The 72,089-nt window shown below is 37.5% G+C and overlaps 1 protein-coding gene across 3 annotated transcripts; it reads right to left on the bottom strand.

Annotated features, from left to right (window-relative positions):
- Positions 1 to 18,532: 18,532 nt before the first annotated feature.
- Positions 18,533 to 70,396, bottom strand: CUL4B (cullin 4B). Of its 3 annotated transcripts, none has more exons than XM_073228142.1 (21): positions 70,247 to 70,396; positions 68,990 to 69,520; positions 66,792 to 66,907; positions 58,376 to 58,478; positions 57,808 to 57,878; positions 56,091 to 56,164; positions 55,148 to 55,310; positions 54,910 to 54,999; positions 54,527 to 54,609; positions 53,815 to 53,882; positions 52,438 to 52,556; positions 51,655 to 51,847; positions 39,330 to 39,434; positions 38,721 to 38,831; positions 38,185 to 38,276; positions 36,982 to 37,089; positions 36,057 to 36,170; positions 35,227 to 35,332; positions 33,952 to 34,124; positions 22,652 to 22,804; positions 18,533 to 20,758 (listed from the first exon to the last, which is right to left on the bottom strand). In XM_073228142.1, exons 1-21 carry the CDS (start codon positions 70,272 to 70,274, stop codon positions 20,663 to 20,665), a joined length of 2,697 nt encoding a protein of 898 aa, XP_073084243.1. In that variant the 5' UTR covers positions 70,275 to 70,396; the 3' UTR covers positions 18,533 to 20,662. The 3 variants fall into 3 exon arrangements, with proteins under 3 accessions (XP_073084243.1, XP_073084244.1, XP_073084245.1); XM_073228143.1 differs by having other exon boundaries at positions 38,191 to 38,276; XM_073228144.1 differs by lacking the exon at positions 70,247 to 70,396 and having other exon boundaries at positions 68,990 to 69,969.
- Between the last annotated feature and the right edge of the window lie 1,693 nt (positions 70,397 to 72,089).

Below are 72,089 nucleotides of genomic sequence, written 5' to 3'. Positions count from 1 at the left end.
CCTCAGGTTTGAGGATTGTCATGATTTTATTGCTGTTGCTATTGTATGTTATTAGCCTGGTTACAATGTTCCAGTTTTCTCACCCTGGGGGCTATTGCAGAAGATGGGGAACGAGTAGATTGTAAGGGAGATGTCTGGAGGGGTGGGCTGAGGGTAAAGTTGTAACCTTTCCGAAATCTCTTGCCTGGCTTTAGTGCATCTCCATATCAATAGGTGTTTCCAAGGGCTGGAGAGTAGTCTATCTCCCTACCAATAGGTAATTACATGGGCAAGAGAGGGGTTATCTGGACCAGAGAGGTTGGGTGGAGCACTCTCTTCTGCAGCTGGGTGGAGACATGTGGAGAGCAGAAGTGGACAACTGCTTGTAAGAAATAAACAGTTTTCTCCCACTTGATTTCTCCCTTTGACTGATTTTGGTTTCAAACACATTTTTGCCCCAGGATTCTCACCCCAGAGTTACAACTCTGAATGAGAAAGAATTATAGAGCAGGTTGGATGAGTGTAGTTAAGGAAGGAATTCATTAAAGTTAGAGTAGCAGCAAATGGCAGCTGCTTTGCAGGCAGCATAGAGCAGGGAAGAACACAGGGAGGAAAGGGAAGCTCATTGAATTCCTGCTCAGCTTAGGGTAGATCTCTTGCCAACTCCTGAAGACAGGGTCACCTAGTGTCCAAGGTCTGCTTGAATTTGCATGGTATGAGAAGTAATTCTCTACCACCCCAGGATTTGGGTGAGCCACGGAGCACTGGATGGAGTGAGATTATGTTCTGAGAACTTTCCAAAGGCAAGGGAAGGAGATTTTCAGGCAAGATACTAAAGAGCATGATTGTACCACTGCAGTCCCATCCAGGTCACCCAGCCGACAGGAACTTGCAAGCCCAAATCAGAGAAATCAGTAGCCCTTCCCCTCCTTGTCTAAAGTAGGTCAGAGGGAGTGAAGACTTGTGCTTAAGTCTAGAAAATAGAATGAAATAGCAAAGTAACAAAGATGCTTACACTGGAAGAGAGCAGAGACAAAACACAATAAGTTGAGCAGTGAGAAGTCTTTATTAAAAGCAAAAAATACACACTTGAAGAAAGGGAAGTGCAGGCAACTTCAGAGAGGATGTGCACTTAAGGGCTTAGGATTCTGTCACTTAATGCTTTGAAGAATGGGTCAAAGGGTGGAGGAGAGGGTGTGTGCAGTCTTGACATGTGGCCTCATAATATCTCTCTCTGGTGAAAGACATGTCACTATCCATAGTTAGTCCTCTAGATAATTTTGTAAGGTAACACAAGGAATTTATTGATCCTGGTCTTCTCAAAAACAGTGATTTCCCTCAAGCACTGTTAACATATCAGTTAGGACTACTTGCCTTACCTTAAGACTGGTTGTTGGCTAATCACCATAAAATATGTCAGGAATCATACCTCTCAACTCCATAAATGGAATCTTAGCCTTAACATGGAGTCCCTCCTGTTCTTACTATTCTGTTTATATCTCAGCATTTTTCATCATAGGTAGGAAAAGTTAATCATGGTATTTGTCCCATGTCCCTGCCCTACCTCACTATCATTAGCAGACCTTGTTTTTACCTAGCAAAGGGACCCAATGATCAGGAAAATACACCAAATTAAATTTTGGCATAGACCAGCATTTTCAAGAATGTTCTCCTTAGAATATTGGCACTGCAAGATGCTCTGCCAGCAAAAGGTTCTGCAGTCAACTTGTTAGGTAGAGAGATAGAAATGAGCAGCTGGGGAAGGGGAAGATAAAGTTCAAAGAAAAACTGCCCAAACTGCCCAGGTAGGGCTCCCACATGAGGAAAAAAAAGGCTTTGCAGGGAGGTAATTTCTTGGCCTATCAGGACCAGGCCAAACTGGTCCTACCTGATCCCAACGTGGGCACAATCAAACAAAACAAAGAACTGCCCAAAACACACCTCATCATAGGAAAGGACATGCACACTGAGAGGGAGGGTTATACAGGTGGACCCATCAGTCAAATGACCCCACCTTGTCAATCAAAGAGGTGCATCCTAGTCAGAATGCAATATGTAGGCCTCCCACCTAAAAGATTGATGCCTTTGTCTACCTTGAGTGTGGCCCAGTTCTCCCTTGCAGTTTATTCAAATAGAACTTTCCCTCTGTTCACCATGTGTCTCTGCCTTTCAATTCTTTGTTGTGGCGGAGAGAAGGACTGAGAACAAACTCAACCAGTAACAAACTGATATGGGGAAGCTCTAGGCATGTCTTGCAAATTCTTAATACTGTATTAGTACTGCAAAATCTCTAAGTCCCAAGAAATACTTTTATTTAGCCTTCATTTTCCAAATTTATTTGATAATGAAGCCTCTCCTCTCTCATTTGTATGTGATGCCTCAAAATTAATGTTCTACAAAACATTTCATGAAACATGGATCCAGTCTAATTTTTCATTTTAAAAATGGGAGGCCTAACTGGGAGGACTTTCCCAAGACCACACAGTAATCGTGGATACATAGGCCTTGATTCCAAGTCTCCAAATCCTGGTGCCTTTTCTTCCAGGAGTTGCTTTGTATGTAATAATCTTTGTGCACAGATATGTTAATGTGTACAGGATATTAATTAGTAGTTGTGTGATACCATTGAAAGTTCATGGACAAGGACATTTCATAATAGCCAGAGGTTTTGTATTATGAAACCTACAGCTTTAAGAGCCTCCACACTCTCTGGAATTGAGGGTTTCTGCTCATGCTCACAGACAGTAGACAGGGACCTTAGACCACAGTTACGGGACATTGTCTTGAACTGACACAAGATGAATGCCAGAGGTCGCCCTTTCCTAAGGCTTTTTCAAGAATGTTTTAGTATATCAGTTGGGATTCAGTGAGCAGGATGGCACAGGAGCAACACGTTTCAAGGCTGGGGAACTGAAAAGACACTTGTCACTGTGGAGGCACAATAATGTTTAAGGCATTAAAGCCAGGCGACCTAGAAAAGGAGTCTAAATAGCACTATATCAATATATAAAATTTCTGTTTCATAATCAAAACTAAGATAAAAAATATGTGAAAAAACTGTGTTTATATATGTGTGTGTATGCATATACATATATCCTATACAATTCTATGAGACCATCACATCTTCAACAGCCAAAATATGTTAAGTTCATATTAGAGGAAATAATATAGAAATAATTGCTGACATTTCCTGAGCACATGCTATGCATTAGATATCTTACATGCACTGTCTCATTAACACTAAAACAAGCCTATGACGTAGGTATTAGTACTGTCCTCACTTACATATGAGGAAACTGAGGCTTCTAATATTGTCCAGGTTAACACTGTTAATTAGAAGAGAGCTGAGACTCCAAGTGTCTCTCTCCAGAGCACCCAACTATTCTTCACTCCCTACCCATGGCTTATAAGGCCCATTGTGCCCTGCTCCCACCTACCTCTCCAGTCATCCTCATCACAATTTGCATTAAGTAGGACTGAAGTGCTCTCTGTTCTCTGAACAGGCTATGCCCCCTGCATGGAAGCCTCTTCCCTCCATCTTCACCTGACTCAGTCCTACGTGTCCTTCTCGCCTCAGCTTAGACATCACTTCCTCCAGAAGTCTTCTCTGCTTTGCAAGGCTGGATTAGGTGACCTTCCTCTGTGTGTTTATAGCTCCCCATCATTTCACCATACTGCATGGCAATTGCCCATTTCCTGATCTGAGCCCTCTGCTAGCCTGAGAATTTGGGGAGAGCAGGGACTAGGTTTGCCTTGCTCCCCACTGCATTCCCAGCTCCTGCCACATTCCTGGTATAGAGTAAGTTCCCTATATCCACAAAACCTCCTCTACTTGAGACATTTCTTAGAGCCACAAAGCCATATGGAGTGCAAATGTTATCAACTCTGTCTGTCATCAGCAGATGGCCATTGACTGTCATTTTGGTTTCTGGCATTGGTGTTCACCAGGCACGCTTGCTGTGATTCTGCTTAGGTTTCAGCAGTTTAATGAACATTATTAACATACATCTGATATATACAAAAGCAGTGAGAGTGTTGAAAGCTCCAGTAAGCTGTGACATAGGGTTACAAGAGAAATGAAATTAGAATAAATATGAAAGTTATTGTTGGTGTTGCACGTAGTTGAAGAGTAGCAAACCTTCTGATGGGCAAACCCTAGATCAAGCAGTATGTGAAGAAAGCTGTGCCTAAGAAGCCCCTCCCCCTCAAAAAATCAAGAACCATGTATTTTGACTGAGGAAATGAGTATCCTAGGCTGATTCCTAGAACATTTTATTTTGAGAGGAGGGTTTGTGGAGCTAGAGGTCTTGGCTTGTATTGCAGAAGTCTTTTTTCAATCTTTTTATGACATCCTTCTATCCTCAGCTTCTCTGAAAACAATTATTGTGAAATCTTGTGTTTAAAGATGCTATACCAAAAAGCCAGGATAGTCAATTGTCATGAAAAAGGGCCATATTCTTTTTTTTTAAAAGCAGTAAATTCTTCCCATTGTGTGTCCTCTTGCTCCATTTATATAGGATTTTACAAAACATTATCTAGATTTTGTATTACCACTTCTCAATTGTCTATTAGAAGTCAGATACTGATGAACATTATCTCCTTTAATCCTTACAATGCTCCTGTGAAACTGCTATTATTGTCCTATTCTACAGATTAGAAGACCAGGGGTCTAAGTAGTTAAGTAACTTCCCCAAAGTTACACAACTGTGAAGTGTTTATACTGGAATTAGAAGCATAATTTTGTTGGATCCAACATTCTCTTTACACTACCCTGGCCTGCCTCCCCTGTTATCTAATTTCATCCTCACAACAACTGTGAATGAAAACAGTGAAGCCCAGAAATGCTCAAGGTCTTACTAGTAGGTAGTGGTAGAGACAGAAGTAAACTCCAATCTCCTGTCTCTAAATCCAGTGCTCTTTCCAGGTCACCATACCTTTACTTCTTCATTGACTGGTTAAAGGCTAATGGTTGGAGCCTTTACAGGGCTGGACTTTTCTTTACGTCTGGGGAGAAGTGAGAGAGGGGCTGCTGTTGTGGGATGAGGAAGAGAAGCAACAGCAGTGGCCCTGGCCTTTGGATTTCATCCCCCAGCTACTAGGCACTTCCCACTGCCCCGGCCTTTTGGTGGCATTCCTAATCTGTTCAGTGGAAATTGCCCATTGCTGACTTTTACTCTTCAAATGCAATTCTGGCTGGACTATGTGGGACATCATAGGCTTCGTGTGTCCTCTCAAAACATTATGTTCTGGATAAGGAGGCCTTTGGACAAATTGGTTTGGTGACAGATTGGTCTTGTATGATTGCCAGCTTGAATAGAGTGACCCATTTGAGGATTAACTCTTCATATGCTGTCCTGGAACCCAGGGAGCTAGAGGCACATATGAAAGCCTGAGGAGATATTCCGGTCAAATTTCCTGAAATGATTTCCCAAAGAGTTATGTTTTGGATTTTAATAAGATTGGACTCTCCTTCTGATGTGGGTGCCTATCCCTATAAATTCCAAATATTACTATTGAGTTTACCTTGCTCTCAATCTGATATAGAAGTTTCTTTTTTTTATGCAGTTGCATGATAATCACGCCAAGTAAACAAAGACAGATGTCTGAAAATTAGAAGACTTCTGCCTCCAGTCAAGATGGAGTAAGAAAGATTAGATTTACCCTTTCCTGAACAATCCCCCCCCAAAAAAACCACCCACATTCATGAAACCATGGTTTTCAAGAGACATCAGGCAATGAAGGCAAAATGATCCCTGCAAGATGGTTAGAAGGCTGGCTTCATAAGCTGTGGGGCCCAGTACAAACTGAAAATGTAGGGGCCCTCATTCATAAGGCAGGAAAAAAGGTTTTCCTTTCTTCCACAGACTTTCTCTCCACCTGTCACGGTGATCTGTATGTGCTATTTAATGCTGCACCCTTAGGCATGGGATACTTGCAGGGCAAGTGCAGACACTCAGAGGTGCCTAGCGGCAGTGCCTTCTGACCAGGCATGCACACTGATGCTTGCCGAATGCTGGCTGCTGGCTTCTCCCTCATGCCAACTGCTTCATCAATGTCGCCAGAAAGAACAAGTCAGGAATCTCCACTTCCGTTAAGTCTAATGCCCCAAACCACTGGGATGGATGTCACCATTCCCTGCCTTCATATGCCCCAGGGACATGTGTGTGACTCTGACTGTCCCTGGGCCCATGTCCAAACCCCCAATGGAGAAAAACGACCTTCACCTGCTGGGCAGGGAAAGAGAGAGGGAGGCTGAGGTGCCACAGGGCAGGGGAGTGGTCAGCAAGAACCTATCTTGGAGAGGTAGCGAGATAGAAGGAGATGGGGCCACGAGTGAACCCAGGTTCCCAGTCCTCAGTGCATGATCTGTTTTCACATGGAACTTCACTTACAAAACACAAATTCAAAGATAAAATTATTAGGAATTTAAAGGTGGTAACCAGAGAGCATTCGATTCAAACATGGGCCTCTTTGAGCTGGGGGCCCTGTGCTATTGCTCCTGATCCATGCAGCCAGTCCTGTTTATGAAGGAGGGGGAACCCAGGCAGCCTGGCAGAGTTCTCAAATTGAGGAGACACAGTTGATCATCTGGAGACACCAAGTCAGCTAGAGCACATAAGAAAGAATAGCAGAGAGGAGAGAACTGAGCAGAGGGAGAACTCCAAAAATATGTAGATGGTGCCCCTCAAGTAGTTGACAAGAGTATTAGGCAGTGCATCCATATGAGGAAACTACCTGGACCAGGGAAAGAAGCATCTGAAAGAATTGGAGGATACAGTGTCCAATGCACACAGAAGGCTGGCAAACACATGAATCGAACTTGTAGAGATAAGAATCGCATTGTCTAATATGAAAAATAGATTGGATGGGATTAACAGCAAATTAAGACATTGCAGAGGAAAGTATTAGTGACCTTGAAGGCAAAGTGATAGAAACTACCCCCAAAAAAAAGAATGAAACTGGACCCTATTTTACACCATACCCAAAACTCAACTCAAAATGGATTAGAGATTAAGCATAAGGACTGAAACCAGAAAATTCCTAGAAGAAAACATAGAGGGTAAGCTCTTTGACATTGGTCTTAGTGATGATTTTTTTTTGGTTTGACACCAAAAGCAAAGGCAACAAAAGGAAAAATAAATAAGTGGAACTACATCAAACTAAAAAGCTTCTGCACAGCCAAGAAAAACCATCAACAAAATGAAAATGCAACCTACAGAATGGAAGAAAATATTTGCAAATCATATATCTAATAAGGTGTGAATATCCAAAATATATAAAAATGCATACAACTCAATAGCAAAAAACCAAAACTAAACAACCTGATTTAAAAGTGGACAAAGGAACTGAATGTTTTTCCAAAAAAGATATACAAATGGCTAACAGGTACATGAAAAGGTGCACAACATCACTAATCATTAGGGAAATGCAAATCAAAACTATGAGATATCACCTCACACCAGTTAGAATAGCTGTCATCAAAAAGACAAGTTAACAAGCATTGGTGAGGATGTGGAGAAAAGGGAACCCTCATACACTCTTGGTAGGTATGTACATTGGTGCAGCCACTATGGAAAACAGTATGGAGGTTCCTCAAAAAATTAAAAATAGAACTACTTATTGGTTCTGCTGGCTTGCCTGGTGATGTCAGGAGTACTCCACTTGACAAATGAGCTTGTCTTGGCTACCTTCTGTTGCCAGACTGATGGTCTGGAAAGGTCAGGCCTGGATCACCACCACCTGTTGGAGGGGGCTTCATAAGATACTCTGCTGACATGTGTTCTTCCAGTCTTGGGGTCCCAAACCAGTTCACTTTCTTACTGGCTTCAAGATTTCTCCTTTGGTAGTCTCTTGTGTTATTTTCAGGGTTTAATATTTTATTTAGTAGGAAGGAGTAGGAAGAGTTTAATCTATGCTCTCTTGTCTGGACTGAAGTCCAGACAAAATTACTTTTGTAATTTAAAAGTTATGTTATTTGAAACCTTAAGAATAAATATATCAATTGCAGTGCTCTCACAGGAGAGGGAAATATGGGGTAGGGGGACTCCTTCAGAGCAGTGATGGATTGTGAATGGCTTTGATTTGGGAAGGGGTCTTCAGAGAGGACATTTGTACCCCCAAAACTGGCTGGAGATTACCTGTTGAAGGTCTGCTTCTGTTCCACAATATTGAAACAAATGTACTGAATCATTATAAAAAAAAGAATAAATGTGCAACATGGATGGAGCTGGAGGGTATTATGCTCAGTGAAACAAGCCAAGCGGAGAAAGAGAAATACCATCTGTGGAGTATAAGAACAAAGGAAAAACTGAAGGAACAAAATAGCAGCAGAATCACAGAACTCAAGAATGGACTAACAGGTACCAAAGGGAAAGGGACTGGGGAGGATGGGTGGGTAGGGAGGGATAAGGGAGGAGAGAAAAAGGGGGGTATTAAGATTAGCATGCATGGGGGGGTGGGAGAAAGGGGAGGGCTGTACAACACAGAGAAGACAAGTAGTGATTCTACAACATTTTGCTATGCTGATGGACAGTGACTGTAAAGGGGTATATAGGGGGGACCTGGTATAGGGGAGAGCCTAGTAAACAAAATATTCATCATGTAAGTGTAGATTAATGATAAAAAAAAGCAGTTCCTGTGTGGTGACCTCCAGTGAGTTCTACACAATGATATAAAGGGCATATAAAAGTGTAGGCATAGGGTCTGTTTGTGTTTATACTGAGGATCAAAGCCTAATTTGGGTACCCAGAAAATGAACTAAGATACGATATGAAAAAGAACTTCCAACATCAGCACTCTTAGGAAGACTCATGCCAGAAGATGACCATCAAAAAACCCCAACAAAGATCCATGCACTGCTACAGGTGTAGATGCACTCATCCCACCAGTTCCTGGACTTGCCATGGGAATGAAGAAGGAGATATCTAAGCTGGCCTGTGCATACAGCAAAACAACAAATTTGACTGGATCATAACTGTTGCAACTCAACCAAGAATTAGGAGAAGTGCACATTGTAGCGCTCCAAAATCTTACAACTACAGACTATTTACTGTTAAAAGAACATATGGGATGTGAACAGTCCCCAGGAATGGGTTGTTTTAATTTGTCTGATTTCTCTCAGACTGTTCAAGTTCAGTTGGACAATATTCACCATATTATAGATAAGTTTTCACAAATGCCTAAGGTGCCTAACTGGTTTTCTTGGTTTCACTGGAGATGGCTGGTAATTACAGGTATGCTTTGGTTACGTAACTGTACTCCTATTATGTTAATGTGTGTGTGCAATTTAATTAGTAGTTTAAAACCTATACATGCTGAAGTTACTCTACAAGAAGGTATGTCAAAGAAATAATCAATCTTCCCAGGTTTTCTTCCACCTACTACTTCTATAGCTTTTCTTCTTCCTTCCTAATTATAACCCTTAGGTAGAATTCGTGCCTCATATCGAATATACCGAGTATCATAATTCTTCCAAGTGGTAAAGATACCTCAAGACAAATGCTGGGCATAGAAGCCACAGGGCATAAAATATGCAAAGAAGTAAAAAGCTAACTTTTTCAAACAATAAGGCTTCTCTCTCACTTACCAACTTAACATTTCCCTGTATGGCTCCGGAAGATGACTGGTTAGCCAGAGACGGGTAAGATTCCTCAAGGGAGGAACAACCTAAGACAGGCACAGTTGCAAGGGGGCCATCAGGTGAGAAAATGGGGATCAACAGAGGTGAGGCTTAGAACCTCCCCCCTCCCTGTTCTGAGAGAAATCTTCTGCATCCATGGATGTTTTATTGCCCTTGTCTAGCTTGGATTAACACATAGTCTACAGGCACACACCTGATCATCTACATTTGCTCTCTTACAACACTAAACTATGTTTTCTACCTTTATCTTGTATCTACCTACCACTTCAGCATTTTATTAAAAATAATAATAATAGAGAAATGTGGTATCCACATATAAATCAAGTATAAAAATCAAATGAATATTCATATTTGTTTATAGTTCATAATGCATGATCAAAACCAAAAGCCTCTGTGATGACTGCCCTTGTACTGTTCACCATGTAACTTATTCACTATGTAAGAATTTGTTCTCCATGTAAGAACTTGTTCGTTATGCTTCAGAAGATTGGAGACTGATGAAAATTAGGCTTGGGGTGGATTAATGATTGTGCATTGAGCATTGACCCCCCTATACAGAATTTTATTGTGGTTAACAACCATTTGATCAATAAATATGAGAGATGCCCTCACACACACACACACACACACACAAAAGTACACACTTCCAATTGTAAAATAAATAAGTAACCGGGATGTAATGTATAGCATACGGAATATAGTCAAAATATTGTAACAACTTGGTATGGTGATAGCTGGTACCTAGAATTATCATGTATATAAATGTTAAATCACTATGTTGTATACCTGAAACTGATGTAATACTGTGTGTCAACTACCCTTCAATAAAAAAATTAAAAAATAAAAAATAAAAAAGAATAAATGTAATTGCCCCATGAGTCTTTGAGATGTAACAAGAGTAGTAGAGAATGCCAAAATATAAAGGATTTAGAGATTGTTTTATCATAATAACTGTAGTCTAGGACTTTGTATGACAAGCATAGGAATGACAGAGGCATCATTCTGTATGGGAATGAGAGAAGTAACAATCCTTCTTTCTGAGATCAAGCACAAGACAATGATTCCAATTCCAACAATTGCACACTGTACTACAAATCCTCCTAGCCAGCAGTGGAAGATAGAAAAAAGATATAAAAGCTATAATGCTTGGAAAGTAAGAAACAAAATTCACACTTTTCACAAAGAAATGATTGTTTGACATGAATGTCTAAAAGAAATTGAAAGATAAACTTTTAAGTAAATAGAATTTGGCAGTTACTATAAGCAAAACCAATATACAGAAATCAGTTGTTTCTATTTGCCGACCACAGAAAAATGACATACAAATCCCATTACAACAGCATAAAATTGAGTATTTAAGATTAAATCTAACAAAAGATGTCTAAGATCTTCATGGAAAATATCATAAAACTATTAAAATTCATTAAAGAAGGTCTTAGCTTGAAGTATGAAAACAGATGGCAGGCCATATTTAATCTCAAGGTCATAGCTTATTCCCTGTTCTAGAACAACGGCTTTCAAAATTTGGGGTGTATTAGTCACCTGGGGGGCTTGCTGAAACATTAATTTATTAGCTTCACCCTGAGGCTTTCAAATTTAGTGGGTCTGAAATGGAGCCTGAAATTTGCATTTCTACTAAATTTACACTTGATACTGATGCTGTACTTTGAGAACCACTTCTATGGAAGAACAGTGAGAGGATTTGCTTTACTCAAGATTCACCCACCCTAAAGCAATAGTAATTAGGGTAGTATTGGTTCATAGACAGCCAAACAGCGAAACCAACTGAGCATTCAGAAACAGACCCACATGTATATGGACACTGAAAATATGACAGAGGTGGCTCTGCAGATGGGGAACACAGTTGTTTCAATAAATGGCACTTAAGATTTCCATATAGAAAAAATGAAACCTGACCTTAACCTCACTCCATACACAAAGAATACATCCCAGGCATATTATAGATCTACATGTGAAAATGAAAACTATAAAGCTTCTAGGAAAAAATACCCTCAAGACCTTGTGGTAGGGCAGTATTTCTTAAACAAGATAGAAAAAACAGTACCAAAGAAAAGCTGGATAAATTGGACTAAAGAAAGAACTTCTCATCGACATTAAGAGTGTGAAAAGGCAAGCTACAGTGTTTAATAGCTACTAGCTATTATGTGGTTAAGCACATGAAATGTGATTAATTCCAATTGAAATAGGCTGTACTGTATAGAATATACTCTGGGTTTTGAAGATTTAGTTATCAAAATGTAAAATATCTCAATAATTTTTATACTGATTACATATTAAAATGAAAATATTTTTGATACATTGGCTATGATGGTTAATTTTATGTGCCAATTTGAATAGGTCACAGGGTGCCCAAAAATTTGGTCCAAAATAGGTATTCTGGGTCTGTGAGGGTGTTTTGGGATGAGATTAGTATTTGAATTGGGACACTGGGCAAAGCAGATCACTCTCCCTAATGTGGGTACCTTACCTATGACAGGTTGAATACCTGAAGAGAACAAAAGACGTTGATCCTCCTGATTGGGTATTTCCTCCTAACTGCAGGGGTGAGACTTTAATTACTTTTCCTTTCCTGTCTTGTGACTCTAACTGTAGTGTCAGCTCTTCTTGGGTCTTAAGTCTGCTAGTTTTTTTTGGACTTGAAGTATGAAAACAGTATCCTGGGTCTTGTGTGCTGATTGTGGATGTTGGGACTTCTCACACTCCATCATCATGACAGCCAATTCCTTATGATAAATCTCTCCCCTCTCTTTTCTCCCTCACCCTTCTCTATAAATATATAATTTACACATATATTGCTGATTCTGTTTATCTGGAGAACCCTAATACATTGAGTTAAATAAAATATATTAAAATTAACTTCACCTAGGTTTGGATTTTTAAAACTGGCTTCTAGAGGGGGATCTCACTCCCCAACTTCAAGCTCTACTACAGAGCCACAGTCATCGAGACAATTTGGTACTGGCACAAGAACAGACCTCTACACCAGTGGAATAGAATATAGACTCCAAACATCAACCCAAACATATATGGTCAGTTAATATATGATAAAGGAGCCATGGACATACAATGGGGAAATGACAGCCTCTTCAACAGCTGGTGTTGGCAAAACTGGACAGCTACATGTAAGAGAATGAAACTGGATAATTATCTAACCCCATACACAAAAGTAAATTCAAAATGGATCAAAGACCTGAATAAAAGTCATGAAACCATAAAACTCTTAGAAAAAAACATAGGCAAAAATCTCTTGGACATAAACATGAGCGACTTCTTCATGAACATATCTCCCCGGGCAAGGGAAACAAAAGCAAAAATGAACAACTGGGACTATATCAAGCTAAAAAGCTTCTGTACAGCAAAGGACACCATCAACAAAACAAAAAGGTACCCTACAGTATGGGAGAACATATTCATAAATGACAGATCCGATAAAGGGTTGACATCCAAAACACATAAAGAGCTCACACACCTCAACAAACAAAAAGCAAATAATCTAATTAAAAAATGGGCAGAGGAGCTGAATAGACAGTTCTCTAAAGAAGAAATTCAGATGGCCAACAGACACATGAAAAGGTGCTCCACATCAGAGAAATGCAAATTAAAACCACAATGGGATATCACCTCACACCAGTAAGGATCGCCACCATCGAAAAGACAAACAACAACAAATGTAAGCGAGGTTGTGGAGAAAGGGGAACCCTCTGCGGGTGGGAATGTAAATTAGTTCAACCATTGTGGAAAGCGGTATGGAGGTTCCTCAAGAAGCTCAAAACAGAAATACCATTTGACCCAGGAATTCCACTTCTAGGAATTTACCCTAAGAATGCAGCAGCCCAGTTTGAAAAAGACAGATGCACCCCTATGTTTATCGCAGCACTATTTACAATAGCCAAGAAATGGAAGCAACCTAAGTGTCCATCAGTAGATGAATGGATAAAGAAGATGTGGTACATATACACAATGGAATATTATTCAGCCATAAGAAGAAAACAAATCCTCCCATTTGCAACAACATGGATGGAGCTAGAGGTTATTATGCTCTGTGAAATAAGCCAGGTGGAGAAAGATAAGTACCAAATGATTTCACTCATATGTGGAGTATAAGAACAAAGCAAAAACTGAAGGAACAGAACAGCAGCAGAATCACAGAACCCAAGAATAGACTAACAGTTACCAAAGGGAAAGGGACTGGGGAGGACAGGTGGAAAAGGAGGGAGAAGGGTGGGAGAAGAAAGGGGGCATTATGATTAGCAGGTATAATGTGGGGGGAGGCACGGGGAGGGCTGTGCAATACAGAGAAGACAAGTAGTGACTTTATAGCATCTTACTACGCTGATGGACAGTGACTGTAATGGAGTTTGTAGGAGGGACTTGGTGAAGGGGGGAGCCTAGTAAACATAATGTTACTCATGTAATTGTAGATTTATGATACCAAAATAAAAAAATGGCTACTAGAAAATCTAAAATTACACATGTGGGTCAAATATTGGCCAGCATTGATCTAAAATATATAAAGAACTTCTGTAAAACAAGAAAAAGTCAGACTAGCCATAATAAAAATGGCAAAAGATTATAACAGGAACACCACAAAAGAGGAAATCCAAATGGCCGAATTAATATATGAAAAAGATGGTAAATCTTATTAGAAATCAAGAAAATTAAAATTAAAATCACAGTGGGGATAACAAAAATGAACGAAGGTACAAGGAAAGAATCAACTGTGAATGAATCAGCAGAAATAATATTAGCAAACCAAATCCAGCAATGTATCAAAAGGCTTATACACCTTGGTCAAGAGGGATTTATATCAGGAATGCAAGGGTGGTTCAATATTATGAAAACCAATCATATATACAAATTTATTAGAACAAAAGAAAAAAACCAAATGATCACCTCAATTGATACAGAAAAAGCATTTGACAAAATGCAACGTTCTTTAATGATAAAGACACTCAGAAAACTATAAATAGAAGTTCCTCCACATGATAAAGGGCATTTATGAAACACCCACAGCTAACATCATACTCAATGGTAAAACTCTGAAAGCTTTCTCACTAAGATGAGGGACAAGACAAGGATGCCTACTTTAGCCACTCCTATTCAACACTGTATTGGAAGCTCTAGCCAGAGAAAGTAGGCAAGAAAAAGGAATAAAACACATCCAATTTGGAAAGGAAGAAGCAAAATTATATTCATAAACAAAGATGCCATATATGGAAAATCCTTAAAAATTCACATAAATATATTAGTGCTAATAAACCAAAGTGGCAAAGTTGCAAGGTACAAGATTAACATCAAAATAATTTAAAAAACAATTTACAATACCATTAAAAAGAACAAAATACATAAGAATATATTTAACCAGGAACCTGTACTTGTACAGTATAAAGTACAAAACATTATCAAAATAATTTTTTAAAGACCTAAACTAAGTGATTTTAAAAAATGGAAAAATGTTTTATTTCATGATCTAGAAGACTTAAATTGTTAAGATGGTAATATTCCCAAAGGAATCTATAGAGTTAATGCAATCCCTATCAAAATCCCAATGACTTTTTTTTGCAAAAATGGAAAAGCTGATCCTAAAATTCATACAGAATAGTAAGGGACCTGAATAGCTAAACAATCTTGAAAAAGAAGTGGAAGTTTCACACTTCCCAATTTCAAAACTGACTAAAAAGCTATAGTAAACAAAACAGTGTAGTACTCGCGTAACGACTTATATTATACATCAGTGGAATAGAGTTATGAGTCTAGAAGTAAACCTATAGAACTATTGTCAATTGATTTTTGACAAGGGTGACAAGACCATTCAGCGGAGGAAAGAACAGCCCCTTCAATAAATGGTGCTAGGACAACTACGTATCTAAATGCAAAAGAATGAAGTTGGACCCTTACTTGATACCACATACAAAAATTGAATGAGATTAAAGACGTAAAGAATATAACTACAAATGAAACTCTTATTGGAAAACATAGGTGTAGATCATCACCAACTTGTACTTGGCAATGGGTTTTTAGCTATGGCACCAAAAAAAGTAAGCAACAAAAGAAAAACTAATTAGACTTCATTAAATTGAAGAGCCTTTGTGCATCAGAAGACACTATCAAGTGAGTGAAAAGACAACCCACAGGAGAAAATATTAGCAAATCATTGTATGTGATAAGTGTCTAGCATCCCTAATACATAAAGAACTCCTACAACTCAACAACATAAAGACAAATAATCCAGTTAAAAAATGGCCAAAGGATTTGAATACACATTTCTTCAGAGAAAATGTACAAGTGCCTGATAAACACATGAAAAGATGCTCAACATCATTAGCCACTAAGGAAATGCAAGTCAAAAAGCACCACTTCATACCTACTAGGATGGCTGTAACAGGAAAAACAGAAAACAAGCATTGAAGGTATGGAGAAATTGGAACCTCTTATGTTGCTGGTGGGAATGTAAAATGCCACTGCTATGGAAAAGTTTTGTGGCTCCTCAATAAACACAGAACTACCATATAACCCAGCAATTCCATTCCTGAGCATATAGCCATATTTGAAAATGGAATTGAATAGATATTAGTATACAAATCTTCATAGCAGGAAATTTACCCAAAGAAAACAAAATCCCTGATTTGAAAAGATATATGCACCCCTATGTTTATTGCCACACTATTTGCAATAGCCAAGATACGGAAGCAACCTAAGTGTCCATCAATAGAAGCCTAAAGATGGATAATGAAGATGTGGTACATATACACAATGGAGTATTTATTATTCTGCCATAAAAAGAAAAGAAACCCAGCCATTTGCAACAACATGGATGGATCTAGAGGGTATTATGCTCAGTGAAATAAGCCAGGGAGATAAAGACAAATACCATATGATTTTACTTATTTGTGGAGTATAAAAACAAAGCAAAACAGAAGGAACAAAACAGCAGTAAACTCAGACACTGAGAATTGACTAGTGGTTACCAAGGGGGAGGGTATGGGGAGGGTAAGGGGGATAAAAGGGACACAATAATTTGTAATCACAATATAAGTTGGTCACAGGGACAGTAGTACACAATGGAGAATAGTCAATGATTGTATAACATCTTTCTCTGTTAATAGATAGTAACTGCACTAGAGGAGTGAGGATTCGATAATGTGGGGTAACTGCTGAACCACTGTGCTGTACATTTGAAACCAAAATAAGATTGTGTAGCAATGATACTTCAACAAAAAAAAACTTCATAGCAGCACTAGTCACAATTGTCGAGGAAACAAACCAAATGTCCACTATCTGATAAAGTGTGGTTTCATACATACTATTATTCAGCTCTAAAATGGAATTAAGTACTAATACATGCTACATCATGGATGAAACTTAAAAACACCATGCAAAGGGAAAAGAACTGATAACAGGAGGTCACATATTCTATGATTCTATTCATATGAAATAGCTAGATGAGGCAAATCCAGAGATAAAAAGCAGACTAGTATTTTCCAGAGGCTGGATGGAGGGGAAATGGGGGAATGCCTGCTTAATAAGTACAGGGTTTCCTCTTGGGATGATGAAAATGTTCTGAAACTAGACAATGGTGATGGCTGCACACAATGGTGAATGTACTAAATATCACTGAATGGCACCCCTTAAAATGGTAAATTTTGTATTATATATATTCTGCAGTAAATATTTTTTAATTGAAAAGGTTTTAAAAGATTTGATTACAAGAATTAGAGGTTAGGAAGAGGATGTGTTCTTATAGTTTGTAAAACTTTTAAGTTCTAATTTGTCTCTTGCAGCACATTCTTATATTCTATGTCAAATAAAAAAGGTTCTCCAAAAGATTGGACATTTTTTTACTATGTTAGAAATAAATTCAAAGGATTGTTAAATATAAAAGTATGTGCTCAAAATAGGAAGTACTTTTTTATAAATAGCAAGGAAAAAAAGGGAGAACAATTGAACAAATTTGTTGTATTTGAACCAAAGGGTTTCCAGGTGAACAAAATCTCTTCACTTTTCAAATGTAAAGCAGATTTTTTTGACAGGAAACAAAAAATACTAATTTAGCATTAGCAAGGATACCATATAAAGCGTAATTATGCAAATTTCCACGAGTACTGCTTTTCTTTTAATGAACAATTTGTTTTGCCAATTTTATGTAAGCAAGAGAACAGAACATTTATTAACACTCTTGCCATTCACAGCATTAAACAGAATGGCGATTAAAACAAACAAAAAAAACAGGTAATATAAAAAATACTCACGGATACTAAGATTAAAAAACACACTTCTGAGAATCTTGACACACAGATGCCTAAATAGAGTAAATGGATTTCCCGAACTGTACGCAAATGTGCAAGATAAGAATTTCAAGAGTATAGACATCATGTTAAGACCATTCGGCAGACTCAGGAACTAGGTCCAAAAAAAGCTTTCTTAGTTGTTTGGTAAGGTTTTTGAAGAGCATCACCTTACTCTGAGAGTATATTATATGGCCCAGACCTTATATGACATGAGTAGAAAAGGAAGATCAAGGGCCATACCTAAAATGAAAGTATTTAATCTTTTATTCACTTCTCAATGTAAATGTAGACTAGTTTCATATTGACTTTATGAAACTATTTGACTCTGAGGATTTGGATGAAACAATGTTTATACTTTATTTCTCTAAAATATGACATTTAAGAATAATTACCCAGCTTGAGGATTCCTGGGAATTTTACTCACCTTTTATTTGCCATACCCTACTCCACATGCCTATATATTACCACCAAACCCCACAAAAATAAAAAAGAGAAATTTAAAAAACAGAACTGACAGATGTGAACTCATTAAATTATTAAAGGATTTAAAATGTCTGTGGTTTTATAACTTTCTTACAAAACTTGAATTTTAAAGATCTCCAGAAATTTTTAAATAAAAGTTTTTATTGGAGAAAAATAGAACCACCACATACACAGGGAAAAGAGCACAAAAATTCAACTTATACAGAACTGAAAGTCACAATTACCCAATGTTGTTTGCAATTACTTTTCAATTTCTTAAACAGCTCCCCTCAACTTGTTTTTTTAATAGTCTTGCCAATTTTTCAGCTGAACAGCATCAAATTTTCAAAAAATTAAGAGCCTCAGGGAAGGGACCAGCTTTCAAGATAACAAAGGTGACACCAAGAGTCTCCTCCTAAGAGGACCACTTCTACCTAAAAATTCCTTAAGAGTAACTATCAAGTCTTGTGGAAGAGTCTACATATCTCAGAGACCATCGGGGATGAGAGAACACTGATGTAGATGGTCCAGTATGGAAAGAGGGCAAACAAAATAGCTGCATTTCCTGGTCAGATGGATTCATGTAAGGAAACCAGGGAAGAGCTGAGAAAATAAAGGCAATAGCTCCTCAAAAAGAATTAGGAAGGCATTCTAAATACCACATATTATTAGACAACACTGTGCAAGTAGATGTAATTAGAGAGAAACAGGCAACTTTTTAAAATAGCTAGTCACAGATCTTTCAGAACATAAGAAAACAACCAACAACCAATAGCAGATACAAGAGCCCCAGTCTCCCTGGTTGATGGTTAAGACCTAGGTATTCTTCCTAATGGTTCCAAATAGTCAATGAAGGAAACATACTGTCATAAAAAAACATTGAAATTCAAAACAAAATTTTCTGCTTCCCCTCCAGGATCAATTACCTTCAAAGCTTCACGGAAAAACAAAGAAGAAAAAAAGAAAACAAAGCCCCAAAATCAAAAAGCCACTGATGGCAAGGAAAAGCATTTTACTCACATTATCAGTGTGAGTGACAATACTTTCGCTATTGTCTATGTATGAACAATCCTAGGACATTCCCCTGCAAAGCAGGTGTTCAATGGCTATGAGAACTCTTTATCTTCAAGTGATTTTGAAAGGAATAAGATCAGCACAATACAGAATTTGAAATTTCCAAAGAGGGTATGTGGGGAAGACCCAGGGTTTGAAGAAGATACAGGAAGGACATCCTATAAGGGAGGCTTACTTACCAACAAAAAAGAGAGCTGGCATGTTTCAAAAAAAAAACTTTGTTAGAGAAAAGAGAAATGCTAAATCCTAGAAAGCCTGTAACAATCTATAATTGGTCCAAGATAAAGAGAAAACTGTCCAAACAACATTAAAGTCTAAAGTAAGCCAAAGACTAGTTGAATTTTTGTTCCTGTAAAAATTTATACAACATGTGCGTTTTGGTCTCTTTTGCAATGTTCATATTATATTCATTTTTAATATGAAAAAAGAGTTGGATTTTTCTCTCCTACCATGTTCTTCTAGTACAGCTGATCAGCAATTTTCTATTTTAGCTATTTTTATAAGTACCTGTTAATCAGCACAGTAAACTCAGGGCTAAGCCATATACACACATCCCATAGCTGTAAGTGGAACATCTTAGGATGTGTACATGTAAGAGATTATGTAAGCAACTGTCCTACTTGAAAACTTGTTTCCAAATGAGTTTTCAAAAAACATCTTTTAGTGTAACAGAACATTACTTAGTAAAATATCAATAGCTATGACAACTTCTTCTTTTCAAGGGCAATCACAAAACGGGTGAACAACCAAGTTCAGGGTGGTTTTTCTATTTGATAAATACATCCAGAACTCTGTACAGTAAATAAAGTTTGCATGCAGTTTAAGTATCTTTAAATGACATTTTAAGCAAATAAACCTTTTGCTTCATAATTAACGGTGTATAAGAATCCCTCTCTTTTTAAACAGCCATAGGGACTTCTTCCCCAGTTCCAAAGAGGAATCATGAAGACCAGGTACTTCCTTAAAGAGTTTTCTGCACATCATACTAAATAACATGCAAAGAGTTCAACAACATTCTTCAAAGGTAAGTATTACTCTTTAAACGGGCATGTTAACCACTGAAAAAGTCCACTCAACTATTTCCATTACACTGTTTAATTTGGTCATCAGAAGTATAAAAAGTCAAATAATATAGATCAACAGGTTAGTTTAATCACTGGCTACTGTGTATGACACCAGACACTCAGAGGCCAACATTTTATGCAATGTAGTTGTACTGGTTTGGATTTTCTTTATCTCTTTCCATGTAGTCCCGGTCAATTAGGGATTCTATTCTCTTCTTAAGATCAGCAGGCTGTAAGAAAAGGCAATTTTCAGTGCAAAGCTCATAAGCACTAATTACTGGCTGAAGCCCATTTACCAACATTCCATTAAAGAAAAGAAAAAACTTTTAGCTCACTAATTTTAATATATTTTATCTCATTTTTTTTTAAAAAAATATTTTTTAAATCTCACTTTTTAAAATGAGAAAAGCACAATGAAAATAAACAAGGTTAAGAAATGTACACTACACATATGCTGTCACATCTTGTCATATGTTATACAATATTTTCTATTCCTTTTCTATGTGGAAGAGGTCTTCTAAGAACCAGCTACTCTCTGCACAAATACAATGGACCAATTTATCATCACTTCACACAAGAAAGAAATTACAGTTTAGGGAAACAATGTTACTTAGTTTTGCTAAGATAGTTGGAGAAGATAAGTAGACCCTAAATTGGGGCAAAAGCTAGTTCTCAAAGGCATTTTTAGAAGTTAAAAAAATGGACTACAGAAAACACTATTTACAAGACTATAACAACAAATGGTTTGATAAGTGAAGTATCAACTCATAATTCAGGTCTTCATATTTCAGGTTTAATATGAATGGTTGCTTACTATAAATCTGGATTTTTGAATCCTACTCATAGCTGAAAATAATCAAGGAAGCTTACAGCTTGTTCTCATCACTGCATTCTTAGCTCTTGAATGACAAAACTCCATCATCTTTTGTATCTCTTCTATAAAAATAATATAGTCTTGCTTACTAATAGTTTTTCAGATTGCATAAAATGGCTACTTGATAGTGAGAGGTAAAGAAGGGATATAGTCGGATGCAAAAGTCAGTACTTCAGCCATTTTATCCAATAATTCCAGTTTGAAAATCAAAATGACTTTCTCTTAATTATGGTGAAAGACCTAGAATATCAGCACTATTTACCATAGTGACTCTAACTTCCCTAGCATCAGTGACCTCTCTGGCTGGAGGTGAACTGGTTGTTAGGCAGAACAGGAGGGTGACTGTGGTAATGAGGAAGGAGTAGGTTTGGAGAACAGAGAATGCCTACCTTATGAGCACTTATTATGTGCCAGACCCAGTGCTAAAATTTTTTACATACATTATCTCATTTAAGCCTCATCATCATATGAGCTAAATACTATTATCATCCCCATTTTACATCAGAATAAACAAGCTCAACAAGGTGAAGTGATTTACCCAAGCTGAAAGCTCATAGAACCCCAACAGCCAAAAGTCTATCCAAACTCTATCAAGGTTTTATTATCAGAAGGATTTGGTAATCTTCTAAAAAACCTGGAAAACAATCCAGTCCAACACTGCACAGCCCTCTTAATTATTGGGCATTTACATTGGAACATGTTCATTCAATGACCAATTTCAGCTTGGCAGAACTATCACTAAACATTCCAAAAACATGCCTGATGATGGCCAGTTATCTGTACAGAGTTGTTAATGGATGCTTATATAAGCTAACTAGACAGAAGATTTAACTTAATTTAAAATAACCAAATCTGCCCTCTTCCAACTGTTCCTGTGTGTGTGAAACAAAAATAAAAACCAAATCTGTCAAATACCAAGGTATTTCAAGGAGAAAAAAATTTTTAAATGACAAAAAATGAGCTCAGAAGAAATACTGTGAATTAACTTGAAAATTTCAAAGACTCATTTAGCAGCTAAACTTTCAGATATATGAACTTTTATAAATTGCTTTTCCCCTTTTGTTGCAGCAGCTCATATACGCCAACAAAGGTTTTTTTGGAATCATACATAAGAGCCTGAGAAATTAAAACACTTGTCCCTCAAAATGGTCTTGAGGCTTTAAACCCATGTTTTTAAGATTTGTATCTGAAAATCTAACCCACTCTTTTATATGTAACAAGCTCCACATGAGAACTCAGAAGCACATACCTTTACTGGAAATTTCAACTGGTTGTACACTTCTGAAACAAGGAGATTGTGGCTAAGGGTCTTTCTCATCTTCATAATTCGAACAATTGCAGCATCAATTTGATATTGTCTGTCCTGAAATACTCTTTCCGTAGTACTTGCTTGTTCCTCAACCTAACAAAAAACTTATAAACTTAGGAATTGTACCCGAAGTGAAACTTGATTACTTATACAAACTGTATACTTTAGGGACATGACACAGTTAATGCTTTAAATATACTGAATTCTCTAAAGGAACCTTACAAATACAATAGAAAAAATACTACAAACACAACGCCTTTCTAATTATGCTGCCCTGTACCGATGAAGTAATGCCAATATTAGTTAAGAGAAAAACACCATCTTTGGGCTGCTTTTTCAGAAGCAGAGATGTCTGACAGAAATGTCATCATTTTCAGTTACTCTGTCCTCAAAGTCTTCTAAAGGTGCCCAAAGGTTATTGACTACATTTCTGTATGACATTACCTTATCTGTAAAAGTGAGTGATTCTATTCTTATCTCTAATTAGCTAACTAGAATCAAACTTAAAAAATTAATCTTTATTTTGTAACACATAAATTAGAAACTCGCATTGTCAATGTGTTTATTTGCTCAATACTAACAGAAATTTACGTGTTTAGGAGTGAATCTTCCAATTTTAATGTCAAAGCAAAAGTGTTCATCTTTAGCACCCAAATTAAAAGAATAGTTCGGGCTTCTTGTAGTCAAGTTTCTTTCTGATACAGCATGAATGTTTTAGAAGGACACAGTAATCTAAGAGTGTATCATGCCTTTGATGTGAATGTGAGTAAGACAGCAACTTGTGGTTGTAGGAGCTCAAGATGACGGCGTGAGTAGGGCAGCGGAAATCTCCTTCCAAAACCATACATATTTTTGAAAATACAACAAATACAACTATTCCTAAAAGAGAGACCAGAAGATACAATACAACAGCCAGGATACATCTACATCTGCGAGAACTCAGCATCCCACAAAAAGGGTAAGATACGAAGCCGTGATCAGGCGGGATCTGAGCAGTCCCCCCACTGCAGCTCTCCAGCGGGAGGAAAAGAATCAGAGTGGGTAAAGCTGGGGGCACTGCTCCCCAAGGTCAATCTCTACTACAAAGCCACAGTAATCAAGACAATTTGGTACTGGTACAAGAAGAAACCCATAGACCAATGGAACACACTAGAGAGCCCTGATATAAATATAACCATGTATGGTCAATTAATACACAATAAAGGAGCCATGGATACAATGGGTAAATGACAGTCTCTTCAACAGCTGGTGTTGGCAAAACTGGACAGCTACATGCAAGAGAATGAAACTGGATTACTGTTTAACCCCATACACAAAAGTAAACTCGAAATGGATTAAGGACTTGAATGTAAGTCATGAAACCATAAAACTCTTAGAAGACAACATAGGCAAACATCTCCTGAATATAAGCATGAGCAACTTCTTCCTGAATGCATCTCCTCGAATATGGGAACCAAAGCAAAAATGAACTCATGGGACTACATTAAACTAGAAAGTTTCTGAACAGCAAAGGACACCATAAACAGAACAAAAAAGCATCCTACAGTATGGGAGAATATATTTGTAAATGACACATCCGACAAGGGGTTAACATCCAAAATATATAAGGAACTTACACAACTCAACAATCAAAAAGCAAATAATCCGATTAACAAATGGGCAGAGGATATGAAGAGACAGTTCTCCAAAGAAGAAATTCAGATGGCAAAGAGGCAAATGAAAAGATGCTCCACATAACTAATCATCAGGGAAATGCAAATTAAATTCACAATGAGATATCACCTCACACCAGTAAGGATGGCCAGGATTGAAAAGACTAAGAACAACAAATGCTGCTGAGCATGCGAAGAAAGGGGAACCCTCCCCTACACTGCTGGTGGGAATGTAAGCTACTTCACCTATTGTGGAAGCAATATGGAGGTTCCTCAAAAACTCAAAATAGAAATACCATTTGACCCAGGAATCCTACTCCTTGGAATTTATCCAAAGAACACAACTTCTCAGATTGAAAAAAACATATGCACCCCTTTGTTTATCGCAACACTTTTTACAATAGCCAAGAAATGGAAGCAACCTAAGTGTCCATCTGTAGATGAATGGATAAAGAAGATGTGGTACATATATACAATTGAATACTACCCAGCCATCAGAAAGAAACAAATCCTACCATTTGCAACAACATGGATGGAGCTGGAGGACATTATGCTCAGTGAAATAACCCAGGCAGAGAAAGACAAATGCCAAATGATTTCCCTCATTTCTGCACTATAACAATGAAGCAAAACTGAAGGAACAAAATAGCAGCAGACTCAGAGACTTCAAGAATAAACTGGTGGTTACCAAAGGGGTGGGGGTGTGGGGGAGTGGGGGAGGAGGGAGGGAGAAGGGGATTGAGGGGTATTATGTTTAGTACACATGGTGTGGGGGATCACAGGGAGAACAGTGTAGCACAGAGAAGGCACACAGTGGATCTGTGGCATCTTGCTGCACTGATGGACAGTTACTGCATTGGGCTATGTGAGGGGACTAGATAATATGGGTAAATATAGTAACCACATTGTTTTTTCATGTGAAACCTTCATAAGGGTGTGTATCATTCTTACATTAATAAAAAACAAAAAAAGAAAAGAATCAGAGTGGGGAGGGAATGGAAGCACAGTACTACTAAATAATCAACCCTAGTAATATGCACAGGGAGCACACACACATTGCATGGTATAATGGATATTAGAGAAAAGGAAAAGTAAAATCCAAGATGGAGACTGTGAGTGGGCCCCCACAGCCGGCTCCCCTGAGATGAAAGAAAAATGGGCGCTTCTTAAAAGTCTTAAAGGGACAAGGGCTCAACAGTTGGACAAAATCATCACAGCATACTAAGCTCAGCACATTGGGAATCTTGAGGAACTTCAGGTACCCTAACCCCCTGGGGGATAATGCAGCCCTGAAGCCCCTCACGGCAATAAGCAGCCTGCCATTCATTACTCCCTGCAGGCACTGAAAACAAACCAGCTGACCCGCTACAGCTGCAGAGCAGCCAGAGAACAGCCCCACCCACAGCAACCACACAGAGTCTTCTCCCAGTGCGCAGCTAACCAGGACAGACTCAGAGGCTGCCACTGGCGTATAGCTGCCCACCACAGACAGACGAAGTCGGAGAAAGGACCGGAAGGCATTAAGGGGTGCTGTTCTCACAGGAGAAAACACCCGGCATGCCTGCCACTCCCCGCAGGGCCCTAGGCTATACCGAAGGCCGCCCCGCCCACAGCAGCTCAAGAGATTATCCCAGAGACTGCTCCCTGTGTGCAGGTAACTGATACAGGAAGCAGAGAAGGGCAAGGCAACCAGCAAGCAGGAAGGAACTTTGTTCTACCAGCTGACACACGTGCCACGGGCCTGCGACCACTTCTATCGCTATGAAAAGGCAGAAGAATCTGGTACAGTGAAAAATCACTCAGACAACCCCACAGAGAGGGCCTGGTGAGATGGATATAACCAATCTTCCTGAAAAAGAATTCAAAATAAAAGTCATAACCATGCTGATGGACCTGCAGAGAAATATGCAAGAGGTAAGGGACGAAGTCCAGAGGGAGAATACAGAAATGAAACAATCAATAGAAGGACTTAAGAGCAGACTGGACGAGGTGCAAGAGACTGTTAATAGAGTAGAAATCAGAAAACAGGAATACAGAGAAGCTGAGGCAGAGAGAGATAAAAGGATCTCTAGGAATGAAAGAATATTAAGAGAACTATGTGACCAATCCAAACGAAACAATATTCACATTATAGGGGAACCAAAAGAAGAGAGAGAGAAAAAAGGATAGAAAGTGTCTTTGAAGAAATAATTGCTGAACACTTCCCCAAGCTGGGAGAGGAAATAGTCTCTCAAACCATGGAACCCAAAGATCAACACAAAGGACCCAAGGAGAACAACACCAAGACATATAATTATTAAAATGGCAAAGATCAAAGACAAGGACAGAGTATTAAAGGCAGCCAGATAGACAAAAAAGATCAACCACAAAGCAAAATCCAACAGCCTATCATCAGACTTCTCAACAGAAACCTTACAGGCCAGAAGAGAATGGCATGATATATTTAATGCAATGAAACACACGGACCTTGAACCAAGAATACTGAATCCAGCACGATTATCATTTAAATTTGAAGGAGGGATTAAACAATTTCCAGATAGGCGAAAGTTGAGGGAATTTGCATCCCACAAACCACCTCTACAGGGTACTTTAAAGGGACTGCTCTACATGGAAGCACTCCTAAGGCTAAATAGATGTCACCAGAGAAAATAAAATCACAGCAAAGAAAGCTGACCAACCAAATACTAACTAAAGGCAAAAAATCAAATCACCTATTCACAAAAAGAGTCAAAGGAAACACAAGAGGGTACAGAATAAAACACCAAACATATAAAGAATGGAGGAGGAAGAATAAGAAGGGAGAGAAATAAAGAATCATCAGACTATGTTTATAATAGCTTAATAAGAGAGGTAAGTTAGACGGTTAGATAGTAAAGAAGCTACCCTTGAACCTTTGGTAACCATGAATCCGAAGCCTGCAATGGCAATAAGTACATATCTATCAACTATCACTCTAAAAGTAAATGGACTGAATGAACCAATCAAAATACACAGAGTAATAATAGAATGGATACAAAAGCAAGACCCACCTATATGCTGCTTACAAGAGACTCACCTCAAACCCAAAGACATACACAGACTAAAAGTCAAGGGATGGAAAAAGATATTTCATGCAAACAATAGGGAGAAAAAAGCAGGTGTTGCAGTACTTGTATCAGACAAAATAGACTTCAAAACAAAGAAAGTAACAAGAGATAGAGAATGACATTACATAATGATAAAGGGAGTAGTCCAACAAGAGGATATAACCATTATAACTATCTGTGCACCCAACACAGGAGCACTGACATGTCTGAAACAAATACTAGCAGAATTAAAGGAGGGAATAGAATGTAATGCGTTCGTTCTAGGAGATATAAATGCATTACTAACTCCAAAGGACAGATCCACCAGCCAGAAAATAGGTAAGGACACAGAGGCACTGAACAACACACTAGAACAGATGGACTTAACAGACATCTACAGAACTCTACGCCCAAAAGCAGCAGGATACACATTCTTCTCAAGTGCACATGGAACATTTTCCAGAATAGACCACATACTAGGCCACAAAAAGAGTCTCAGGAAACTCAAAAAGACTGAAATTCTACCAACTAACTTCCCAGAACACAAAGGTATAAAACTAGAAACAAATTGTACAAAGAAAACAAAAAGGCTCACAAACACATGGAGGCTCCTAAATAATCAATGGATCAATGACCAAATAAAAATAGAGATCAAGCAATATATGGAGAAAAATGACAACAGCACAAAGCCCCAACTTCTGTGGGATGAGGTGAAGGCAGTTTTAAGAGGAAAGTACATTGCAATCCAGGCCTATTTAAAGAAGGAAGAACAATCCCAAATGAATAGTCTAAAGTCACAATTATTGAAACTGGAAAAAGAAGAAAAAATGAGAACCAACGTCAGCAGAAGGAGAGACATAATAAAGATCAGAGAAGAAATAAATAAAATTGAGAAGAATAAAACAATAGAGAAAAATCAATGAAACCAAGAGTTGGTTCTTTGAGAAAATAAACAAAATAGAAAAACACCTAGCCAGAGTTATTAAGAGAAAAAGAGAATCTACACACGTCAACAGAATCAGAAATGAGAAAGGAAAAATAACAACAGACCCCACAGAAATACAAAGAATTATTAGGGAATACTATGAAAATCTATATGCTAACAAGCTGGAAAACCTAGAGGAAATGGACAACTTCTTAGAAAAATACAACCTTCCAAGACTGACCAAGGAAGAAATAGAAAATCTAAACAGACCAATTACCAGCAAAAAAAGGAATCGGTAATCAAAACACTACCAAATACCAAATCCCCGGACCAGAAGGAATCACCGCTGAATTTTATCAGACATACAGAGAAGACATAATACCCATAATACTGTTCTCCTTAAAGTTTTCCAAAAAATAGAAGAGGAGGGAATACTTCCAAACTCATTCTATGAAGCCACCATCACTCTAATACCACAACCAAAGACACCACAAAAAAGAAAATTAATTCATCCCTGATGAACATAGATGCAAAAATACTCAACAAAATATTAGCAAACCGAATTCAAAAATACATCAAGAGAATCATACACCATAATAAAGTGGGATTCACTTCAGGGATGCAAGGATGGTACATTTGAAAATCCACCAACATTATCCACCACATCAACAAAAAGAAGGACTAAAATGATACGATCATCTCCATAGACACTGAAAAAGCATTTGACAAAATTCAACATCCATTCATGATAAAAACTCTAAACAAAAGGGTATAGAGGGCAAGTGTCTCAACATAATAAAGGCCATATACAATAAACCCACAGCCAACATCATACTGAACAGCCAGAAGCTGAAAGCTTTTCCTCTAAGATCAGTAACAAGACAGGGATGCCCACTCTCCCCACTGTTAATCAACATAATACTGGAGGTCTTAGCCATGGCAATCAGACAAAACAAAGAAATACAAGGCATCCAGATTGGTAAAGAAGAAGTCAAACTGTCACTATTTGCAGATGACATGATATTGTACATAAAAAACTCTAAAGACTCCACCCCAAAACTCCTAGAACTAATATCTGAATTCAGCAAAGTTGTAGGATACAAAATTAATACACAGAAATCTGTTGCTTTCCTATACACTAATGATGAACTAGCAGAAATCAGGAAAACTATTCCATTCACAATTGCATCAAAAAGAATAAAATACCTAGGAATAAACCTAACCAAGGAAGTGAAAGACCTATACCCTGAAAACTACAAGACACTCTTAAAAGAAATTAAAGAGGACACTAACAAATGGAAACTCATCCCATGCTCTTGGCTAGGAAGAATTAATATTGTCAAAATGGCCATCCTGCCTACAGCAATCTACAGATTCAATGCAATCCCTATCAAAATACTAACAGCATTCTTCAACGAACTGGATCAAATAGTTTTAAAATTCATATGGAACCACCAAAGACCCAAAGCAATACTGAGAAGGAAGAATAAAGTGGTGGGGTTCCTGCTTCCCAACTTCAAGCTCTACTATAAAGCCACAGTAATCAAGACAATTTGGTACTGGCACAAGAACAGACCCACAGACAAGTGGCACAGAATACAGTCCAGATATTAACCCAAGCATATATGGTCAATTAATATATGATAAAGGAGCCATGGACATACAATGGGGAAATGACAGTCTCTTCAACAGATGGTGTTGGCAAAAGTGGACAGCTACATGTAAGAGAATGAAACTGGATCATTGTCTGACCCCATACACAAAAGTGAATTTGAAATGGATTAAAGACCTGAATGTAAGTCCTGAAACCATAAAACTCTTAGAAAAAAACATAGGCAAAAATCTCTTGGACATAAACATGAGCAACTTCTTCATGAACTTATCTCCCTGGGCACGGGAAACAAAAGTAAAAATAAACAAGTGGGAGTATATCAAGCTGAAAAGCTTCTATACAGCAAAGGATACCACCAATAGAACAAAAAGGCATCCTACAGTATGGGAGAATATATTCATGAACGACAGATCTGATAAAGGGTTGACATCCAAAACATATAAAGAGGTCACGCACCTTGACAGACAAAAAGCAAATAATCCAATTAAAAAATGGGCACAGGATCTGAACAGACACTTCTCCAAAGAAGAAATTCAGATGGCCAAAAGGCACATGAAAAGATGCTCCACATCGCTAATCATCAGAGAAATGCAAATTATAACCACAATGATATATCACCTCACACCAGGAAGGATCGCCAACATCCAAGACAAACAACAACAAATGCTGGCGAGGTTGCGGAGAAAGGGGAACCCTCCTACACTGCTGGTGGGAATGTAAATTAGTTCAACCATTGTGGAAAGCAGTATGGAGGTTCCTCAAAAAGCTCAAAATAGAAATACCATTTGACCCAGGAATTCCACTTCTAGGAATTTACCCTAAGAATGCAGCAGCCCAGTTTGAAAAAGACAGATGCACCCCTATGTTTATCGCAGCACTATTTACAATAACCAAGAAATGAAAGCAACCTAAGTGTCCATCAATAGATGAATGGATAAAGAAGATGTGGTACATATACACAATGGAATATTATTCAGCCATAAGAAGAAAACAAATCCTCCCATTTGCAACAACATGGATGGAGCTAGAGGGTATTACGCTCAGTGAAATAAGCCAGGTGGAGAAAGATAAGTACCAAATGATTTCACTCATATGTGGAGTATAAGAACAAAGAAGAAACTGAAGGAACAAAACAGCAGCAGAATCACAGAACCAAAGAATGGACTAACGGTTACCAAAGGGGAAGGGACTGGGCAGGAGGGGTGGGAAGGGAGGGATAAGGGCAGGGAAAAAGAAAGGGGGCCTTACGATTAGCATGTATAATGTGGGGGGGGCATAGGGAGGATGTGCAACACAGAGAAGACAAGTAGTGATTCTACAGCATCTTACTACGCTGATGGACAGTGACTGTAGTGGGGTTTGTGGGAGGGGACTTGTTCAAGGGGGGAGTCTAGTAACCATAATGTTCTTCATGTAATTGTAGATTAATGATAATAAAATGAATCATAAAAAAACATAGGCAAAAATCTCTTGGACATAAACATGAGCAACTTCTTCATGAACTTATCTCTCTGGGCACGGGAAACAAAAGTAAAAATAAACAAGTGGGAGTATATCAAGCTGAAAAGCTTCTATACAGCAAAGGATACCACCAATAGAACAAAAAGGCATCCTACAGTATGGGAGAATATATTCATGAATGACAGATCTGATAAAAGGTTGACATCCAAAACATACAAAGAGGTCACGCACCTTGACAGACAAAAAGCAAATAATCCAATTAAAAAATGGGCACAGGATCTGAACAGACACTTCTCCAAAGAAGAAATTCAGATGGCCAAAAGGCACATGAAAAGATGCTCCACATCGCTAATCATCAGAGAAATGCAAATTATAACCACAATGATGTATCACCTCACACCAGGAAGGATCGCCAACATCCAAGACAAACAACAACAAATGCTGGCGAGGTTGCGGAGAAAGGGGAACCCTCCTACACTGCTGGTGGGAATGTAAATTAGTTCAACCATTGTGGAAAGCAGTATGGAGATTCCTCAAAAAACTCAAAATAGAAATACCATTTGACCCAGGAATTTCACTCCTAGAATTTACCCTAAGAATGCAGCAGCCCAGTTTGAAAAAGACAGATGCACCCCTATGTTTATCGCAGCACTATTTACAATACGCAAGAAATGGAAGCAACCTAAGTGTCCATCAGTAGATGAATGGATAAAGAAGATGTGGTACATATACACAATGCAATATTTTTCAGCCATAAGAAGAAAACAAATCCTCCCATTTGCAACAACATGGATGGAGCTAGAGGGTATTACGCTCAGTGAAATAAGCCAGGCAGAAAAAGACAAGTATTAAATGATTTCACTGATCTGCAGAGTATAAGAACAAAGCAAAAAACTGAAGGAACCAAACAGCAGCAGACTCTCAGAACCCAAGAATGGACTAACAGTTACCAAAGGGAAAGGGACTGGGGAGGATGGGTAGGAAGGGAGGGATAAGGGGGAAAAAAGAGGGGGGGCATTACTAGTAGCAGACATAATGTAGGGTGCGGGAACAGGGAGGGCTGTACAACACAGAGAAGTCAAGTAGTGATTCTACAGCATCTTACTATGCTGATGGACAGTGACTGTAATGGGGTTTGTGGGGGGGTCTTGGTGATGGGGGGAGTCTAGTAAACATAATGTTCCTCATGTATTTGTTGATTAATGATACCAAAAAAAATGGACACAGGATATGAACAGACACTTCTCCAAAAAAGAAATTCAGATGGCCAACAGGTGCATGAAAAGATGCTCCACATCACTAATCATCAGAGAAATGCAAATTAAAACCACAGTGAGATATCAGCTCACACTGGTAAGGATGGCCACCGTCGAAAGGAGAAACAATGACAAATGTTGGTGAGGATCTGGAGAAAGGGGAACCCTCCTACACTGCTGGTGGGAATGTAAGCTAGTTCAACCATTGTGGAAAGCAATACAGAGTTTTCTCAAAAAACTAAAAATAGAAATACCATTTGACCCGGGAATCCCACTCCTTGGAATTTACCCAAAGAATACAACTTCTCAGATTCAAAAAAACATATGCACCCCTGTTTATTGCAGCACTATTTACAATAGCCAAGAAATGGAAGCAACCTAAGTGTCCATCAGTAGATGAATGGATAAAGAAGATGTGGTACATACATAGAATGCAATATTATTCAGCCATAAAAGAAAACAAATCCTCCCATTTGCAACAACATGGATGGAGCTAGAGGGTATTATGCTCAGTGAAATAAGCCATGCGGAGAAAGACAAGTATCAAATGATTTCACTTATCTGTGGAGTATGAAGAACAAAGCAAAAACTGAAGGAACAAAACAGCCGCAGGCTCACAGAACCCAAGAATGGACTAACGGTTACCAAAGGGAAAGGGACTGGGCAGGATGCGTGGGAAGGGAGGGATAAGGGGGGGAAAGGGCATTACTACTAGCAGACATAATGTAGGGGGAGCACGGGGAGGGCTGTACAACACAGAGAAGTAGTGATTCTATAGCATCTTACTATGCTGATGAACAGTGACTGTAATGGGGTATGTTGGGGGGTCTTGGTTATGGGGGGCATCCAGTAAACATAATGTTCCTCATGTAATTGCAGATTAATGATACCAAAATAAAAAAAAATAAAAATAAATGTTACGAATCTATCTCACCAACAATTGACAGTGGTTGAATAAACTACAGCAGCTGTATCAAAGAATACTGTATGATCATCAGCTATTTTATGAAGATATTTTGTGGCATGAAAAATTCTAAAGATACAGTGTTATTTAAAAAAGGATATAAAACTATGTTGAATATTAGGCCAAATTGTGTGTACCTTTTCCAAAAAAAAAATGTAAGATCAAACACTGAAATACACTGAGGTAGATACAGGCCAGAAAATGTTAGTTAACAGTAGTATTATAGGCATAAATTATCTTTATAAATTTTTATTACAAACACATGTAATTCCAGAGCATTTAAGATGAGAAAAATGCAAAAGTACCGTTTCTTTCATCTGGATTTGATTGATCTTTATCCTAAAAAGTTTGTGTTTGAAATCATCATTACAAATGAACTTGTCACCATCTTCAATATCTTTGCCCTTTGGATTTTTTGCCAGAACTCTAGCTTTGCCACAGGCCAATGACTGCAGCGTTCTCCTTAACTCTCCATCCTCTGACGAAGAAAGAGCGACTTAGTTATTTGTTACTAACTCATCAACATGAACAGCTACATTCAACCTCAGTCTGGCTTCTACCCCACCCATCTATTAAAACTGTTTCCCCCGCCTGCCACCCCAACGTCATCATCAACTTCCTTTTTGTCCTATCCAATGGCTTTCTTCATGGTCATCCTCTAAAGGTTCAAATATTATTCTATGTGGATAAATTAGAATATTCAGAAATGACATCTCACTTCTTTCCAGTCCCACATTTAAAGGATTATGTCATATCTCGCTGTTTTACTATCATCAACTCCAGTATGTCCAAAATTTTATTCATCATCTTCCACATAAAATAGGTCCTCTTTCCAATTATTAGTTGTGTGAAGCTACCAACATCCTCTGGTAAGAAACTCTGGAATCATTTAACTCTTCCTCCCTTCATCCTTTACTTAGTACTTGCTTCCTTAGAGATGCCTCTCTTCATTCTCACTCTAGACTAAGCCCCTTGGTACTTTATGCCTGAATTAACCCTGTAGCTTTTAGACTGATATCTCTTCATTCTCCAATCTGCCCTACTGTCTATTGATTCTAGGTAAATTGTCCAAATAAGTCACTTCCATTACATCATACACTCAAGACCTTATAATGTAGGTTTCATGTGCTTGATTTGTAAGGTCTTCCCATCATACGTGTCAAACTTTGTATCTCACTATTCTGTGCTACATATAGTTCAACTCTTCATGACTCCTGCTGACTCATTCCCACTGCTACGCCTTTTCCCAAACTGTCTCACTGGCAGCATATGCCATCTCTCTAACTAAAATCTGAAGGCCCAGCTCAATCCCACCTCCTTTATGAAGACTTTCCCAATTGTGCCAGTCCATAGTAATCTTATGCTTCACTGAACCTTTAGCACTCTCCTAAGTCAACACTACAGATTGGTACTTACTGGTTGTGAAATTATTTTAAGTGTCATTTCCCCCTTTCCTCAAAGTTATATTATGAATGCTGAGTAGAGGGATTATTCCTTTGTACCCACCCAAGAGCTTTTAATACCTAGTGGAGTGCACACAGGGGACATAATGCTTACTTATTGACTGATTCAACACAAACCTATTCCAGTAGCCTGCTTGATCTCTTCTAAACTGAACTCCTCTCCCTCATTAAACATTAGCAGCACTAGTGTTTGAAAAAGAGAGACCTGGAGTTCTTTTTTACCCTGTTGGAGAAACAACAGTGTTTAGCCATCATTTTCATGGGGAAAAAAAAAACATGAACAATTAAACAAATAATCTATTGCAGGAAAAATATTTTTCAATTAGTGGATTTAGAAACAGATTAACATGATCCAGAAAAGCCAGTATGTTCAGTGTAGGGTTTAGATGTGATCCTACCTAAAATAGAAACAAGGACAGGGTGACCTTTCTAAAGGTCTCTCTTTAAGACTTACAGTTAAAACAGAACAACAAAGTAATAAAAATTAATAACTCAGCCTTATGTGTTACTATAGATATTTATCATGAGCAGCAAAAAATCACTATTTCAAATGCATTTTCAACTTCTTTGGTTCAGATTAGTCATGCAAAGCTACAGAAAATTTTTGAAATTAGATACGGAAACTATTCCCCAGAACGCCCACTCTATTCTCTAGCTCCCAGCAACAAGAAAAGAAGTTTCCTTTCAAGAAGTGGCAGTGTGAATTCTGCATCCACAGGTGGGGAAAGGGTGAAAGAAAGAGTTACTGTTTTTGGTTCTGCAGCAAGGCCAAATCAACTGTGGAAAAGACCACATTCTTATAATATACACAAAACTGTGACAAGCTATCACTGTCATGCATATATTTAGCATAAATTTATTAAAACAGTTTAAACTATCAAGTTAAGAGGAATGAACTCAATATGAAGGATGAAGGTGAAAACTAAGTTTTGGGAACATCCACTTACCTCTTTAAATTCTGCCTTTAGCACACAGTGTCCTAGAGTTGACTGCCATTGAAGTTTCCTGCCACTATGTTTGCCTAGGTAAAATGTCTTGAAAATCTCCTGAAGTTTTACCATCTGCAGTAAATAAAACAAAGCTATTTAAGCTCTGTGTCCAGTATTGCATTCACCACTCTATGTCTTCCTCATTTGCAGTAATTTCTAGAAGTTTGTAAGACCTGCAGTAGGTCCCACTGATCACTTCAATGTATGCCAATTATCTCCCAATTACCAAATCTAATGGCATTCATCAAATCTTTCTACTCTTTGAACTCCATGCAACATTTAATCTTCCCCTCTTTGAAACATTCACCTCCAGTGGCTTTTGTGCCTATGAACCATGTTAGTTTCTTTATTTCATTATTGCTGTTTCACTGGTTTCCTTCACAGGTTCCCCTTCCTCCACCTGCCAAATGTGAGCCTTCTCCAGAGTTCCGTCTTAGCCCTTTTCTTCCTGTTTCTATATTCTCCTTCTTAATGAGGGAGATCTACTCCCTGGGCTTCCACAATTATCTCTATGGAAGATTCTCAGTATCTGTCCCTCAAGTTAACTTCTTTTCTAAGCTTCTGTCCTCAGTTTTCCCAGGAGTTAGGATGGATTTACTCAAGACCAAATAACTCAGCAATCCAACTCCCATGTGACCCACGGACAAGAATTTTTGAGAGCTGGGCACAATGTGGGTACAACTTGGGGAACTGAAAGAAGAGTTGGGGAAATTGTCCCTGAACCCAGAATGTGGCATCATTAGCTATGCAATAATGATATAAGTATAAGAGTAATATAAATAGAAAATTAAAATATTAAAACAGTTGACATTTGGTGTTGGCATGCTGGGAAGTGTCATGTACTTTTATGCTTATAACCAAAGTCCTAAACAGCAACTCTTACCTCCGGTGGTAAATGGACTTCCATGGGCACATATGTTGGCCAATAACCCATAGTCAGAATATTCACAGTTAATTCAATATTCCCAGGTACATTCTGGTTCTGCATATACTACAATAAGATTAACATACACACTGAGATCTTAAAAATAATACATACATTTAATGTCAGAATAAGGACTCATTCAAGAAGTTTCCCATTATAAAATTACATGCGAACATTGACCATCTTTAAAATAAAAGGCAACTGGAAGGAATATAAATGAAGCCTATATTAAATGTACTAGAAAAGTGCATAGGTTAATATATTGTTACAATGGCACACAAGGATCATGTGACCTTGTTAGAGGCATTATCAACTTAAATAATTTCTCACAAACAGCTGTGCTGTTATAGGATCTCTTCTCCATTCTTTCCTCCATACCACCTGCAGTCCCCACCTCTGGAGACCCCTATGTGGCTTGGAACACCTTGCAGCAACCCCCATTCCTCGCCCTACCAGCCAGCCCAAGTCTGGTTTTTCACTTGCTTCACTGCCTGTTTGCAGTGGGGGGTGACCTGAAGTAGGGAAGGAAAGAAGGGGAAAGGGCAAAGCAGATAAACCGTATTCTGCAGCTACTATAGGACTCATCATCCAGTTGACCTGGAACTTTTTGAGTCCTTCACTCTCATGTCCCACCATAGCCATATAGTGCTAAAGAATTCACTACTAAAACCCTAAGAGAGGAAAAATCTAATTTGCCATAGCCATTACCTATGCTCTCAAATATTTCAAAACTGCCACCTTCTACCAACATAAAACTCCAAAATGTTGATTTAGCTTTTCATTCCCAACATCCCCAAAGGCCTCATACAAGCACTCTATCACCTCTCCTCCCTCCCCATTCATTATCAGCTTTCAATATGCAAATCACCAAGAGTGATCATACACTACAGAAAGCCCTGTTCTTACTATCTAGCTACAGCTTTCATTGTTCTGACTCCAGTTCAATATATTTTATTTCTATTTTTGTGTTATCTTTAGTATATATTGAGAATAAATTCTGAAGTACTTACATTTTATTGGTGATTTTTTTCTTTATTGTGAGTATAATCTAAGTTGCTATTAAGTATTTATAACAAATACAAGTTCCTATTTACCCTCTTCAGTACAAACCACAGCAAGGAGATAATTAAATACAAGGAATTAAGTAAGAGTTTAACTCACTTTTACCTGTTTGAACTGAATCATGATGTCTTTAGAAAGTTCCATGTCTTTAAACATTCCTTCAAGTTTGCTGGTGAAAGCAGCTCCACATTCTATTAAAGATGTTTATACATTTATAATATTTTCAAGTGGTAAAAACAATTAATTTAAGACTGCAAACATGAAACATAAAACTTACCTGAAGCATGAAATATGATCTGTAACTATTTGTAAGAATAAAAAATCCTTACCCCAAAGTGTATGCCCTACTAATTCAGTGAAACCCTTTAATCCTTTAGTACTATTTAGACATAAAATAAATGGAAAATTTTTATATAAATAATAAAAACAAGAACAGCGCTTAATTTTTTAAAAAATCGCAACAGCTCTGGATATGTATGATAAGTTGGAAACCTAATGAGCTTATTCAATTTACATTTTTATCATATCAACATACGATTGACAAAAGAGGCAACTGTCTGCAAGAGTAAAAATTAAGCTAACATTTTCCTTCAGAAATCAAGCAAGAATAGAAACAGAAAGAATGACAAACATACCATGTTTAAGTTTGGACAGCATTGATTTTTCAGCATCTACAGATGCACTCTTCCCCACTAACAGGCGCTTTGCTAAATCTTTCTTATAGAAGGCCTCAAAAACATCCTTGCCTATGTTAAATAATAAAACATTAACTCTCATAATACTCCAATAAAAAGTTATGACAAAACTGCTTCAAAATGCTTAATAAATCACACCATTACTCCAAGTTATTTAGATTTACACAATTTATCCAAGTTTGTTAAACGCAAGAAACATCAGAGGTTGATTTTTGTGCCGGACACTTCAAAAGTTCTTTGCTGTGAAGAATTAAACCTGCATTAACTTTTCTTTAGAAAAGCTTTAGCTGACTGGTAGCTTTAGCATCAATACTCTAGAGATTAAAACAAGTAGCAAAAATCAAGGCTTTTAATAGTGGAAAAGTCAATGCACAAAGCAATTAAATAACATTCCTCAAGTACCCCAATGAATTAAATGCAAAAAATGTAACAGGCTTAAATATTCAACTTCCAAATAAATACTCCCTTTCAGATTGATTATACTGGTTAGTTTCTCTGTTGAGTGCTTTGTTTTAAAGGAAAAATATTAAAACAAAGATAAATACTTACCATAGATAAATCTAAATATGATCATGATTTTATCCAACATTTTTTCAAGTTCTTCATCTGTAGCTTCTTTGTTGCCCGCACGAAGCTTTGAATCTACATACTTAGCTGAAATGGGGGGAAAATTTGTTGTTTAGTGATCATGGGTATCCATGAGGTACTTAGGCATGAATACATTCCCCAAAGAGAAGAATGATATGAGTTTTTCAATGCTTTAGGGGGTATATGCATATTTTTAAAAGTCCTCAGAGTTAGGGAAATCAAGTGACTTGCTTAATGACATAGAGCTAATAAATAAAGAGAGCCAAAATTCACCTCTTTCAGCTCCAGATATAATGTACTTTACACTATACTGATGCTTATTAAAATGGGGTATGGATACCCTGGTAGGGGGTGATGCATACAGCCCTTTGCCAGGGTCATCAAAGCCATTGAAGATGGTGGGGGGGTGGTCCAAGATGGCAGCACAGTAAGGTCCTGAACTCACCTCCTCCTGTGGACACACCCCATCTACAGCCACATATAGATCACTTTCCTCTGAAAAATACCTGAAAACATGATGAACTGCTCTCCGCAACAAAGGATAAAAGGAGAGAGTAGAAAACTGACACTGACAGGAAATGCAGACACAGGGGTAGGGTAACACACAATAGGGAGGGATCTCACTAGACAGCTATTTCTCCTGTAGAAGTGAGGGGTTGGTACCCCACACTGGGCACCCTGGTCCCAGGGATCTGTACCAGAGAGATCTCTGGCTTGGAATATCATCAATGGGGCTGATTTCCAAGGGTCCTAAAGTGCTGTAGGAAACTGAGATTCCCCTCTTAGAGGGTTCACATGTGATCTTGTTCACCCCAAGACCTAATGAAAAAATAGCCATTTAAAAGCACCTAGACTACATGTGAGGGAGATATAGTTGCTGATCTAAAAGTATTGGCTGGAGGGGTGGAAGACAACTGAGATGTTTCCCAAAGGCAGAGGTATTGGTGGACACCATTGTTGCACTTTCCACATAGCCCACTAACACAGGTGCATGAGGAGCTTGCTGGGACAGGCAGGGGCAAGCAGTCCGGGCACCCACAGAGTGTGGGATGTTTGCAACACTCTTCAGTTGGAGCAGATGAGCATGAATGGTGATGGGGTTCTCTTGCTCCCTAGCTAAAGGCTGTGTGTGTGAGTGGTTGTGACAATCTCCTAGCCCCTGGCTAGGGCTGGTTAGTACCAGTGGTTGCAGCTTTCTCCCACTCCCATCCTAAAGATAGTACACGTACACAGACAAGGCACTCTCTAGCTGCCTTGCTCAAGGCAATGGCATTCACAATCAACATATAGGACACCCCTTTAACTCCTGGTCCTAGTGGCCAAGAGAGCTGGTATACTACAGCTCCAAGGGACTGTAACAATTGGAAAGTTAGTTCTTGGCAGGCCACCACCCTGAGGGCACAACACAGACAGCAGACTGAAAAACAATCCATCTTCCTGTGAAAAAGGCCTATTTACTGAGCTTAGAGCTTCAACCTGAGGGACAGGCTTCAGGTTTCCCACCTCTAAGGGCTAAGGAGGTGATTCCAGAGAACGTAAGCAGGGGGCACTGTACACCCTCTTGACCTCACTATAGCTTGATGAGATTTCCCAGAAAGGAGCTTATGTGCACATCTGGAGCTTTTATTTTTGCAACTGTTGCCCAAGGGAAACCTCCAGATCTTCTGATCTGGAGGCCAATAGGAATTATGATTACAGGGATTATATATTTGATATATGATATATGATATATAAAGGACTGTATATATTTGCATACTTTAAAAGCTGCTGCCTAAAGGTTTGGCTTCCAACCAGCCTGAAACTAGGTACTAAATGAGATTTTTCCCCTTGGATCACTGACAGGTCTTGGCACACCCTCAACAACTGTGGCATATCAAGAATAAATTAGGTAATTTAGATGATCACAAAGGTTCACAGACAACTAAGAGCTAAGCAAGGTTGAATGAGAAGGATCATCACCTAAACAAGGCCACTCCTTCAAGACTGAGAGAGATAGCTAATACACAGAAACAGAAAATCAAGCAAAATGTGAAAACAGAGAAAAATGTTCCAAATAAAAGAACAAGACAAAATCTCAGAAAAATACCTTAGTGATATGGAACTAACTAATCTACCTGATAGAATAATTCAAAGTAATGGTCAAAAGATGTTCACAGACTTGGGAGAAGAATGGATGAACTTCAACAAGAGACAGAAAATAAAGTAACAAACAGAAGTCACAGAGATGGAGAATATAATAACTGCACTGAAATACACTAGACAGGTTCAACAGCATAATGAATGAAACAGAAGAATGTATCAGTGAGCTGGAAAACAAAGCAATGGACCTCACCCAAAACAGCAAAAAGAAAAAAACAACTTTAAAACATTAAGATAACTCAAGGGAACACTGGGACCACATCAAGCAAAATAACATTGGTATTATAGGGGTCCCAGAAGGAGAAGAGAGAGAGAAAGGAGCTGAAAACTTGCCTAACCTGGGGAAGGAAACAGACATCCAGATCTAGGTAGCACAGAGAATTCCAAATAAGGTGAACCCTGAGAGGGCCACACCAAAACACATAAAAATTAAAATACCAAAAGTTAAAGAGAGAACCTTAAAAGCAGCAAGAAAAAAACAAGTTGTTATGGATATCAGAAACTCCATAACGTTACCAGCTGTTTTTTCAGCAAAAACATTACAGACCACAAGAGTATGGCATGACCTATTTAAAGTGCTCAAAGGGGAAAACTTCCAATGAAAAATACTCTACTGGCAAGGTTATCATTCAGATTTGAAGGAAAGATAAAGAGTTTTTCAGACAAGCAAACCCTGAAAGAGTTCATTACTACTAAACCAGCCTTATAAAAATATTAAAGAGATTTCTTTAAGCTGCAAAGAAATGGCACTAATTAATAACAAGAAAATACATGAAAGTAAAAATCTGACTGGAAAAGGTAAATATACAGTAAAGGTAGTGGATTAATCATTTATAAAGCTACTAAAAAAGTTAAAAGACAAGAGTAGTAAAATTGACTAAAATGAAGGCAATTAGTATTTTACATATTAATTATGAAAAGGGATACATAAAATTAAAAGATTTAAGAAGTGACCTGAAAAACATAAAACATAGGGGGATAAAAACATAGTTTTGGGATGTGTTCAAGTTTAAATTGCTATCAACTTAGACAATTATACACATAAGATAATATAGGTGAACTTCACAGCAACCACAAAGTAAAACTTAATAGTAAACACACAGAAAAAAATAAGAAAGGAATCTAAACATAACACAAAAGAAAGTCATCAAACCACAAGGGAAAAGAGAGAAGAAAGGAACATAAATAAAGCACAAAAGCCAGAAAACAATTTTTAAAATGGCAGAAAGTATATACTTATCAAATGTCAATGGGCTAAATTCTCCAATCAAAGAGAGAATGGCTAAATAGATTTTTTTCAAATTCAAGACATCTATATATAGCCTACAAGAGACTCACTTCAGAAGGACACACAGACTGAAAGTGAAAGGATAAAAAAGGATATTTCATACAAATAGAAACAAAATGAAAGCTGGTATAGCTATACTCACATCAGACAAAACAGACTTTAAAACAAAGACGGTAATAAAAGGCAAAGAGGGTTATTACATAATGATAAAGGAGCCAATACAGCCAGGACATATAACATTTATAAACACATATGTACATGACACAGGAGCACCAAAATATATAAAGCAAATATTAACAGACCTAAAGGGAGAAACTGACAGCAATACAAAAATAGTAGGGGATATTAACACCCAATTTACATCAATGGATAGATCATCCAGACAGAAAATCAATGAAGAAACACTGGCCTTAAATGACAGATCAGACAGACTTAACAGATACATGTAGAACATACATCCAAAAGCAGCAGGACACATGTTCTTCTCAAGTGCACATGGAACATCCTCTAGGATAGACCACATGTTAGGCCACAAAGAAATCTCAATGAATTCAAGAAGACTGAAATCACATCAAGCTTCTTTGCCGACCATATGATATGAAACCAGAAGTCAATTATAAGAAAAAAACCAGAAAAACTACAAATACATGGAGATTAAACATGTTACTGAACAACTGCTAGATCATAGAAGAAATCAAAGGAAAAATAAAAAAATAGCTAGACATAAGTGAAAATGGAAATATGACATATCAAATATACAGTATGCAGCAAAAGTGGTTCTAAGGGAGAAGTTCATAGCAATACAGGCCTACTTCAAGAAACAAGAGAAATCTCAAATAAACAATTTACTTTACACCTAAAGAAACTAGAAAAAGAATAAATGAAGTCCAAAGTTAGTAGAAGTAAGGGAATAATAAAGACTGGATTGGACAATTTAGAAGAAATGGATAAATTCCTAGAAACTAACAATCTCCTAAGACTGTATCAGGATGAAATACAAAACCTTAAATAGACTTATTACCAGCAAGGAGATTCAATCAGTAATTGAAACCCTCCTGACAAACTAACATTCAGGACCAGATAGCTTCACTGGTGAACTCTAACAAACATTCAAAGACTTAATATCTATCTTTTTACTCTTCCACACAGTTGAAGAGCAGGGAAAGCTTCGAAACTCATTTTATGAAGCCAACAATACTCTGATACGAAAACCAGACAAGAACACCACAAAAAAAACTACAGGCCAATATCCCCGATAAACATAGATGCAAAAATCTTCAACAAAACAATAGCAAACAATGCAGTGATACGTGAAAAAGATCATAAACCACAGAATAAATCCCCTTTAATAATAAAAGGGGATTTATTCTAGGGATGCAATGGAGATTCAACATGCACAATCAAGAAAGACACTCCATATTAACAAAATGAAAGATAAAAATCTTATGATAATCTCAATAGATGCAGAAAAAGCATTTGGCAAAACTCAACATGCAGTTATGATAAAAACTTTCAACAAAGAAGGTATAGAAGGAACAGACCTCAATACAATAAAGGCCATATATGATAAATCCACAACTAATATACCCAATAGTGAGAAGTTGAAAGTTTTTCTCTAAGATAAGGAACCAGAAAAGGACGCTACTTCCCCCACTTACATTCAACATAATACTAGAAGTACCAGCCACAGCAACTAGGCAAGAACAGGGAATAAAACGCATCTAAATTGGAAAGGAGTAAGTAAAACTGTCACTATTTGTGGATGACATAATACTACATATAGGAAATCCTACCAGCTCTAAATGGAAGTACTCCTAAGGCTAAATAGATGTGACCAGAGAAAATAAAATCACAGGAAAGAAAGCAGACAACCAAATACTAACTAAAGGCAAAAAATCACATCAACTATCCACAAATGAAGTAAAAGGAAACACAAATGAGTACAGAATAAAACATCTAACATATAAAGAATGGAGGAGGAAGAATAAGAAGGGAGAGAAATAAAGAATCATCAGACTGTGTTTATAATAGCTTAAAAGAATTAAGTTAGATGGTTACATAGTAAAGAAGCTACCCTTGAACCTTTGGTAACCACGAACTCAAAGCCTGCAATGGCAATAAGTACATATCTATCAACTATCACCCTAAAAGTAAATGGACTGAATGCACCAATCAAAAGACACAGAGTAATAATAGAATGGATATGAAAGCAAGACCCATATATATGCTGCTAACAAGGGACTCACCTCAAACCCAAAGACATACACAGACTAAAAGTCAAGGGATGGAAAAAGATATTTCATGCAAACAATGGGGAGAAAAAAGCAGGTGTTGCAGTACTTGTATCAGACAAAATAGACTTCAAAACAAAGAAAGTAACAAGAGATAAAGAATGACATTACATAATGATAAAGGGGGTAGTCCAACAAGAGGATATAACCATTATAACTATCTATGTACCCAACACAGGAGCACTGACATATGTGAAACAAATACTAGCAGAATTAAAGGAGGAAACAGAATGCAATGCATTCGTTCTCGGAGACTTCGACATACCACTCACTCCAAAGGAAAGATCCACCAGACAGAAAATATGTAAGGACACAGAGGCACTAAACAACACCCTAGAACACATAGACGTAACACACATCTACAGAACTCTACACCCAAAAGCAGCAGGATACACATTCTTCTAAAGTGTACATGGAACATCTTCCAGAACAGACCACATACTAGGCCACAAAAAGAGCCTCAGTAAATTCAAAAAGACTGAAATTCTACCAACCAACCTCTCAAACCACAAAGGTATAAAACTAGAAATAAACTGTACAAAGAAAGCAAAAAGGCTCACAAACACATAGAGGCTTAACAACATGCTCTTAAATAATCAATAGATCAATGACCAAATTAAAATAGAGATCAAGCAATATATGGAAACAAATGACAAGAACAACACAAAGCCTCAACTTCTGTGGGATGCAGCGAAAGCAGTTTTAAGAGGAAGGTATATAGCAATCCAGGTATATTTAAAGAAGGAAGAACAATCCCAAATGAATAGTCTAAAGTCACAATTACCAAAATTGGAAAAAGTAGAACAAATGCAGCCTGAAGTCAGCAGAAGGAGGGACATAATAACGATCAGAGAAGAAATAAACAAAATTGAGAAAAACAAAACAATAGAAAAAAAATCAATGAAACCAAGAGCTGGTTCTTTGAGACAATAAACAAAATAGATAAGCCTCTAGCCAGACTTATTAAGAGAAAAAGAGAATCAACACAAATCAACAGAATCAGAAATGAGAAAGGAAAAGTCATGACGGAACCCACAGTAAAACAAAGAACTATTAGAGAATACTATGAAAACATATGCTAACAAGCTGGAAAACCTAGAAGAAATGGACAACTTCCCAGAAAAATACAACCTTCCAAATCTGACCAAGGAAGAAACAGAAAATCTAAACAGATCAATTACCAGCAACGAAATTGAAGCAGTAATTAAAAAACTACCCAAGAGCAATACATCTGGACCAGATGTATTCACTGCTGAATTTTATCAGACATACAGAGAAGACATAATACCCATTCTCCTTAAAGTTTTCCAAAAAATAGAAGAGGAGGGAATACTCCCAAACTCATTCTATGAAGCCAGCAACACCCTAATACCAAAACCAGGCAAATAACCCACCAAAAAAGAAAATTACAGACCAATATCCCTGATGAACATAGATGCAAAAATTCTCAACAAAATATTAGCAAACCGAATTCAAAAATACATCAAGAGGATCATACACAATGACCAAGTGGGATTCATCCCAGGGATACAAGGATGGTACAACATTCAAAAATCCATCAACATCATCCACCACATAAACAAAAAGAAGGACAAAAATCATATCATCATCTCCACAGACGTTGAAGAAGCATTCTACAAAATTCAACATCCATTCATGATAAAAACTCTCAACAAAATGGGTATAGAGGGCAAGTGCCTCAACATAATAAAGGCCACATACGATAAACCCACAGCCAACATCATACTGAACAGCCAGAAGCTGAAAGATTTTCCTCTAAGATCAGTAACAAGACAGGGATACCCACTCTCCCCACTGTTATCCAAAATAGTACTGGAGGTCCTAGCCATGGCAACTAGACAAAACAAAGAAATACAAGGAATCCAGATTGGTAAAGAAGAAGTCAAACTGTCACTATTTGCAGATGACACGATATTGTACATAAAAAACCCTAAAGATTCCACTCTAAAACTACTATAACTAATATCTGAAATCAACAAAGTTGCAGGATACAAATTTAACACACAGAAATCTGTGGCTTTCCTATACATGAACAATGGACTAGCAGAAAAAGAAATCAGGAAAACAATTCCATTCACAATTTCATCAAAAAGAATAAAATACCTAGGAGTAAAACTAACCAAGGAAGTGAAAGACCTATACCCTGAAAACTACAAGACACTTTTAAGAGAAATTAAAGAGGACTCTAACAAATGGAAACTCATCCCATGCTCTTGGCTAGGAAGAATTAATATCATCAAAATGGCCATCCTGCCCAAAGCAGTCTTCAGATTTAATGCAATCCCTATCAAATTACCAACAGCATTCTTCAACGAACTGGAACAAATAGTTCAAAAATTCATATGGACCACCAAAGACCCCGAATAGCCAAAGCAATCCTGAGAAGGAAGAATAAAGTGGGGGGGATCCTGCTTCCCAACTTCAAGCTCTACTACAAAGCCACAGTAATCAAGACAATTTGGTACTGGCACAAGAACAGACCCACAGACCAGTGGAACAGAATAGAGACTCCAGACATTAGCCCAAACATACATGGTCAGTTAATATATGATAAAGGAGCCATGGACATACAATGGGGAAATGACAGCCTCTTCAACAGCTGGTGTTGGCAAAACTGGACAGCTGCATGTAAGAGAATGAAACTGGACCATTGTCTAACTCCATATACAAAAGTAAATTCAAAATGGATCAAAGACCTGAATTTAAGTCCTGAAACCATAAAACTCTTAGAAAGAAACAGGCAAAAATTTCTTGGACATAAACATGAGCAACTTCTTCATGAACTTATCTCCCCGGGCAAGGGGAAAAAATGCGAAAATGAACAAGTGGGACTATATCAAGCTGAAAAGCTTCTGTAGAGCAAAGGACACCATCAATAAAACAAAAAGGCATCCTACAGTATGGGAGAATATATTCTTAAATGACAGATCCGATGAAGGGTTGACATTCAAAAATATACAAAGAGCTCACACACCTCAACAGATAAAAATCAAATAATCCAATTAAAAAATGGACAGAGGAGCTGAACAGACAGTTCTCCAAAGAAGAAATTTAGATAGCCAACAGACGCATGAAAAGATGCTTCACATCACTAGTCATCAGAGAAATGCAAATTAAAACCACAATGAGATATCACCTCACATCAGTAAGGATCGCCAAAATCCAAAAGACAAACAACAACAACAGTTGGTAAGGTTGTGGAGAAAGGGGAACCCCCCTACACTGCTGGTGGGGATGTAAATTAGTTCAACCATTGCGGAAAGCAGTATGGAGGTTCCTCAAAATGCTCAAAATAGACATACCATTTGACCTAGTATTCCACTTCTAGGAATTTACCCTAAGAATGCAGCAGCCCAGTTTGAAAAAGACAGATACACCCCTATGTTTATTGCAGCACTATTTACAATAGCCAAGAAATGGAAGCAACCTAAGTGCCCATCAGTAGATGAATGGATAAAGAAGATGTGGTACCTATACACAATGGAATATTATTCAGCCATAAGAAGAAAACAGATCCTACCATTTGCAACAACATGGATGGAGCTAGAGGGTATTATGCTCAGTGAAGTAAGCCAGGCAGAGAAAGACAACTATCAAATGATTTCACTCATATGTGGAGTATAAGAACAAAGAAAAAACTGAAGGAACAAAACAGCAGCAGAATCACAGAACCCAAAATGGACTAACGGTTACCAAAGGGAAAGGGACTGGGGAGGATGGGTGGGAAGGAAGGGATAAGGGAGGGTTAAAAGAAAGGGGGCATTATGATTAGCATGTATAATGTGGGGGGCATGGGGAGGGTTGTGCAACACAAAGAAGACAAGTAGTGATTCTACAGTATCTTACTACGCTGATGGACAGTGACTGTAATGGGGGCTTTGGGGGGGACCTTGTGAAGGGGGAAACCTAGTGAACATAATGTTCCTCATGTAATTTTAGATTAATGATCCCAAGAAAAAAAACGAATAAATGAATTCAGTGAAGTTGCAGGATATTGAAATATACAAATGTATGCTGTATTTCTATATATTAATAACAAATTTTCAGAAAGAGAAATTAAGAAAACAATCCTATTTACAATCACATCACAAAGAATAAAATATCTAGGAATAAATTTAACCGAGGAGGTAAAAGACCTGTACATGGAAAACCATTAAGACACTGATGAAAGAAACTAAAGATGATACAAGTAATTGGAAAGATATTCTGTGCTCATGAATTGGAAGAGTATTGTTAAAACATCAATAGTAAACCAAAGCAATCTACAGACTCAATGCAATTCCTATTAAAATTCCAATGACATTTTCCACAAAACCAGAATAGTTCTAAAATTTGCATGGAGTCACAAGACTTGAAATAGCCAAAACAATCTTGACAAGGACAAAACTGGAGGTATCACTTCCTGATTTCAAATTATAGTATAAAGCTACAGTAATCAAAACAGTATGGTATTGGCACAAAAATACAGATAGATATATATAGCTCAACAGAATATGACAGAGAGCCAAAAATAAACCCATGCATATGTATCATCAATTAATTTACAAAGGAGGCACAAATATACACTGGGGAAAAGACAGTCTCTTCAATAAATGATGTTGGGGAAACTGGATAGCTACATGTAAAAGAAGGAAGTGGACCACTATCATACACCACACACTAAAAATAACTCAAAATGGATTAAAGATTTGAATGTAAGATCTGAAACCATAAACTCCTAGGAGAAAACAGACTGTAAGCTCCTTGACAATAGTTTTATCTATGTTTTTCAGACCTTACTCCAAAGGCAAGGGAAACAAAACCAAGAATAAGCTTTCAACAAAATACATAAAAGCTTTTGCATGGTGAAGGAAATAATCAACAAAATGGAAAGGGAACCTTTTCAGGAGAAGATGGATGAAGATATTTGCAAATCACATATATGTTAAGGAGTTAATATACAAAATATATAAAGAACTCACACAAGTCAATAACAAAAAAAAAAACTGACTTAAGAATGGGCATAGATTCTGAATAAACATTTTTCCAAAGACATACAGATGGCCAACAGACACATAAGACACTCAATATCACTAATCATCAGGGAAATGAAAATCAAAACCAAAATGAGATACCATTTCACACCTGTTAGAACAGCTATTACCAAAAATAAGAAATAAGTGTTTGACAAGGATGTGTAGAAAAGGGAACCCTTTTACACTGTTGATGGGGATATAAATTATTATAGCCACTAAGGAAAACAGTATGGAGGTAATCTCAAAAAATTAAAAATAGATCTACGATATGATTCAGCAATTCCACTGCTGGGTATCTATCTTAAGAAAATGAGAACACTAATTCAAAAAGATGTATGCACCCCTATGTTCCTCACATTATTTACAATAGCCAAGATATGGAAACAACCTACATATCCATTAGATGTATGAATGAATAAAGATGTGGTTTGTATATACACAAAAGAATACTACTCAGTTATGATAAAGAATGGAATCTTGCCAACATGGAAGGACCTAGAGGGTATTATGCTAAATGAAACAATTTAGCCACAGGAAGACAAATACTGCATGATTTCACTCATGTGGTACCTAAAATACAAAACAAACAAAACAAAACAAAACCCAAACTTACATAAGAGGACAGACGGGTGGTTGACAGAGGGGAAGGGCATTACAAGTAGGGGTTTGGGGAAAGGGTACAAACTTAGTTATAAATAACTCTATATATAAAGGGTACAAACTTAGTTATAAATAAATAAATCATGGGGAATATAGTCAATTGTAGTAATTTTCTAATGTGACAGATAACAACCACATTTATACAAATACAAATGTATACAAATACAGAATCACCATGTTGTATACCTGAAACTAATATAATATTGTATTATATAGATACAGCACATCTACTGGGTGTCCAATCTTAAACACTACTTTTCTAGTAAAACAACCAGATACATTATAGAATAGAACGCAAAATTTGCAAAAATTTTAAGGATAAGTAGTAGACCAACATAATTTCATCCTTTTGGCATAGGACCCCCTAGACCTACTCAAGGTACCTCCTCCTCTGACATTATGGGGTATTTGGGAAGGAAAACCTGAGAAGCACTGCAGTATACCACAAGATTACACTAAATGGGCCAAATTATTAGGCTTGTTTTTGTCTGGAACATTTTCCCTTTCTCATTGGCAGCTGTAATTTCATGCTATTCTTCCTTATAGCCCTAAGTGTAAGCCTCTAAAATTTGCCCCACTTGCAAACTGCTGTTGGTTTGGAAAACAAACATCAAGCTTATTATGAAAAATGTAAATAGAGTCCAATGTACTGTCTTATGAAGAAAGAAACACCATGTTTGACATGTGGGCTTTGAGATATTCTTTAGCTTGAAGGATTTATTCCTTACATCTAGGTTCTTACTAACAACCAGCTAAGCAACCCCAAACAAATGAGGTGTTAGTATACTACAACCCTGTCAAAGTTTCAGATCAACTGGAATTTCATGAATAAAAAAACATTAAACAATTGGAAAAAAGGACTGAAAATATACCTATAAGTTCAGCAGGTTTGTTTGGTCTTTTGTTAATGAATGTTTCAAATGCTTCTTTCATGGCGTTGATAAATTTTTCATTCTTCAGAAAACAGACATCAATTATATGGTCAACCTTATCTTTAAAATCCAGCAGTTCTTGAACCATGGTTTTATCTTTTTCAGGATTAATTACAATAGTGCTGCCAAATGCCTAAAAAAAAATTACCACTTTTTACCAGAATTGTCTATGAAAATAATCCCCAAATCATATATTAAGGAGGTACATGTATTTTTTAATCTCTAGAAGTTAAAAGCAAGATAAAGCTGTTTCTGAAGTCAGTAAAAGAAAATAAAGTGATAAAACACCCAGATTGATACCATTCATCTATAACCATAAAATAAGGAATGACTACTGGGTATACAATATCATAATGAGGTATTACTTTAAATCTCTAGGCTCTTTCCCCCTACTCTTAAAGAAGTCTGCTTTGAACTTTTTAAAAATGGTACTCTGGCTTCATGTGTAAGATTGAAGAGAGAAATTTTGGATCAGGAAAGTCCTCTTTCTTTTTCCACATTCACTGTTGCAAGTATTGGAGTTAGAGATGATGTCACATATTAAGAAGGCAACTGTTTTATTGCTAATTTGCCACACAGCTTTCATTACTTTCTCAAAACTGCTCTCAAAACTTTCATTACTTAAATAAAATGGATCTAAAAGAAATCCTTGCTGACATGCACTCTGGGTATATAGTTTATAAGGCATGCGAGAAAAAAAAATCACAGGTTAACTGTTAATACCTTAATGTACTCAATCCACTGCTGCAAGAGAACCTGAACTCCACCTCGAACTCTACTGAAGAGCTGATACAGGAGAGATAAATCTTGAATTCGGTTTTCATCAAGGAGGTTATTTAAACCTGAATTTTCAAACATTTTAGCATTAAAAAGCATTGAACAAAAATGTCAGATATTTTAATGAAAATTAGTTATTAAAATACTGGTCTGAACTATAAATAATCTATAAATTTTATCATGGAGATCTGTTTAGAATTAAACTCAGACAATCACTTTTCCAAGTGAAAAATAAATACAGGGAATGTTAGTCTATATATAAATTTTTTAAAAACCCTAACTTTAGTCTATATAAAAAGAAAGGGTTTGTGCCATTTAGCATGGTAGATCAGATGTATAAACCAATCTATAAACACTAGTTTACATAAACATGCATAAGTAACTTGTGTGCAGTAGCCATATTATATCAGGCATTAATTAATGTATGTAGCTATATTTCAGAGTATTGGATCTGGCTGTGGTATATCAAAAACTATGCATTAATAGGCCAAGTTTTTTTTTATTAAGGTATCATTAATATACACTCTTATGAAGGTTTCACAAGAAAAACAATGTAGTTACTACATTCACCCATTTTATCGAGTCCCCCCATGCCCCATTGCAGTCATTGTCCATCAGTGTAGTAAGATGCCACAGATTGACTGTTTGCCTTCTCTGTGCTACACTGTTTTCCCCGTGACCCCTCACACCACGTGTACGAAACATAATACCCCTCAATCCCCATCTCCCTCCCTCCTGACCCACCCTCCCCCATCCCTCCCCTTTGGTAACCGCTAGTCCCTTCTTGGAGTTAATAGGCCACGTTTAAATGAGGTTCTAATAAATTGATTTTTCAGAATGAAATAACAGTGTAATTGTGTTGAAGTTCTAAAATATATCAATTTTATACAAAATACACAATGGTTTGAAGAGGAAGGTAAGACTTTTGCCTATTCGTGGCATTGTCAAAATTTAGGGTACACTCTTAAGATCACTTGGGATTAGTACAAGTGCTTAGTTTTACACGCTGTGAACAAAAATAGTGTAAAAAGGAATGCCATTCCTTACTGTAGTCTTACAAATTAAGTCAAGATTTCCCAAATTACCACTGTTTCTTTACTGGTGTTGGTGGACACCTCTCCTCTCAGTTCCTGTGACTTTAAGTTAAAGAAAAGGGCACCTCCTCTAAGTTTACTGTGATGAATATGGAAGAAGGGATGTGTCCATTCTCAGAAATGCAGCCACATACTGTCAATCTTTTAAAAGAGTAATCTTTAAAATTTTTTCTACTTGTTTGCTGCTACCATTTTAAAAGTAATCTCTTATTTATAAATGGCCAATTACCTTTCTGAAGAATTGCTGTTAAGTGTTCACCTAGAAGCTGTTTTTCTACAGTAGCAATTAATGACTTCCTACAAGGAAAAAAAGTTTAGAATTATTGACATTTGAATTTGCTGAAAATTTAAAGCCCCTCCTGGGCAAAAAAACGTAAATAGCTTGTTTTATGTTAATTTGAATATTCCCATCCTATGTATAAATTTATTGGTGATCAGAGTTCCCCTACTTTATGCCTAAAAGGAAAATACTGTGTATTTCAGAATTTGATTTACATCATGAAATAGTATTTCCATAGTCTTGCACTGGCAAGATTAGTTCAAAGATATAAAATGGCTTTTTCCAAGTTTCTCTCTTTTTACTAGGAAGGCAAAGAAGTTATCTATGCTGTTTACAGGAATTCCTTGGTTGGTTTAGGAAAGCACAGAAACAGTTCCTTCTAAGAATTTTATTCAACCTGAAGATTTCAAAGATCACATTAGCTTCTAATACTATTTTTAAACTATGTCCTAAACACATACACACAGCCATAATCAAATACTGATTAAATCTAATTAAGGAAAAGAACAACTTGAACTTTGTGTTATGAAAACAATTGTTAAAAATCTCAAATCACATCCAAAACTAGTTACTAAGAGGAACAGGTTTGGGAATGCTGAAAGGGCTTTAAATGATTGAACAGCACAGGTTAAGGCTATTAGACTAAGCATGTAATACTTACTGGGTGGTCTGATCTAAGTAAGTAATAAGTCTGTCTGCTTCTTCTTCTAGACGTTTGTTAACATGATGAAGATATTCAGGAACCTACAAAGACAGTTTTTTATATTATTGTTTTTCTCCCCATAAATCATTCAGAAAAAGTCAAGTCCAAAAGATCCTGGGAGCAGCCCTGTCAAAGATGACAGAGTTGAGTCATATGTAAAATTATAGGTAGAGTTTATGATCCAGAATTCTGGCCTTTAAGAAGAGAGAAAAGAAAGGAGCACCCAAGTGAGAGAAGAGCATCACCATGTTGGGAAGGTAAATGCAGGGGCAGTTTATGTTCTATCAAGGAAAGCTCTATTGTGAGACACCGTGGATTTATTAGTCGTGAGTTTTAAATACCTCTCTTTCCTGCATTAATTTTTGGCCTTCAGCTGCATAAAGCCGGTTAGTTTCTTCCAAAAATCGTTGTTCAAAAGAATCTTGATAAATCTGAGAACGAAGAACAAAATGAAGAAGTTCACTTATTCAGCAAGTATTTACTGAATGTCCTCTATGTGAATAGTACTATGAATTTGGTTTTTAAATACCAAACTAGGAATACCAATCAGCTCTGTTGTAAGTGAAGTAGTTAACTTACTTGCAAATCAGAAAGCATGCTTAAAAGGCTTCGGAGTAAACTTCTATCAATTGCTTCACCATTTCTTTCCCTCTCAATCAAGAGAAGAATGCCATCAATTGTCTTATTCTGGACTTTCTGATCACTTATAATATGAGCCCTAAATAACTCCAGTCCCATGTCCCTAAAACAAAAACAATATATAATCTAAATTAATTGACAATACTACTTCTGGAGAGGCTTGCTTAACTTCTCACCACATGTTAATTAGGGTGACAGACTTCAAAGCAGCAATGGTAAAAAGATAAATTCCACACATTTTAGAGAACATTATTAGATCAAAGCATACAGGACACTCATTTTATCTCTAACGAGACATAAAGCTAAATTCTTGTCTTCTTCCATAACTAAGTTTTGTTATATTATTTCCTTTGGTGGATTTCTTCCTTGGTTAAATTAAGAAACAATATTAGTTAAAAGATATAAAATGGTCTTCAATGTACTGGTAATGAAGGCTTCACTGGTCATTTGTCATCAAGCTTCAGTACTCAAAAATCAGTACACTCTCTGATAACCGCTATAGGTAGATGCTAGGCAAATGGGGAGAAGAGCTCATCATACAATTTTATTTTCATTTATTCATGGAATTTGCCATAATAATGTTAAAACTCTTGATTAGCAACAAAAATGACACACACTCATAGGTAGTCCAGAGCAAACTTCATCCCCCTGGCTAACAAAAAAACTTCATAAATTATTATATATATGCTCAGGGAATGTTCTCTCCAATATTAGCTTAGGCAAAACATAATTAAAAAGGTAAAACTGCTATAAATGTAAGTTTTGAAGCTAAATGTGGGCTTTTAGAAGACTATTCACAGTATCACTCTCTTCCATAAGTGTAGTTAAGATTTGACTATGATTTCTGACAAATCGTTCCATAATCTTTTTCTGGCATCCTTACCAAATGGAGGGTAGCATTGAATTCTGAAGAACGTAAGTTCTATCCAGAAACAAAAAAATGCTCCTGATCATGATCTGCCAATGAAAAAGAAATCAAATAATTTATATATTTTATGAAGTTGAAATATTCACTCTCAATAAAATAAGAATAAAGTTGCAGGGTTCACCTGTGTATATATAGACTAGTAGTATTAAACATACAGATCAACACATCTACTGTATATACACCATTACTATTTTTACGAAACTATTCTACTGTCTTAATCCTCACTGCAGTTTCCAGAAAAAGGATACTTAAAATGGGCCTATGACTTTGCAACTTGGGAAGTAACTGAAAATAAAAACAGGGACTCAAAGGAACACACATACAAATCTTCCTCAGAAATAGCACTCAGGATGCTGCTGCCTTAAATTGTGTATATGGTATCTGGGGTTGGGGATGGATTTTTAAGATTTTTAATTTAACAGAATATAGGTATACTGGATTAAAAAGAAAAGGTTATACAATGGAATATTATTCAGACATAAAAAGAAAAGAAATTCTCCCATTTGCAACATGGATGGAGCTAGAGTGTATTATGCTCAGTGAAATAAGCTAGGCAGAGAATGAAAAGTACCAAATGATTTTACGCATTTGTAGAGTATAACAACAAAGCAAAACTGAAAGAACAAAACAGCAGCAGACTCACAAACTCCAAGAAAGGACTAGCAGTTACTAAAGGGAAGGGGTTGGGGAGGGCAGGTGGGGAGGGAGGGAGAAGGGGATATTAAGGGGCATTATAATTAGCCCTCACAATATAGGTAGGCCACAAGGAAGGTAGTACAGCACAGAGAAGACAAGTAATGACTCTGTAGCATCTTACTATGCTGATGGATAGTGACTGCAATGGGGTGGGGGTGGGGAACTTGATAATAGGGGTGAATATTGAAATCACAGTGCTGCTCATGTGAAACCTTCATTAGATTGTCTATCAATGATACCTTAATTAAAAAGAAAAGAAAAAAGAAAAATCACAAAATAAAAAATAAAAAAATAAACGGTTATTATGATCTGTATAAGATAAAATACAGGACCATCAAGTACCTTCACAGGTAATGAAGTATAGCTGACCCTTGAAAAACATGTGTTTGAACTGTGCAAGTCCACTTACATGGATTTTTAAAAATAAACATATTGGGGAATTTTTTGGAGATTTGTGACAAGATGAAAAAATTTGTAAACTGCGTAGCCTAGAAGAAATGTTGAAAAAATTAAGAGAAAGGTATGCCATGAATGCATAAAGTGTATGTAGATACTTGTCTACTTTATCATTTACTACCGTAAAATCAACAGTGGGATATTAGTAAATTTTTGGTGAATTAAAAGTTATACGTGGATTTTCAACTGCACAGGTCAGGGTCAACAATCCTGTTATTTATGGGTCAACCGTAGTGGTCAGGATATCCATCAAGGCTGACAGACAGAATATAAAATTTTTCATGAGATAAATACTATTTGGTTAAGTGTGACAAAAATTAAAATCATCCTAAGGTGCAAGTCCCTCTAAAATGTTGGTTTACTTAACTCAACCAAAATTAGTTTCCAATTTAGGACAAGAACAGATACTGAGGTGGTCCCCCTTACTGCAAATCTTTTAAAACTAACATTCCTGTATTGGAAGAAATTAATTTTTTTAACTACAATATTTAGCTATAATGGGATACTTTTTTCAGCTTACCATTTGTCTGCAGTGGTTTTGCCAGCATCGATCAATCTTCTTTAGAAAAAGAACACTATCCAATGAATCCTTGAGATATATGTTAAGGATATTTTACAGTGCTTAGTACAAGTAATAGATGCAATGTAAGAGCACATTTGTCTTAAATATGGAACATTACATACTTACTTGTGAAACAATACAGCACTTAATTATAGAACAAAATGTTTATTTTTTAAACCATAAAAAATTTAGGTCTCACTAAAAAATACCTTTAAAAACAAGTCTTAGATATAACTGAGTATTGTGCTTTCAGTTTATGTTTTCCCTTTTTTTTTCAAGTGGAAATTTGCTAGGACAAAAAGAGTAAAGACATAAGGGCATCTTATTTACACTGAAACCACAAAGTAGATTTGGACCTAATTAAAGCTGAAGTCAAAATTGTTTCTTCTTTCCCTAGAAGGAAAATGAACAAAAATAACAAATATACAAAACACAACCACTCCATTTCAAGCTGGCTTAAATCAGTGAGGGATAGGGAGCAAGGGAGAAGATGAAAATGCAAGTTTTTTGTTTTTAAAAGGATATTCTCTGAACTGGTGAATTTGTGCTTTGATGTGATCTTCACAAATCTGTCTCAGCTGTTTGTACAAGTTTGCAGAAATCTTGTATGAACAGAGATTTTCTACAGCCTTCAAGATTAAACACATAATTGTTTAAGGTGAGAATGAGAGGAGGGGAGTCTGATTATTTACTTGAAACTCTTATTTTGTTATCTTTATCATGTCAATTTATAAAAAAGGCTCTTCCTCCACTTAAAACATGAAGTAAAACAACAAAATATCAATGTGGGTGAACTTTTCCATAACCAATGTATTGTACCAAAAACCCCCAACACACACACACACATACACAGAATAATATATTTATTATGGCTGTACAGGTTAAGGGTGGAGGTAATCAAGCCAAATACATCATTGGATGTGAAGATACCCAATTTATAGCAACTATTACATATAAATAGTGTCTTGTCCTTAACATGTTAATTATTTTTATAAGCAGAATTCAATTTTGAGTTTGAAAAATAATTTTACCAATTGTTTATGAGATGAGTTGTGAGTTGTGCAGCTGAACCATCATTGAATTACTTACTTATACTTTCTTTGGTTTTCCTAAACAGAACAATTCATAAATTATTGATAGCAGTTATTATAAGTAGGATGTAACTAAACATTAAGTATTTTTCTCCAACATTTCAGTTTAAGGATATTTAACTACAGATTTTAAAATCTGAACAACTGAATAAACATTAATTACAATAGAAATAACTGTATTGTACTTCATTCTAGTAGTTGGATTGGTGGTTTTTTTTACTCAGATCCCCAAAGGACAAACTTTAGATTTCAGTGAGTTTCTTGCTTTATGTATCAAGACTTTCAAAAGTAAAATGACACAGCACAAGTCTTTGGATGAACCAACAATCTACAATCCCAACTAGTAATGACTTAAGTATAACACCAGGATTCCTTTTTCACCACAACAAAAGGCAAAAATTCCATTGAAACTGACTCAAAGGGAGAAGGGAGCATCCAGGTTCTGCTGGTTGAAGTGGAATTTTTTAAATATGTAGTTGGAAGTCATATCCCTGTAAGTGGGTCCAGTGAGTAAGTTAGCAAATAATACCACTGGAGGAAAGTCAGTGCACCTTACCAGGAAACAGCAGGCCAATTAGACCCAGCAGCTGGGGACAAATAAGAAAGCTGAGTCTCTACTGGCCACTTCCCATATGGCCTTGGGCTAGGCCACAAATGTCTAAAGGGTGCATTTTTGTTTATTTCATGTGCCTCTCTGTTCCCATTGGTCCTCTATGGATTCTTCCCCCTTCCTCCTTCAGATTCTCACTGTTTCTTGGTGTTCCTTTTGAGTGACTTATTATCTGAGCATTTCTCATTTCCCTGCTTAGATTCTGTCTTCAGAATTCATCTTCTCCACATTTCCCACTTCTAGTGCTTCTCCAACTCCTACTTCTCCCACTCTCTTCTGCTGGTTCCTTTCTCAAGAACCATGTAGTAGTTCTCACTGGACCTATCTTCTCACACATGATACTATTTTCCCTTACTACTTGGCCAGGCCCCACTTCTTCCAGTAAACTTTCCTTAACTGCCTCAGCTACCAGTGACTCACCTGGCACTATCACCAATCATACCACACTGACTTGTCACTGAGTCAACACTGCATCTTTTTATGTATATAATCTGTCCCTCAATTCTCCATAAGGATAGAGACCATATGCTCATTTATCTACATGTTAATACTTGTGCTTTGAACCAGGTGAATATAGTAAATATTAAAAAATCTGATCTACTTAAAGCTAGCAATGTGTCCTGCACATAGAAGGGGCTTACACTGTAATAAGAAAACTGGCCAGAAAACATACAGTTACAATATCCTGTGCTATGTGCTAAAATGGGGATAAGCAGGCAGGCAAGGCCCCAACCTAGTATTTAGAGCAGGGGCAAGTCATGTAAGGATTCCTGTGTGTAGGTAAATAGGTAGAGTCCCAAAGACCCTGAGGGAAATGGATAAAGAGCTAGTGGAAATAGTGGGAAACAGAGGATTAACCTGGGTTTTATGTTTACAGTCTCACGTGTGTTTAGTTGGAGGATGGTTTAAGATGTTAAGAGGCAAGAAAAGCAGGAAAGGCAGGAGCATCTAAGGTGAGTTTTGAAGGTCAAGTTGGAAGAGAACACTCTGCTTCGCCAATTTAAGCTTTGACTGCTTCTTAACATATAGACCAGATCTAGTAATTTCCCTTCTTTGAAAGCCTCCCATCAAGCACTTCATGTGCTATTAGGAAGAAATCCCATAAACAATACAAAGGACTGAATTGTGCAGTATGGTGCACGGGTCTACTATCACTTACATAAAAAAGATAAAATGAATAAAAACACAGAGTTGTTTATACATGAAGTATCTCCAGAAAGATAACCCCAAAACTAATGTTTGTGGAGAGGGAAAATAGCAGTGGGGAAGAAGGGTTGGAGGATGGAATGGAAATGAAACTTTTCATTACACGCTCTGTAATATGTTTTGGACTTTGAATCAGATGAATATATTAACTATTCAAAAAACTTAAATACTTGCCTCACACAATAAAACCCTTTCACCTTCCCTACCACGAGACTTTTTAGCATGGTATTCAAGGTTCAATCTTGCCATTTATGGCTGTTTATAATCTTCCACATACCCTGTGATCTAAACACTCTGCTTTCCTCACTTATAAGGAAGGTTTGTTTGAAGCAGTTGTGTGTTGCCTAAAAAATGGCTTCCAAAAATTTTTTGACAAGCCACACTAAAAAACACATTTTATGTCACAATCAATTGTACATAAAAATAAGTTAATGTAATTGAAACAAAATTTTCATGAAAGTACACTTATCATTACTATGTGTGATATACTCTGATATTTTCTATTTTATTTCTTTAAAAAAATGCTGGTCACAAACCACTATCAGGAACCTACTAGAATATGCACCTTAGTGGCAAGGACTAGGTGATCTCTATAGGCCCATGGCATCTGTCCAGCTTTGCACAACAGTAATCAGTCACTGATTCAATACGGACTGAGTGTGTGTTTACTTAATACTCTATATCCCATTAGGGGCTGGGATAGAAACATGAAATAGAAAGTGCTAAGTCAATCTTTGAAATGCACTTTCAGAAATGTATTAATTATTTTACATTTCAGTAAACACTAGGGAAACCCCTGAAGTTTGATCTAGTATAACTAATTAGTAAAATAACCTCATTTCACGGGCAACTATTTACATTAAACAGATTATAGATAGTTTCACACATCCTCTAAATAAAACTCTTTTCACTTAAGCTCTCAATCATTAGTGGTAAATATGCTGCCTTACATCCTTTCTGAAGGTAGTCAGGTATAAAATAAAAACATTCTAGCAAAATTTAACCTTTATTCCTCCAAACTTCAGCCCCTTCCATACAAAATCCATCCATGTCACATCAAAATCATATTTGAAAAAAAACAAACAAAAAGCAAAAACGCACTCCAAAGAAAACATAAATGTATAGCAAATGAAATGCAGAGCTACAGTTTGTAAAATGTGATGCTTTGGGAAATATAGGGTTTAAGAAACAGCAAGGACATAAAAGGTTGCATTCGAGACCAGGGAAGGAGTGGCAATAAGGGTGAGAGAACTAGAATAAAAAATGAAGAGGATTAAAATAACAATTAAAAAAAGATCACAAAAATAATAAAGAATTAAACATGGTAAGGGAGGAAATCTAGAAATTTTCTGAGAAAGATTAACTTCCCACCAGGGTGCTGAACTCTGGTCACTGGCCTAATGGACTGGGTCTTAATTCTTCAAACCATGCTTGAAGAAAGAAAAGCACATCACAAAACTTTTCAACAAGTGATACAGCTATAAAACCTAAACTATTTTTTTACATCTATAAAAATGGCTATAATACTCAAAATATATAAAAAACTAAACATTTGCAGAAAGGAAGCCAACTAATGAAACCTAAATCATCTTTCTTTTTACATCTAGTTAAAAGGACTTAAATAAAATGGAATGAAATTACCAAGATCTAAGAATTTGTAGTTGCACAGTTTTTTAAACAGCAGGCATAGAACTGATTAACATTCAGTAAAAAGAGCAATATATACTGTGACAGATTAAGTTTATAAACGTCAACAGAGTGACAACAGTTAAACTTACATGGAATATGACAGCTAGGCATCTCTGCTAAGAATCTAACTACTCTAACTACCCACTGACTGCTTAAGCAACCAGGTTTACAACAGATAATAACTTTTACTGAGGTGGACGCACTACTTGCTTCCAGTCTTATGGTCAGCTACTCAATAAATGCATCATTAAATAAAGGTTCATTATTTAAGATTTCTTTCACAAAAAGCTAGCCAAACAAGAGGTCCTGTTTGTTAACAGATAAACTAAATCCCATTATTTAAAATATTACTTAGTAAAAAAAGTCACATGCCAAAACCAAAATTCCACCTATTAAGACACCACATGTAAAAACAAGACATTCTTGAGAAGTGCAAAAGTACACTGTTCCTAGAGAGTTCCCCTCTTTTTCTATTATTTTTTCAATTTGGCTAATGGAATCTACTGATGGACATTTGAAAAGTAATCTATTTATCAGCCAGCTGTTCTGGCCCAGAGGACTATATAATAAAATGCAATCTTAAAATAAAAATTAACCTTTTAAAAAAGACTCACTTCAGAGAAATGCAAATTAAAACCACAAGGAGATATCACCTCATACCAGTAAGGATCGCCAACATCCAAAAGACAAAACAACAACAAATGTTGGTGAGGTTGTGGAGAAAGGGGAACCCTCCTACACTGCTGGTGGGAATGTAAATTAGTTCAACCATTGTGGAAAGTCGTATGGAGGTTCCTCAAAAAGCTCAAAATAGAAATACCATTTGACCCAGGAACTCCATTTCTAGGAATTTACCCTAAGAATGCAGCAGCCCAGTTTGAAAAAGACAGATGCACCCCTATGTTTATCGCAGCACTATTTACAATACCCAAGAAATGGAAGCAATCTAGGTGCCCATCAGTAGATGAATGGATAAAGAAGAGGTGGTACATATACACAATGGAATATTATTCAGCCATAAGAAGAAAACAGATCCTACCATTTGCAACGACATGGATGGAGCTAGAGGGTATTATGCTCAGTGAAATAAGCCAGGCGGAGAAAGACAAGTACCAAATGATTTCACTCATATGTGGAGTATAAGAACAAAGAAAAAACTGAAGGAACAAAACAGCAGCAGAATCACAGAACCCAAGAATGGACTAACAGTTACCAAAGGGAAAGGGACTCGGGAGGATGGGTGGGAAGGGAGGGATAAGGGGGGGAAAAGAAAGGGGGCTTTACAATTAGCATGTATAATGTGGGGGGGCATAGGGAGGGAAGTACAGCACAGAGGAGACAAGTAGTGATTCTACAGCATCTTACTATGCTGATGGACAGTGACTGTAGTGGGGTTTGTGAGGGGGGACTTGGTGAAGGAGGGGGTCTAGTAAACATAATGTTCTTCATGTAATTATAGACTAATGATAACAAAATGAATTTTTTTAAAAAGGGAGACAAAGGGAAAAAAAAGACTCACTTATCATCATCGGCATTGATGACACCGATCAATATATAGCAGGTACTGTAATGAGTACTTTTTATTTTATTTACAACTGAACAACCCTGCCATATAGGTAGTGTCAGCCTCCCCATTTTGCAAATAAGGAAACCAAGGTTTAGAGAAGTAATTCACACAAAGTTGTCATGAGTGGCTGATCTCTAAACTAAGGCAGGCTGGATCAAATCAAGTCAGTGCATACCTATCTAGGTCAAACAAAAAAAAACCCCCAACCAAAACATTAACCATTCCCTCACACTTATACAAGATTTCAAGGTTGTCAAAGACAGGTGATTTTTAAACTCAGGTACAATTCTTACTTAAAAGACAGTGTTCGTTTACTGAGTGCAGATGTACTCAGAAAAGCATGTTCTTTTCTAGAAATTAAAAACTTGGGAGGCAGTACATGCAGTCCACACTAGGGACTTCTGTGCTTAAGCTTTAAAGCAAAATGCTTTTGCATGCATAGAAAAAAGTTCTGCATAGATACATGCCAAATAAATGTTCACTTCAGGAACAGAGGGTGGGATGGGGGAATGACGGATTTGGAGAACTTTTGTTTGGTATTCTACCTACTTCTACATTGTTTCCATTTTCGCAAAGTATTTTATATTACATATCAACTAATCAAAATCAAACAAGCACCTGAAACCCAGAGAGCACAAAAATAATTTTATTCCCTTTTATCCTTTTATCCTCTTTTTTGAACTCAGAACATCTCAAAATAATCTTTCAGAGACCAATCCAAAGGAACATTTATAAAATTAAGGTCAAAAACAACAAGAGTAGTAGAAATAAATGCTTTTGAATTTATTATAGATGTAATTAAGAACTAACATAGTGAAATACTATGAGAAACACCAAGAGTGATAAGTTGTAACCAATTTTAGGCTAAAAAAATGTAATTTGAGCAACAGCAGGTAGAATTCTGAAGTACAAAAAAGGAAAAACACAAAAAATGTAAGCTATGAACTCTTGAAATACAAACAGATCTAACAGAATCAATTTATCAGGAAAAATACTTTTGAACCCCAAAGCTCTAAGAAAAATATTCAAGGTGAAGTAAATAGTGTTCATTAACAACCTCAATCAGTATGTTATGAACATGAAATTAACACATTGAAGTTAGAGATGCTGTATACCAGCATACCTAGATAAACACCACATACATGCATGACTGAAAAAAATTACCTTCTTTGGTGACAAAAGAGTTTTCTTCCTAAAGTAAAACTTTGCTTCAAATAGTGCACTACAGAGGTATCTGAAGTGCTGTGGTGCATTAGTGAGGCAGCATGGTAGTGGAAGTATACTGGACTAGAAACTTGGGCATTTCCACTTAAGTCCCCTGTACTGCCAATATATGACTCTGGGTGTGTTAACTTCTCTGAGATTTCCTCATCAACAGAGTGGGGATAATAACTACTATCTTATCTACTTCACACAGGGTTTCTATAATGCTTAAATGAGATGACAGAAAACAAACGTGCTTTCTAGGCTGTCATGCACACTGTACAAAAAAAGATATTAGACCACATGATCTCTAAGGCCTTTCTAACTCTGATTCCGTAATTCTACTTTTATTACTGTATACAACCCAGGAGCCATACATGTCATATAACAATATAGCCAAATGAGGTGGGCTTATCCTTGAGTAATCTCTAGTATTACTACCACCTGACATTTATACAGCATTATAATGCTTATAACATCACAGAACAACATTACTATGTGTTGGGCATCGTTTTGAGTGTTTTACATGCACTGACTTGTTTAATTTTCATATCAGAAAACTGGTAATCTCAACTGACATATTACAATGAAAAAACACTGTGGCTTACGAAAAAGCTCTACTAATAACATCATCTTATATTTCTGTATCATAGTGCTTCAAGGTGTTTTCCACAAACATCTTACTTGATTCTTAGAGGCAACCCTGTGAGCTGGTTTTCCCTACTTTACAGAGGAGGACCCTGATGCTGAGAGAGGTTTAGCTCCTTGTTTGAGATCACAAGGGTCAGAACAGCCAAAAGTAGATCCCAAACCTGTCTTCTTACTCTTAATCCTCTGGGTAGTATGGGCTTGTCCATCACCATACCACCTCTGCAACTAAAATGAATAGATAAAAACTACAAATTTTGATAGCTGAACTGATGTAATTTCTTACGAAGCATTCATCAATACAAAAAAAATTCAAGCTATTGGACTCTGAAGTTTTTTTAATACACAAAATTGCTGACACTATAATGGAAAGTAACATCTTGAACTGGTTGTGTCAAAAATACAGCAGGGCAAAATATCTTGGTAGCAAGAAATCTGAAGAAGTAACTGCCCTTAACAGTTCTATTTAAATTAAACACTTCAAGTACAGACCCATTTGTTAAGCAAAATAAACAAACCTGAACCTCAGACCAAGTCGCTACACTACAACCTGCTGCACGTTTTTTGACTAAGGTGTGTCTTGTAGTCCAGGAGATTAAGACAAATATAAAGAGCAAGAAAAAGAAATGGCATGTCACCAGAAATCATCTTTGGGATTCAGGCTGTGGATCTACTATAGATTACACAAGGTACTCCTAACTATAGATCCTCATGAGAAGGGTCCAAGATAAGCCGAATTTATACCAATATGACGTACCCATAGTTTATGTCAGAATATGTGATTATAAAAGAGTGCATTAACTAATCAAGAGATTGTAATTTGAAGGGAACCAAAACTCTACATAAGAATGTACTTCAGAAAGTTAAATCCATATATATCCCACCTCAATTTATGCAACCAAATCTGGCTATCCACATTGATACATACCTGATAGAGTTCTTCTAAATTGTATTTAATGGAAGTACTATTCTGGATAGCTTCCACTGCTTCTTTCAGTTTCTGCCATGTTTCATCTGTGTAGTTTTCTGGTAATTTAGGCTTATCTAGATGATATAAAAGGTTGAGATCAGAATAATATGTAGGATATAGTAACAGAAGGATCCAAAAAATACAATAATAATATTACTATTTAAGGGTAAGTTGTGTTCTTTACAATTATTACACCTAAATATTAGTAACCACTGTATTTAGATTTAGCATGAAGAACAAAATTCGAAATGCTAGAATACGGTTTAAGTCATTTTGACTCACCTATTAAAACTGAAGGTGAGGTTTTTTTCTCCTATTGACTGTACGCTCCAAAAAATAAAAATTAAAGAATGACAGATAAAAAATAACAAGTCTGATCTTATTCCATCATGTGTAAAGCCTAAGTCTGTCAACATGAATTCTGTACCTGAGATTTAAAATACTGAGCACCTACTATGTATAAGATACTTTATAAACATTGATTTTCCTAATAATGCCCTGAGAAAGGTATTATTCTTCCCTATTTTGCCACTGGGGAAAACTGAGGCTGGAACTCATTTAGTAAGGCTTGCCCAAGGTCACCATAGCTAGTCAATGGAAAAACTGGGATTTTAATCCAGGTCTGTTTGATCCCCACATTTATGCAGCATCTACAGAAATGGAGAGAAACATCTTAATTCAGGTCTTAATTTAAACTACATTTGCGAGCAGAATGAAATTTTAAAAAATCATAATGTCCAAATGACTCCTGAACCTGTAGTATTTTCAGAATGGAAAGAAACATCTTAATCCAGGCTTTAATTTAAACTTCACTCACCAGCAATGAGTATTTTTTTAAATGAGAACATCCAAATGCCTTAATGTGTTTTTATTCTAGGTGAGAGAGGGAAAAACTCCCCCAAAACCAAAGCCTGTGAAACCCACATGCAAATACAATTAGGATCATAGTTCATCTCTTTTAAAAATCCTTGGCTATTAAATCGATATATTTTAAGTGAAACAGTGAACACATTAGTCAATTACAAATAGTATGTACTTTAGAAAGGTCTACTATTAATTCAGAAAGATTACAACACTTTTGAGAACCTGGGGATGGGAGAGGTGTGATAGCAAAAAGAAAAGGTTAAAGATAAACAATACTATAACCCTCTGCCTGACACAAAATAGTGCATATTCATGATTTCCACACTAATGTTGAAAACACAAGCATGGAGAATATAGTTTTCTCAATACTAACATTTAACCACAAGGCACTTATCTGGTAAATATTACTTTAGTTCATTCATTTAGTTTTCCACTTAATAAACATTTTTCCAACCATCACCTGCCAGCTAAAGATGTTGAAATAACTTAAGTCAAAAAACAGAAGCACAGTCAACAGATAAAAAGTAATTCAGCTCAGTAACACTTTAAAAAACTGCTGGTTTTTATTTGCATCAAAGCCTTCATAACACTCTGAACTGCATATCTCAAACACAAAATGAACAAATGTTCCTAAAAGCTGGTATTTAAAAACCCATTTTAGTGATTTAAAAAAACAGATGTAGTAACTGTTCCTATCTTTAGACAAGTGTGGTACAGAGTTACTACTTTTGTGCACAAACAGCATCATTCACTTCCAAACCCTACCTTGGGAAAGAGATGTAGAGATCATAAACACTTTTCAGCAAATACTGCTTCCACAATTGAGTTTCAAGAATACAGTATTCAATATTATAAATCTAACTATAAATCACCTTTGAGCATGAAAAGATCACCATTGCTACCTGCATTTATAGGGAATTATAGAGAATTGGCCTACTGATGCATAAAAATAAAAATCCCAGCAGCGTCCAAGTTCAAGCACCTGAAATAAATAAACCTTTAGAAGTTTCTCACCTGTAAAATCCGGATTGATCATACCGATTGTCAGTGTTACAAGGAATAACAGATTAGATACAACAGGCTGAGACAGACCTCTAAATACTGCACAGAAACACCCAGGGTGCGTTTTAGCACAAGGATAATAACCACCCCCGGAAAATGAACCCTCCACCTCACTGATTATACATAAAACATTAGACCACCTCTACGCTGTTCAGTATATTAACACAGACCACGTGACCGCTCAAGTGTCAAATCCTTAGCAGGTGATTATGGATTTTGGCCTTGGTTACCTTTAAAGTTCTTGATCACTAACTTCTTAGCAGAGCCAGGCTTGCTGTTAGCAAAGCTAGAGGCGGTGGTAGAAGATTTGGCTAGGCCGTTTGCGTGATGCGAAGCCACAGAAGAGATTAATATACTCTTATTTTTAAGTTGCTGCTGCTGAGATGTTGCAGCAGTTGGTGAAGACGAAGAGGAGGAGGACGAGGATTCCTCAGCCATCTTCGCATCAAACCCTACAAACTCCAGGGTGTCTTCAAAACGCAGCTTCTTCTGTACCGGTGCGTGGCTGGAAGTAGCCACTGAAACCCCCAGGCAGAAGGACGAGGTTGAAGGGGATGCCGAATCCCTGGGTTGTAAAGGAGAAGTGGAAGAGGAGGAATCAAAGTCTTCTCTCTCGTTACTACTGTTACTGCTGCTACTGCTGCTGCTGTTTAACTTTCTCTTCTTGGCAGAGGTGGGCGGAGTGGTGCTGGTATTACCATCAGTGGCAGCTCTGACCTCCTGAGCAGCAGCAGCAGCTGAGGGATTGGGGGAAGAAAAACCTGTTGGAAACATGAAAATAGCGGGGTCAACAGGCAAAGGAGCATCAAAAACCTACGTTTATATGCCTGCGCGCGTGTAGGAGAGAAGGTGGCAATGCTTAGAGGGGGAAGGGATGAGAGAAGAGAGGAGAAACACAGAGGACGAGAAGGAAAGTGAAGCCGGGGGCTACACCGGGGAAATGGGAGGGTTTGGTAAGGCGGATAGGCTGACACCAGGAGTGAGCAGAACGAGGGGGGAGAGCGAATGAGGAGGCAGACAGGTAAACGGTCCCGCCGTCCCCGTCCCCTGCTTTTCGGTCTCTCTCCCCCCTTTCTGCAGAAGCGACACAGTAAGTCTGAGACTGCAGCTCCTCCTCCTTTTCTCCCTCTCTCCGGGAGGGGAGACGCCGTGGTTGGGGGGAGGGGGTAGAGAACCGGGGCTTGTTATTGTCAATAGCACAAGAGGCGAAAGATGGCGCTACTTCCGGTCACGCGGCGGCGAGGGAGGGGCGGTGGCGGTCCCGGGAATGGAGGGGTGGAGAGAAGCACTGCAGGCGCCCGGGGGGCGGGGGAGCTGGCTCCTGGGGAGGCAGCGGGAAAGCGGCGGCCAGGACGCCGGAGACACTCGTGCTCCTGCGCTCGCTTGCGCGCCCCTACCCTGGCAGCACTCTGCTCTTCTGGCCCGCCGGTAGCTCCCACCCCCTCCTTAGCGATCTCGCGGGAAGCCTAGCGCCGCAGCGCCCTTACCGGAAGTGACTGGGCAGACACTTTTCATAGCGCCCAGATCCCGAAGCCCCCAGGTCCGCAGGACTTGAGTGGGGGGGTGGGGGAGGGAGAAAAAGGGGGGGGGAAGAGAAGTGGAAAGGGAGGAGGGGGCGGGCCTTCGAGACACCTTCGGAGCTCCTGATTGGAGCTTTCTGAACGCGAGGCGGGCGGAGGTGGAGGGTGGGGGGTGGCGGGAGAAGCAGCGGGAAGGAGCCTAAAGGGGAGGAGAAGTGGTGACGCTGAGGGGCGGGGTGAGCTAGCTGGGAAAAAAGAGGAGGAGGGAAGGAGGGTGAGTGGGAGTCAAAAGTAAGAACGGAGAATGGAAACTTTGAAAGAGATAAAGGAATAAGGAGGGGTCGCAAGGCAAGGGGAGTAACCCGAAATGGAGAAAAACATAATCATGCCATTATGCCTGCTGCTAGGGAGGACTGTCATGATGTTAAGATCGGAAGGAAAAAGGAAAAGAGCCCAACTAGAAAGAAAAGGACTTTGTGATTTGGTTGAGCTGTAAATTGTTTCTTTGTATGTCAAGGACACCACTGACTCAATACTGAATAGGGTCTGAGTTTTGATATCTTTCTCAGTAATGTAGCTGCAAATCCTTTTACCTTCCAGGAGCATTTTCTAAGACGGCTGGCCAGAGTTAAGGGGGCATTCTAAAGCCAAGAAACAGGAAGGTAACTAACATCCCTCCCCGCAACATAGCACAAGTCCCAGGACCAACCCCAACCGCGCCCCATCAGTCATTAACCCAGTAGTTTACAGACTAAACAAAGCCACTTCTACCAAATCTCAGACATTTTAGGAGAACAATATTGGCAAAGTCAATGTTTTCTACCAGTGTATTCAACAGCCCAAACCTTAAAATGGAAACCGAAATTTCTTAAATTAGCAAAACACTGTAAATTTAAATTATAAATTCCCTGTTGGGTTTTAAAAAAAAATTAACCTGAGGGCATTTGGGGGAGGATGGGAGAACACAATGTCAAATAAAACTAAACTTGCCAACCGTGAGTTGTAACTGCAGAAATACTGAACAAGCGTGTATTTATTAAACGACTTTCTATGCCAGACACCGTACTAGGTCCCTGCCATTGAAAGGTAATTAGGGAAAACAGTTTTAAAATTGATTTCCATGAAAGTACTATAAGAAATGTACAAAGTACTGTGGAAACAGGTGAAACGAGATGTGGGGGAATTCTGGAATAGAGTTTCACAGCAAAATTGACATTTATTCAGGGTCTCAAAGTGGGAGTTGCCAAACAGACAAGAGGGGAGAGGGTAAACGGCTTCTGGGCAGTGGAAAGGAGCAAAACTGGAGTTGTGAAAGGGCCTGGCCTGTTGGAAATATAAAAGTTCACTGAAGTTGGAAAGTCGGATGTTGTCTGGTTGGAAGTCAGGAAGATGAGGCTCAAGAGTGCGTGACACACAAAGCCAAAATTTTGGACTCTACCCTGTAAGGCTACAGTGGACAGCGTGGAGAAGAGTGAGCAAGCTGGGCTTTGAAAAGCACGGAAGTAACAGGATTGTGGTGGAGTAAAAGCAGTTTGTCTTGCATAGTTTGAGATAGACAAATCAGAACCCTAAGACTAAATCAGTTTTCTAAGTTTGCTTAGACGCCCACTTTTTATTTTTTTTGTCTTATAAAATCCTTGGTTAAAATGCAAATCCTCCTAGAAAAGGTACCACCTTGAGCCACTATCAGCTTTGTACAGTTCTCTGACAGCTGGCTGAGAGCAAGGCTCTAAGGGAACTTAGCCCCGAGGGCTACAGAGAAAGAAGTTAGGGGCCTGAAAGGGGGAAGATTCTGTTCCTAACAGTTCCT

This window comes from Manis javanica, chromosome X, assembly GCF_040802235.1.
Source record: "Manis javanica isolate MJ-LG chromosome X, MJ_LKY, whole genome shotgun sequence".
NCBI lineage: Eukaryota > Metazoa > Chordata > Mammalia > Pholidota > Manidae > Manis > Manis javanica.
This window is presented reverse-complemented; position numbering and strand designations above follow the sequence as displayed.

What these genes read in the sequence shown, in the direction of transcription:
- CUL4B (XM_073228142.1), bottom strand. Translation starts at nt 70,274, where the DNA reads ATGAAAAGTGTCTGCCCAGTCACTTCCG. An exon ending in AACAGCAATTCTTCAGAAAG is followed by an intron (nt 52,557 to 53,814) that starts GTAATTGGCCAT and finishes TTGAAAATTCAG; the next exon opens with GTTTAAATAACCTCCTTGAT. An exon ending in CAAACCTGCTGAACTTATAG is followed by an intron (nt 39,435 to 51,654) that starts GTATATTTTCAG and finishes CCCCCATTTCAG; the next exon opens with CTAAGTATGTAGATTCAAAG.